This window comes from Staurois parvus, unplaced genomic scaffold (assembly GCF_062004578.1).
Source record: "Staurois parvus isolate SC_StPar_1 unplaced genomic scaffold, SC_StPar_1.0 ptg001181l, whole genome shotgun sequence".
NCBI classification, from domain to species: domain Eukaryota; kingdom Metazoa; phylum Chordata; class Amphibia; order Anura; family Ranidae; genus Staurois; species Staurois parvus.
In genome coordinates, this window is record NW_028318977.1 from 2,393,709 (window position 1) to 2,454,656 (window position 60,948).

The 60,948-nt window shown below is 42.9% G+C and overlaps 2 protein-coding genes across 2 annotated transcripts in view; both read right to left on the reverse strand.

The window, feature by feature from the left end:
* Nucleotides 1-19,204, reverse strand: part of LOC149438568 (extracellular calcium-sensing receptor-like) — a 25,614-nt gene extending 6,410 nt beyond the window's left edge. Inside the window, exons 1-5 of the mRNA XM_089659652.1 lie at nt 19,011-19,204; nt 14,898-15,189; nt 12,670-13,482; nt 4,854-5,081; nt 993-1,116 (exon numbers count right to left, since the gene is read on the reverse strand). Coding sequence (XP_089515778.1) covers nt 993-1,116; nt 4,854-5,081; nt 12,670-13,482; nt 14,898-15,189; nt 19,011-19,204 — 1,651 coding nt within the window. The remainder of the gene's footprint in view (nt 1-992; nt 1,117-4,853; nt 5,082-12,669; nt 13,483-14,897; nt 15,190-19,010) is intronic.
* Nucleotides 19,205-32,843: 13,639 nt separating this feature from the next.
* LOC149438569 (extracellular calcium-sensing receptor-like) lies at nt 32,844-60,399 on the reverse strand. Its single transcript, XM_089659653.1, has 6 exons — nt 60,161-60,399; nt 53,579-53,870; nt 49,011-49,853; nt 44,063-44,290; nt 37,707-37,830; nt 32,844-33,751 (listed from the first exon to the last, which is right to left on the reverse strand). Exons 1-6 carry the CDS (start codon nt 60,373-60,375, stop codon nt 32,844-32,846), a joined length of 2,610 nt encoding a protein of 869 aa, XP_089515779.1. The 5' UTR covers nt 60,376-60,399.
* Nucleotides 60,400-60,948: the final 549 nt, after the last annotated feature.

A 60,948-nucleotide genomic window follows, 5' to 3' on the forward strand; every position in this document is an offset into this window, starting at 1 on the left:
ACCCTACCATTTGAATGTTGCAGCAACCAGTCTGTCCATTCTGCTCTGACCTCTGACATCAGCAAGGCATTTTCCTCCATACAACTGCCGCTTACTGGATATTTTCTCTTTTTTGGACCATTCTCTGGAGATGGTTGTGCGTGAAAATCCCAGTAGATCAGCAGTTTTTGAAATACACAGACTCTTCTGTCTGGCACCAACAACCATGCCATGATCAAAGTCACTTAAATCCTTTTTCCCCATTCTGATGCTCGAATTGAACTTCAGCGTGTCGTCTTCACCACGTCTACATGTCTAAATGTATTGAGTTGCTGCCATGTGATTGTCTGATTAGCAATTTGTGTTACCAAGCAATTGAACAGGTGGGCCTAATAAAGTGGCCGGTGAGTGTATATAGATGAGAGCCTCAAAGGGTGCTCAGCTACCAGCAGTAACAGTAGATATAGTACGATGACTAGTCATTATCAAACTGATTGTCCCAAACCTAAAGTAGAATGATACTTTGATTTGTGAACTTTTCCAAATGCCAATTAAACTTTGCCTGAAACTTGTCTTTGATATTTCTCATGTATCCAGGCCAGGGGTGGACTGACAACTCATGGGGATCATGGGGCCCCTGTGTCCTTGCCCAAACTGAAAAAAGCCTATGAAAAAGGCACCAGTGGCATCTCATGGTGCCCCCTACTGACCCCGGGCCCTCGGGCAGTCCCCAAGTTTCCAAATGGTCAGTCCGCCCCTGATCCAGGCCATGGTATATCTAGTAGAACATAGTCTTAGTCTTTTTTTTTTTGATTGTTGAACAAATCTCACCAACCATCCAAATGACTTCTGGTCTTCAACATTACAAACCAAGTCCAGTTGATGGTATCTAACTACAGTTGGCTTAACCTGATACATTCATAGATCATCTTCGGTGGATACTAAAAGATGCAGCAGATTAAACCAACTACCAGACATCTAATTAGAGGACATGAAGCTCTGCCATATGATACCTGTGTGATTGGTCATCTCTCCCTCAGAACAGGGAACACAGTCATAGCAGCAGATGGGTCTTCCTTTCAGAGGGGCTTTCCTGTAACCTGGCTGACAGCTGTTACTGCAGACAGAGATCGGCACCTGCTGGGGAGAAAATATTGTCATTATGGTATATCGGAGAGTAGAAGCCATTGTAGAAGTGCCATGCACTACATAACCCTCTTTTTAAACTTGAGGAACCCCTAAAATAATTTTCAGGTCTCAGAGAACCCTTAATAAAACCAATTTGTTTGGGGGCCAATGGAAGAAAATGACGCTTGGATTGGTGATCAGTAGGAAAAATGCAACCTTGGATCTATGGAGGTAATATCGAACGAGAGGACAATCAATCACAGCTCAATGAACCCCTTGTAACCTCTGGAATAACGCTAGGGTTCCATGGCCTCTCTGCACTGGTTCATGAATCTGATATGTGATCCAGCTCTTTTGGGTAGGGGGCGCCTGTGCGTGACCACCATCCGGCTTTGCTGTGATTAGTTACAGCACAAGCCAATAAGTTGGTCCTGGCCAATGATTGATGGCCGGGACCCATCTATCGGCGAAGCTGATGACAAGACACAGATCTGTGATGGTATTTGACACACAGCTCTGTCCTGACAGTGGGGATGTGCTAGATTTTGACTCCCTGCAAAGCAGGTAATAAAAACTGGCACATCCCTTAGTAAAATCAGCACACAGTAAACACACCAAGCACTGTAAGGCATATAGTTACCCATTGAGTGCCCCTAGATGTTAACTCCTTCCCAGCCAGTGTCATTAGTACAGTGTTAGTGTATATTATTAGATCTCTGTATTAGTGTCACTGGAGATGTCTGTGGCAGTTAGTTAGTTCCCACAAAGTGTCAGTTAGTGCCAGATTGCCCGCTATAAGTCCCTGATTGCCACTATTACAGTATAAAAAATAATACATACAAATTCCAGTATCTATATCATAGTTTGTAGATGATATAACTTTCATGCAACCAATCAATATACACTTATTGGGATTTTTTTTTTACCAAAGACATGTAGCAAAATACATTTTGGCCAAAAATGTTTTAAAGAAATTTAATTTTTTTATTTTTTTTATTGGATATGTTTTATAGCAGAAAAAATAAAATGTTTGGTATTATTCAAAATTTTTGGTTTTTTGTTTATATTGTAAAAACACAAGAGTGATCAAATACCATATAGAGGAATCCATCTCTCCATGTTCCTCCTGCAGCTGCTGAATGCCTGCTTCTCCTCCTCCACCTCCTGCAGACATTCAGCAGCTGCAAGAGGAACATGGTGAGATGGATTCCTCTATATGCAGTAACCCTGCTCCTCCTATTCAGTCCTTCAGGGGGTCTCACGGGCCCCTTGTAGCATGGGGTCAGGTTTCAATTGAAACCCCTGTGACCCATGTAGCTATGCCCCTGATCAAACTAATCAATATACGGTTATTTGGTTTTTATTACCGAAAATATGTAGCAGAATGCATATTGGCCTGAAGCTATGAAGCATTTTTATTTTTTTTTATTGGATATGTTTTATAGCAGAAAGTAGAAATCACAAAAAATAAAAAAACTCAGTGGTCGTAAAATACCACCAAAAGAAAGCTCTATTTGTGTGAAAAAAATTATATACCTTTTGTTTTCATTGCATGACTGCACAATCACCATTTAAAGTAACTCAGTGCTGAACTGCAAAAAAAGGCCTGATCATGAAGAGGGTAAAACCTTATGAAACTCAAACGGTTAAAGGCTTACCAGTAGGTATGAATAAACAAGCAGTGTTTACTACCGCTTTAAGGTCACCAAAGGTGACTCAGATATTGGTAGATACCTAATGAAATTTCAACTAGTGGGACAGTAAAAACAGGCTACTGAGTGGGGGTTTTACAGACCCCCAACCGCTCCCCTTAAGCTGAAAAGGCTTTTCTTTGTGGCATAGCAAAAATAATACCTCCAGTTGACTTTGTTGGGCAGTACTTTGTGCCTCATTCAAGTAAATGGGGTCAAACCTCAACTATGAGCCAAAGACTAGGACTGGTAATGCCTTTCAAGACCCCGATTTGGCCTGATGAAAAAGAAAAGATGAGAATTTGGGAGGTTGTAGTGTCATCCACTCCTGTACTGTCGCAAATTATGCTGGATTTATGTCAGATCAGTAGGTATTTTTCTATAGCGTAAAGTACATTTTTCTGTACTTCCAGCATTTTTATATAACATGAGGAAATGTGTGTGTTTTGGAAAAATATACTTCCGATTGCACAGTGGTAATAAAAATCTGGTAGGACAGGATATGATCATTTGATCACTGCGGCAGTTAATCACAGTGATCATATGATCAGGAAACCCAAGAAATGCCCCTAGTATTTACAGCTCTTCAAGGACCAGTGGGAAGCCAACAGAAAGCCTACAGCAAGAGGGTGGGAATAGGTAAAGCTTTACACTCACCAGACACTTTAATAGGTACATCTGCTCAATTGCTTGGTAACACAAACTGCTAATCAGCCAATCGCATGGCAGCAACTCATTCAGGGGCGTATTTACCACAAGGCAAGCAAGGCACTTGCCTAGGGTGGCATTTATCAAGGGGGCAGCACCTCCCCCCAGAAGTAGGGATGAAAGAAGGGACAGACATGAGCACTGTGGGAACCAAGTGGGACCAGAGAGAGACTGCTTGATGGTGTATGTAGAGCCTGACTTTTGTTCCCAGGGATGTCTGGAGCTGTGGAGATGAGTGAGGGTAGTGGAAGGCTCTTCCAGTTGGGGGGCAGGGGTGGTGTTGTCAATGTCAGGCTCACTCCATGGGAGGGGGAAGGGGGGTTGTGTTGGTCAGTGTCCGTGGGGGCAGACGATGTTTGTGTTGCCTAGGGCTGAACAAAACCTAAATACACCACTGAACTCATTGCATTTAGGCATGTAGATGTGGTGAAGATGACTTGCTGAAGTTCAGACCAAGCATTAGAATGGGGAAGAAAGGGGATTTAAGTGACTTTAAACTTGGTATGGTTGTTGATGCCAGACGGGCTGGTCTGAGTATTTAAAAAAACGCTAGTGTACTAGGATTTTCATGCACAACCATCTCTAGGGTTTACAGAAAATGGTCTGAAAAAGAGAAAATATCCAGCGAGTGGCAGTTGTCTTGTTGATGTCAGAGGAGAATGGGCAGACTGGTTTGAGATGATAGAAAGGCAACAGTAACTCGAGTCAATAGAGACCAAAATCCCTGAGGAATATTTCCAACCAGGGGCGGACTGACCATTTGGAAACTCGGGCACTGCCCGAGGGCCTGGGGTCAGTAGGGGGCCCCATGAGATGCCCCTGGTACCTTTTTCATAGGCTTTTTTGAGTTTGGGCAAGGACACAGGGGCTCCATGATCGCCTATTGCCCGGGGGCCCCATGAGTTGTCAGTCCGCCCCTGTTTCCAACACCTTTTTTAATCTATGCCACAAAGAATTAAGGCTGTTCTGAAGGCCAAAGGGGGTCCAACAAGCTACTACCAAGTTGCATCTAATAAAGTGGCAGTTGAGTGCATGTCTAAATGGGAAAATCCATTATTAGCAAACACTCTCTTTGCCCTGAAATAAGTTTCTTAGTCAGTGTTATCTGATATTGTCTCTGTTTCTCCTCATCATATTTGCCATAAAGGCATATCAAATGGTCCTGGTGTTGAACAGGCAGCCCAGAGGTTCCATGCAAATCTTTCTGGCCTCTCACTATGACTTCTGGGAAAATCTATTTTGTAGTATTTCTCCTCTTTTCTCATTTTATTTATTGGATCCCACAATGTTGAAGACATAAAGAAAATTAGAAACCAAAAAATTCAGCATGTATCGCGGATTGATTACCTGCACAAAGTAATCATTCCACAGGATGGCGCCAATGTTCAGACTGATCTTCTCCCTCGGGGGTTTGGCCTCAGGGTCAATCCTTCCTACTTTCACCACGCTGAAGCTGTCATTGAGGATCTGAATGTTCATGATGTCATATAATGCCGGGATGTCCCCCTCAGAATTAAACTTCATCACTTCCCCAAACTTGGCTTGGAAATTGGTTTTCTTGAGGTAACGGAGCACCTGAGGTATTTTGGAATACCAAATATTTCAGAACATGAGCTTTATGACAACTGTATTATGCTAAATAAAAATACTAAAGTGTCAACTCCACCAAAAGCTGTGTTTTTTAATCTTTTATTTTATTATAGTTACACCTAACAAAAATCTAAATAATCAGAAAATAAAAAAAATACTTAAAGGATAAGTCAGTTTTTGTGGCCATTGTGGCCATCACCAGAATGTATTTTTATTCTTCTTTTTTACAAATTAGTGAGTTTTTCTGTCTTTACCCCGAATCCCATTCCTTGTCTCCATTTCTTTCCCAGTCTCCTTTACATTTTACATTATGGAAAATCCATCAAGAGTGTGTGATGTCATCACTTGACCAGACCAACTAGATGGGTTTGAGAAGTATAGTGTTTTCATCACAAAGTACCCATCTGTCAAGTGTGTGACATCATCGCTTGACAAGACCAACTAGTAAGCTTTGGGAAATATAGTGGAAGGGGGTTTTACCACAAAGTCCCCATCCATCAAGTATGTGACACCATCATTTGACTAGACCAACTAGATGGTTTTGAGAAGTATGGAGGAGGATGGATTTCATTACAAAGTTTCCATTCATCGAGTGTGTGACATCATCACTGGACTAGACCAACTAGATGGCTTTAAGAAGTATAGAAGAGGGGGGATTTCCCAGAAAAGTTTCTATCCATTGAGTGTGTGAAATCATCACTTGACTAGAACAACTAGAAAAATAGAGAAAAATAATGGAGGGGAAATGATTGGTAAAATCCCCATCCATCGAGTGCATGACATCATTACTTGACTATAGCAACTAGATTAATTTGTAAAATATGGTGGAGGGGGGATTTCACCATGAAGTCCCCATCCATCGAATGAACACCATCACTTAACTAGACCAACTAGATGGCTTTGAGAAGTATGGTGGAGAGAGATTTGTGACAAAGTGTCCATTCATTAAGTGTGTGGCATCATCAATTGACTACACCAACTAGATGGCTTTGGGAAGTATGGTGGAGGGTGGGATTTCACAACAAAGTTCTCTATCATTGAGTGTGTGACATCGACACTTGACTAGACCAACTAGAAGGCTTTGGAAAATATGGTAGAGGGGAGATTTCTTCACAAAGTCCCCATGCATCGAGTATGTAACAACATTTTTTGAATAGACCAACTAGATGGCTTTAAGAAGTATGGAGGAGGGGGGATTTCACACCAAAGTTTCTATCCATTGAGTGTGTGAAATCACTTGACTAGACCACCTAGATGGGTTTGAGTAGAATGGTGGAGGGGGGAATTCATGAAGAAATCCCCATCCATTGAGTGTGTGACATAATTACTTGACTAGAGCAACTAGATTGAATTGGAGAATATGGTGGAGCTAGGATTTCACCACAAAGTCCCCATCCATTGAGTGTGTGACACCATCACTTAAGTAGACCAACTAGATGCCTTTGAGAAATATGTGGGAGGGGGGGATTTCACAACAAAGTATCTACTTATCGAGTGTGGGAAATCATCACTTGTCTAGACCAACTAGATGGCTTTGAGACATATGATGGAGGTGGGATTCATGAAAACGTGCCCATTCATCAAGTGTGTGACATCATCACTCGACTACTCCAACTAGATGGCTTTGGGAAATATGGTGGAGGGTGGGATTTCACCACAAACTCTCCAACCATTGAGTGTGTCACATTGTAACTTGACTAGTCTAACTAAAAGGCTTTGTAAAGTATGGTGGAGAGGGGATTTTACCATAAAGTCCCCATCCATTGAGTGTGTGACATTGTCACTTGAATAGACCAACTAGAAGGTTTTGGGAAGTATGGGGGAAGGGTTATTTCCCCACAAAGTCCCCATCCATTGAGTATGTGACACCATCATTTGACTACACTAACTAAATGGTTTTGAGAAGTATAAAGGAGGGGGATTTCACAACAAAGTATCTATCTATCTATCTATCTATCTATCTATCTATCTATCTATCTATCGAGTGTGACTTCATCACTTACTGTAACTAATCCAACTAGATGGTTTTGAGAAGTGTGGAAGAGGGGGGATTTCACAGCAGAGTTTCTATCCATCAAGTGTGTGACATCATCACTTGGCTAGACCAACTAGAAGGCTTTGAGAAGTATGGAGGAGGGAGGATTTCACAGCAAAGTTTCTATCCATTGAGTGTGTGACATAATTACTTGACTAGACCAACTAGAAGGCTTTTGGAAGTATGGTGGAGAGTGAGATTTCACCAAAAAATTCCCCAAAAATCAAGTGTGTGACATTGTCACTTGACTAGACGAAGTAGAAGACTTTGGGAAGTATGGCGGAGGGGGGGATTCACAAACCACTGAGTGTGCAACGTCGTCACTTGACTACACTAACTAGGAGGCTTTGGGAAGTATGATGGAGGGGGGGTTTCATCACAAAATTCCCATCCATCGGGTGTGTGGCATCATGATTTGATTAGACCAGCTAGAAGGCTTTGGGAAGTATGGTGGAGTGGGGATTTCACAACAAAGTCCCAAAGAGGAGTGTCAAATGTCAACAAGCTTTCAAGACAGAAATATTGGTTTTGGGTGGAGATATCCACTGATACTAGAGATGGTTGGTCTAGGAATATTCTATTGCCTATTGAATATTCTATTAATTTTTGAGTATTTTATTCAGAAACTCATGGTGGTGTTACCCATGCCTTTAGGATGCATTGGAGACTGGGGCCAAGGCAGGTTATTTTTTTCTGGTGATATGTTTGTTTACAAATGGCTTTTGTGTTGTGGGGGACAGAGGGCTGTCAAAAAAGCAGACCTTCCTTTTGCCATTCAATCACATTTTGCAGTAAATGCATCATGGATACACATGCCTTTTACCAACATGTAGTCCTACCCTATTGCCTAATTGCATTGGTGCCAGCTTACTAAGGAAACATTTAGGAGTTGGCAAGATCCAAAGTATGGCTGCAGAAACTTGCGCTTTACCAACTTTTCTGGTTGGTGGCTGTAGTAACAGAATATCCTCATGATTATCTAATGTATATACAACTGCACTGCTTGCAAAGGAGATTCTATGATTCTTATGAATGTTGCTAAGATGGACTTACCATCCTGAAGCAGCCTGTGCATTTTACAGGCCCCTTTGACTCCTATGAGGTTTGCACAGTTCTTTGGACCATATGAGGCACATCTATACGATTTACAGGACTATGCATTATATGTGAAAGTATCCATGACCCATGATAGACATGTGGGAACATTGAGGTCATTCAGTGATATATGTTGGATTGCTTCAATACGTGTATCCATTGCTGATGGATCCAGAGTCATTTATGATTAATGGGACTGTGCATTAGATGTAGAAGTAAGTATGGCCAATGAAAGTTATATGGGTGTATTGAGGTTGTTCTTGGATATATGTTGGAGTGGGGCGATACAAGTATTCATTTCTGATGAATCCAGAGTCAATTATGATTAACGGGAATGTGCATTAGATGTAGAAGTAAGCATGACCCGTGAAAGTTATATGGATGCATTGAGGTTTTTCTTGGATATATGTTGGAGTGGGCAGATACAAGTATACATTTTTGATGAATCCAAAGTCAATTATGATTAACGGGAATGTGCATTAGATGTAGAAGCAAGCATGGCCAATGAAAGTTATATGGGTGTATTGAGGTTGTTCTTGGATATATGTTGGAGTGGGGCGATACAAGTATACATTTCTGATGAATCCAGAGTCAATTATGATTAACGGGAATGTGCATTAGATGTAGAAGTAAGCATGATCCGTGAAAGTTATATGGATGCATTGAGGTTTTTCTTGGATATATGTTGGTTTGGGCAGATACAAGTATACATTTTTGATGAATCCAAAGTCAATTATGATTAACGGGAATGTGCATTAGATGTAGAAGTAAGCATGACCCGTGAAAGTTATATGGATGCATTGAGGTTTTTCTTGGATATATGTTGGTTTGGGCAGATACAAGTATACATTTTTGATGAATCCAAAGTCAATTATGATTAACGGGAATGTGCATTAGATGTAGAAGCAAGCATGGCCAATGAAAGTTATATGGGTGTATTGAGGTTGTTCTTGGATATATGTTGGAGTGGGGCGATACAAGTATACATTTCTGATGAATCCAGAGTCAATTATGATTAACGGGAATGTGCATTAGATGTAGAAGTAAGCATGATCCGTGAAAGTTATATGGATGCATTGAGGTTTTTCTTGGATATATGTTGGTTTGGGCAGATACAAGTATACATTTCTGATGAATCCAAAGTCAATTACGATTAACGGGAATGTGCATTAGATGTAGAAGCATGATCCCTGAAAGATATACAGGTGCATTGAATTTTTTTTTATATATATGCTGGATTGCTACAGTACATGTATTCACTACCAATGAATCCTAAGTCAATTGTGATTAAAGGGACTGTATATTATATAAAGAAGTAAGCGTGATCCGTGAAAGACATTGGGTGCATTGAGATTACTCTTTGATATATGTTGGATTTCTGCAATATATGTATCTACTGCCTATGAATCCTACATAAATAAGGATTAAAGGGACTGTGCATTGTACATGAAAGCAAACATGATCCATGAAAGCTGTATTGGTGCATGGAGGTCATTCTTTGACATATGTTGGATGGCTACCATACATATACTAATTGTTGACAAGTCCCAACTCAATTATGATTGACCAGGTTGTGCATTGAATGTGCAAGGATGCATGATCCATGGAAGATATATGAGTGCATTGAGGTCAATCTGTGATATGCTGCATTTATACAATACACGTGCCTACTGCCTATAAATTTAAAGTCAGACATTCTTACTGGCTTCATACAGCATACCAAATACATCTGGCATGTATGCTATAAGCACTTTTCATGAGGTTTTGGCCAAATACTTATCTACTCTGCAGCTCCCGCCTTGGAACTTGGCATAGTTTTGATGATTTGTACATAGATCTTTGGTTTATGTTTATTATATTCATTGTTGCTTGGATATATACAACCAAAATAAATGTTGTGGCATACTGTATGTGGCAAGAATACATAGTTACATAGTTAGTCTGGCTGAAAAAAAGTCAAAAGTCCATCCAGTTCAACCATAAAAAAAAATATATATAATCCTACACCGACAGTTGTTCCAGAGGAAGGCAAAAAAAACCCCAGCAAAGCATGATCCAATTTGCTCCTGCAAGGGAAAAAATTCCTTCCTGATCCCTTGAGAGGCAATCGGATATTCCCTGGATCAAATTTACCTATAAATGTTATATCCAGTTATATTCTGTGTATCCAAGCGTTCTGTTCCAGTTACTTTGCCATTTCTATTTCTTTTCTTTTTTAGAACAGGGCCCTGGTGTAGGTTTTAACTTTGTTGTGTATAATATATATTGAATAAAAAGTACGTTTTTATATTTACCTTTATACTTATAGCCTTATAGATTATTGATAGAACTTTATTTAAAGTGTTACTAAACCCCGGACCCTGCATTCACTATATCTGGTCTCCCCGGACCCCGCATTTACTATATCTGGTCTCCCCGGACCCTGCATTCACTATATCTGGTCTCCCCGGACCCTGCATTCACTATATGCACTCTCCCTGGACCCTGAATTCACTATATCCGGTCTCCCCGGACCCTGCATTCACTATATCCGCTCTCCCAGGACCCTGCATTCACTATATCCGATCTCCCCGGACCCTGCATTCACTATATCTGGTCTCCCCAGACCCTGCATTCACTATATCCGCTCTCCCCAGACCCTGCATCCACTATATCTGGTCTTCCAGGACCCTGCATTCACTATATCTGGTCTCCCCAGACCCTGCATTCACTGTATCTGGTCTCCCCGGACCGTGCATTCACTATATCCGCTTTCCCAGGACCCTGCATTCATTATATCTGGTCTCCCCGGACCCTGCATTCACTATATCCGGTCTCCCCAGACCCCGCATTCACTATATCTGGTCTCCCCAGACCCTGCATTCACTGCGTCTGGTCTCCCAGGATCCTGCATTCACTATATCCGGTCTCCCCCCCGGACCCTGCATTCACTATATCCGGTCTCCCCCCCGGACCCTGCATTCACTATATCCGGTCTCCCCCCCGGACCCTGCATTCACTATATCCGGTCTCCTCGGACCCTGCATTCACTATGTCTGGTCTCCCAGGACCCTGCATTCACTATATCCAGTCTCCTCGGACTCTGCATTCACTATATCCGGTCTCCCCAGACCCTGCATTCACTATATCTGGTCTCCCCAGACCCTGCATTCACTATATCTGGTCTCCCCAGAGCCTGCATTCACTATATCTGCTCTCCCCGGACCCTGCATTTACTATATCCGGTCTCGCCGGACCCTGCATTCACTATATCTGCTCTCCCCGGACCCTGCATTCACTATATCTGGTCTCCCAGGACCCTGCATTCACTATATCTGGTCTCCCCGGACTGTGCATTCACTATATCTGGTCTCCCCGGACCCTGCATTCACTATATCTGGTCTCCCCGGAGCCTGCATTTACTATATCTGGTCTCCCCGGACCCTGCATTCACTATATCTGGTCTCCCCGGACCCTGCATTCACTATATCCAGTCTCCCTGGACCCTGCAGTCACTATATTTGGTCTCTCCGGACCTTGCATTCACTATATCCGCTCTCCCCGGACCCCGCATTCACTATATCTGGTCTCCCCGGACCCTGCATTCACTATATCTGGTCTCCCCGGACCCTGCATTCACTATATCTGGTCTCCCCGGACCCTGCATTCACTATATCTGGTCTCCCCGGACCTTACATTCACTATATCTGGTCTCCCAGATCTCTGCATTCACTATATCTGGTCTCCCACAGTACACAGAACATGGGAAAGAAATTATGTTTATTAAATATAAACTGCTAAATACCTTTTCTCATCAGCAGTATATAGCACTCTTGTGACTTCTATCAGTGTCTTAGCTTAGCACGTTAAAGCTTGTAGGAGGAGTTTTCATTTTACTCTAGGAGGATGCAGGACCCCTGACCTCTGCCTGGACAGTGCTAATTGGCCCTGTGCTGATCACATGCACTCTCCCAAGAAAAAGAAAAAAAAAACCTCTAGCAATACACACCATTCTGAGCATGTGCAGAGTGACTCCACACAATATGACTTATCAGGAAACAAGAGGGGGGCACTGGAAGAAGGGGGGGATCAGAGAAGTCAGGATCAAACAGAGTTTTTACACAATGCAGAGGATTAACCTCTGAGGTTCCACAGTAAGTATAACAAGCATGCTTTACTGTATATAATGTAGTGTATAATATATAATGTGTAATGCATACAGACTGATTTTACTGTTGTGGGTTTAGTAACACTTTAAGTGGACTACATGAACTATTTGCTAAGTTTGGTTCAGTCTAACTTTTCTCAATATACTAAGGCCTCATGCACACAGGATGTTGTGCTAATTCTCCTAGATGCATTTCAAGAGCTTGTAGTATTGGTATTGGTTGTATATTGTCTTTTCCTTCTATATACAATAAAAGTCGCAATCTAGATATTAAAATGTCATACATAGTCACGCACCTTCCAGGGTTGAGCATCATTAATATGTGAGCACACTCTATGATTGAAATATCCCTCGGATACAGTTGGACAGTCAAGTAGTGAATGCAGAGCATGGGCGTAGGCATATACTGCCAGGTAAGCATGATAAGTCAAGCTGAGATCATTTGTCTCAAATAATTGAACAATCTTGCTTTTGAGCCCTTCTTGTCCAGTGCAGGCCACACCATCTAGTTCTCCATCAAGCCAGTGGCAGCTGAAAGCTTTCTCCCAGAACAGCGTAATGAAGGGGTAGGTTGAGCTGACATTTGGGTGAAGGTTTAGGAGGAACTCCTCAAACCCTGGCATAGAGGCAGTACTGGCAACCAGTCCAATTGTCCCATTTAGAACCTTCCAGGCTTTCTTGGAGAAAAGTCCAGGGGTGATTATAAAGGAAGCTGAAGTGATGAAAATTTTCCCAGTTACTCCTTCATCAAACATGACATCTAGCAGGGCCTTCGCATGGACCTCTGGGCTATGGAGAACGATCACATTGACGGAGCTTCTTTTAATGACATCCACCACTCTCTTGATCTGCTGGGATGAATACCTCACATGTATTTTCTCCAGAAAAGCAACACAGCCTCCATTTCTCTCAATTCCAGCTTGTATAATATGGGCACCCTGCTGCCCCACATCATTGTCCACCACTAACATACCAACCCAAGTCCAACCAAACTGCCCAACCAGCTGGATGAGAGCAATGTTCTGAAAGAGATTGCTGGGCATGGTGCGGAAAAAGGACGGAAAATTAATTTTATTGCTTAAGGATGACAGTGTCGCCCCATGACTGATCTGGAAAGGGAACAAGGTACATATCTTCACTTGGTTGATTTTGGCATGAGGATACTTACAAGTGATCATCATTCTAAATATGTGAGGCTTTCAGTTCAAATTTAAGGCTCCAAAACAACCAAAAAGTAATTTTTAAAATACATCTTTGCATCCTAAAATATTTTCATAAGAGGTGCATCTAACTGTGTGCCAAGGTTTCACTCAGTATTCTTGTTGCTCTACAACAAAATTCAATTACAGGGCAAATCACACACAGACCTTGTTGCTTCCAATGAAAATCGGTTGATGGATTGATCTTATAGATCTGTTTTGAGGTGTCTAAAGACTGACTTGAGCACTAGTTGACTGACAGACCTCCACAGAAATACAATTCTTCAGTAGCACTAAGAAGGTAGCCTTCTTCTCACAAAACTTCCTGCTCTAGTAATCATGTTACCTCCTCCCTTGCTCATCTCTAGGACTTCTCTAGAGCCTCTCTCATCCTCTAGAACTCCCTTCCCCAGTCTATTCCTCTATCCCCTTTACAGTGTCTTGTCCACGGTAGAAGTTCTGGAAGATCTGGCATTTCTGCCAGTACTCTACATGGCCGCAGAGGTACACATCAGCCTCAGTCTGGTGCCAGACGGCCTTTATAAGGAGGCTCATCACTTCCTCTTGTTGCTGGATGATCTCTAGCTCCCCGTGCCCTGTTCCTGTTTCCTGTGATTCTGACTTGTGATTGCCTGTTATCGACTCAGCTTGCTCCTGGACCTGTCTACTCTGATTTACCCCTGATCTGACCTCGGCTTGGCTTACGGATACTCTCTCTCTCTCTCGCTTCTCTGTGAATGACCTCGGCTATCCCATCTGACTACATCCACTCTGATTCCCACCTGGTACCTGACCTTGGCTTGAACCGACTACCCAGTAAACATCCAAATCCCGGAAAGGCTTGCATACCATGCACAGGTGACTCCTGTCTGCTGACCCATCTCCGTACACCAGCTGTGCTTCTGAATGGACCACCAACCAGCACTCCTACAGGCGACCTGTGCAACCTTTGGCCTGACTCCCGCTGTCCCACTCTCAGGGGAGTCCGGAACTTAGCTGCAAGGGAAGCCCTCTCTCCATTGGCCTCCATCACCAGGTACGTGATACCCCTACTCTGTCTACCTTCAGGCAACAAATCCTTGACAACACACATGCTTAGGGAAGCCTATCCTGCCTTCCCCTACAAATTGAATTTTAGTTTCTCCATCAGCTCATCTCCCACAGTTACTACCTTATGTATCTGTTGCTTCTCCATTTAGACTGTAAACTCTCATGAGAAGGACCCTTCTGAATCTCTTCTATTGGATTGGATTGTGACTGTACAACCTCCCTTTTGTAAAAAACTGTTGGCGCTATAATCTTGTAAATTAATGATAATAACATACCTGTGGATAATGAAGGACACCAAGTATTTGAGCAATGGGAATAGATAAGGCAGAAAGCTGTTCACCTACAACCCCGACCATGACTGAAGATGTATGACAATTATAACCAGGAAAGGGATTTTCAATTCCTGACAGCAGGGACAGAACTCCTCTTAAAGCCCGGAGCTCGGACATACAGGAATCCAACAGGCTAAAGCCAAGAGTGATATTAGGCAGTAGGTCCGGAGAATTGTTAACTTCATCTACTGCAAACATGAGTCCCAGAATATCCCGATAGTAACGAATATGGAACCTACACAAGATGAGAGGGAAATATCAGGGAATATATCAGGGAATATAGTATGTATTATGCAAGATGTGCACACCCCCCATGACTTTTTTCAAAAACAAGAGAAGATAGAGAGTAAACTAATACTGTGTACAGAACAGTAAATCTTTATGTGTAGATAACATTCTAGAACACAAGAGACTTAGTGTACAATGTTTACAAAGAAGGTTATTTCTTGAGTCCATCTCCTTTCCTGTTGCAAACTTTATCAATGCACATTCATAAGCATCACTTTGACTTGTGAGCAGAAACTGTTAACAAAGACAAAGAAAGGTCTTCAGGGAATCCGATAACTTTACCTAACCAACCCTTCTCACCTTTATCACTTTCCACCTACCTTCTTCCAAATATGATGCCTATCTTTCTTCTCCCAAGTTCTCACTTCCAGTTAAACTCTTGCCACCATTCAACACTACTTGCAAGACCATGTTGACTATACTACAGTATTTTCTTACTTCCCTTCAATCCCATTATATAGACCTCATCTGCACAACAAGACTTTGCTCCAAGGGGTAAAAAAAAAAATGGAACCATGCTTAGTGTAGATGCTCCTACTACATGGCTATTTTGAGTCTATTACAAACACAACAATATATCTGACTGTCAGGGCCTGGATTTGAACCTGGGACATCTACTACCAGTAGGATTGGAACACCAGCGGGTCACCCTGGGAATGATGCAGGCTCACCTGAGGTGCGAGGTCTAAGTATCCACCGGTCTTCCCCAGAGCTCCTAATGGTGGAGATGGATTTGGCTGCGTGTGAATACCAGGACGCAGTCTCAGGGTCACCCCACCAGGGGAAGGGCAAGCTGGAAACCAATAGCGAATCAAACAGTTCAGGGATAAGAAAAAAACGGAGTCAGTCACAAGCCAAAAGTCGATCACAAAAGATATAGACGGCAGCAGTAAAGATGAGCGGGATATTGGCTGGAAGGCACAATAATCTGGCAAGGAGGAAGTCCAAGGACATGGCTTATATAGGAAGTTCATGGGAGGAGCAAGGAGTTCAAGGTTCAAGAGCAAACAAGACAGGATTATCCAATAGATGAGGCAAAGTGTTGTCCAGCATCTTAGGTAGCTCAGTGAGAAGAGTTACTGCCTGACACAGTAGAAGTCCCAGGTTCAAGTCCAGGCCCTGACACTGACTATGTTAGGAAAAGCCCCTTGTGAGGGTACAAGATTGTGCATTTATTACACTCACCGGTCACTTTGTGAGGTACACCTGTTCAATTGCTTGGTAACACAAATTGCTAATCAGCCAATCATGTGGCAGCAACTCAATGCATTTAGGTATGGTGAAGATGACTTTGCTGAAATTCAAACCAAGAATCATAATGGGGAAGAAAGGGGATTTATGTGACCTTGAATGTGGCATGGTTGTTGGTGCCAGACAGGCTGGTCTGAGTATTTACAAAACTGCTGATCTACTGGGATTTTCATACACAACCATTTCTAGTGTTTACAGAGAATGGTCCAAAAAAGAGAAAGTATCCAGTAAGCGGCAGTTGTGTGGATGAAAATGCCTTGTTGATGTCAGAGGAGAATGGCAGACTGGTTTGAGATGTTAGAAAGGCAACAGTAACTCAAATAACCACTCGTTACAAGTAAGGTACACAGAATATCATCTCTGAATGCACAACATGTCAAACCTTGATGCTGATAGGCTGCAGTAGCAGAAGACAGAAGACAACACTGGGTGCCACTTTTGTCAGCTAAGATCAGGAAACGGAGGCAACAATTTCCACAGGCTCACCAAAATTCAACAATAGAAGATTGGAAAAATGTTGCCTGGTCTCATGAGTCACAATTTCAGCTGCGATATTCAGATGGTAGGGTTAGAATTTGGAGTAAACAACATGAAGCATGAATCCATCCTGCCTTGTATCAACAGTTCATGGATGTGCAGCTGATAAATCTGCAGCAACTGCGTGATGCTGTTATGTCAATATGGACCACAATCTCTGAGGAATGTTTCTACACCTTGTCAAATCTACACTTGTGTTCAAAATAATAGCAGTCAGACATCACTAACCTGATCAATCACTGTTTTTGGTAGAAATGATATTTCTACATGGCAAATAATTTCCTAGCAGGTGTAGTAGAGTAATAGAAATCCAACAGACCCAACAGTCATGACATGCATGCTGCTGATTCTGTGTAATTGAATCACTCATTGAAAGGGGCATGTTCAAAATAATAGCAGTGTGGAGTTCTATTAGTGAGGTCATTCATTCTTTGAAAAACAGGTGGCAATTATTGCCCTTATTTAAGGAAGGAAGGCAGCAAATGTTGTACATGCTGGTTACAGTGCATTTCTCTCTGAAATTCTGAGGAAAATGGGTCGTTCCAGACATTGTTCAGAAGAACAGCGTACCTTGATTAAAAAGTTGATTGGAGAGGGGAAAACATATGAAAAATAGACAAAATGGCGCGGACTCAGCCAACAATCAGCTGCAGGAAGATGAAAGAAGGTGTAAAGTTCCCTGTGAGGACTGTTACAATTAGAAGACACCTATGTGAAGCCAAGCTATCTGCAAGAAGCCCCCGCAAAGTCCCACTGTTGAAAAAAAGACATGTGCTGAAGAGGTTACAATTTGCCAAAGAGCACATTGACTGGCCTAAAGAGAAATGGCGCAACATTTTGTGGACTGATGAAAGTAAGATTGTTCTTTTTGGGTCTAGTGGCCGGAGACAGTTTGTCAGACGACCCCCAAACACTGAATTCAAGCCACAGTACACTGTGAAGACCGTGAAGCATGGTGGTGCAAGCATCATGATATGGGGATGTTTCTCATACTACGGTGTTGGGCCTATTTATCGCATACCAGGGATCATGGATCAGTTTGAATACATCAGAATACTTGAAGAGGTCATGCTGCCTTATGCTGAAGAGGAAATGCCCTTGAAATGGGTGTTCCAACAAGACAACGACCCCAAACACACCAGTAAAAGTGCAACATCTTGGTTCCAGACCAACAAGATTGACGTTATGGAGTGGCCAGCCCAATCCCCGGATCTTCATCCAATAGAAAACTTGTGGGGTGACATCAAAAATGCCGTTTCTGAGGCAAAACCAAGAAATAGAGAAGAACTGTGGAATGTGGTCCAATCATCCTGGGCTGGAATACCTGATCACAGGGGCCAGAAGTTGGGTGACTCCATGCAACACAGATGTACAGCAGTTCTCAGAAACAGTGCGACTACAACCAAATATTCATGAAGTCATTCAAAGGAAAGCAAAATCTTCAAACATTTTTCAGTTTATATAGTGAATGTTTGAGTTTGTAAAGAAAAATACAAACACTGCGATTTTTTTGAACAGTCTAATATTCACTTTTCTTCAATTTTTTTAGAGGAACAACACAAATTTGATCTATTTTTCTTCATGTTTTGATTTGGAATAGAATGTGTCGTGTTCCCAATGCATTTGTGTGGATAGAAATAAAAGCTATTAGAAGGATTTTGAGCTTTATTCACTTTTTTCAACACACTGCTATTATTTTGAACACAACTGTATGCCATGAAGAATTAAGGCAAACCGGAAGGCAAAAGGGGTCCAACCTTGTACTTGCAAGGTGTACCCAATAAAGTGGCTGGTGAATGTATATCAAGAATTAAAACATGTTGACACTGTACATTGGTTTAACTATCAGTGGGTTGTCTCCAGAACTTACCTCATATAGTAGACTGGCAACTTTGTCATACATTTATTTTAGATGGGCACAACAGAAAACAACCTTACAAGCATCAGTTTGGCTTTCAGACAGCTGCCTTTGGAACTTACCCTGTACAAGATACTGGCTTTGGCTCCTCCTGGAAGGCTGGTGGTTGGAAGATGAATCCGGAATGAATCACAAAAATTGCCCCAATCAGAATATCCCCAAATTGTGAGAAGGTATCTTTCGGCCAACCCTGGGGACTGCAATGGGGACTAGACTGCCCCTCACTCAGCCATGACAGGAGGAGAAGGACCTGCATGAGTCCCCTGTTTATGGCCATTGGTGTGATGTTGGTGAACTAGAGTCGGATATTTTTCAGAGTGCACTCAGCCACTCCAACTGGAATATAAGGGGACAAAGGTTACAGTATTATCGGGTTTAAAGGATTATTTCATCTAGATTGCTGAGTGGTACATTTATGAGAGTCAAACCATGTAATGGGTTTCTACTCAAGAATTTGGTGAGAACTCTGTGCTGAGTTACCTGACCTGAACACTTGTTGCAGCCTTTAAAAAGCCTTCAGAAGACTTCTTCATAATATATCACAGCTATATGGTGCGTATTTAAATATCACTGAGCAATAAGACAGCTTCAGTGGCCAGTAATTCACATTTGTGCTACATTATACTAAAAAGCTAAGGAAATTGTGGAGAACCTCTGGGCTGTAGAAGCCGCCTGCCTTGAAACCAGATCACCTACTTACATCAACTTCATTACACGAAGAATGGATAGCAATACCAGTAAGATAACCTCGTGGGCCCAGCACTATCTCTCCACTTTCTTTAATTATCAATGACCAGTAAAGGAACTCTCATTGGATTATGGAATTAGAAAAAAGCAGGACTCAGTAAACAATAAAAACTGGGACATCACTACATTCAAAATATCATAGTCGTCATATATATCCAGTCCTTCTTAATATCCAAACAGTTTGTCAATCCCATCCAAGTCCACAAAACAGGTAAATGTGATATCACCACCTTGTGAGAAACCGTCACCTTCAGCCTCTCACCTTATTAGTAAAACCTACTTATAACTTCGGTCTAATTGCGCTTTTTAACCCTTTTATCCCTGGGTTACGGGTATGGTCTTCCCAATGGGATGCACTGTTTGCTGATTCGGACCATTCACCAGCATAAATATGTAGAAAGATAAACTAACATAGTGGATTCCATATAAAACTCAATTTATTAACCACTTGAGCACCTGAGGATTTACCCCCCTTAATGGCCACGCCTCTTTTTGCTACTCGGCGCTGCACTAATTCAACTGATAATTGCGCGGTCATGCAATGCTGCACCCAAACGAAATTTACGTCCTTTTTTTCACACAAATAGAGCTTTCTTTCGATGTAATTTGATCACCTGTGCGCTTTTTATTTTTCACGCTATAAACAAAAAAAGGCCAAAACTTTTGAAGAAAAACAATATTTTTTACTTTCAGCTATAAAAAATATATAGTAAATTCAAAGTTGGTTATAAATTTAGGCCAAAATGTATTCTGCTCCATGTTTTTGGTAAAAAAAATCCCAATAAGTGTATATTGATTGCTTTGTGTGGAAGTTATAGCGTCTACAAACTATGGTATAGATACTGCAATTTACACCATTTTTCTGCTATACAGCGCTGCGCTAGTTTAACGGACAATTGCGCGGTCATGCAATACGGTACATAAATGAAATTTACATCCTTTTTTTCCCCACAAATTGAGCTTTCTTTCGGTGGTGTTTGATTGCCTGTGCGGTTTTTATTTTTTGCGCTATAAAAAAAAAGGCTGACAATTTTGAGGGAAAAAAAACAATATTTTGGACTTTTTGCTATAAAACATGTCCAGTAAAAAAAAAATGCAAAAATCAAATTTAGTCATAAATTTCTGCCAAAATGCATTCTGCGACATGTCTTTGCTAAAAAAAAAACCCAATACGTGTAAATTAATTGGTTTACATGAAAGTTATAGCGTTTACAAATGGCGGGAAAGATACTGGGATTTTTAATTTTTATTTATACTAATAATGGCGCAGATCAGCGACTTTTGGCGGCAATCAGCGACATATGACAGCGACCAGCGACTTATGGCAGGACTGCGGGACAGCGGCGGACATTTTGACACTGGGGGGGAACTGACTTGGGGTCACTGACATCCCCAGTGACACCAATAGAGTGATCAGTGAAAAAAAACCCACTGAAACTGTACTAATGTCACTGGGGAGGAAGGGGTTAACATTTTTAGAATTTGCAGTGTAAGGGGAGTGTTTTACTAGGGGGCGGGGGGTGTGTACTGGATGGGGGGAGGGAGGGGGGAGCTGATCGAGGGAGAGAAACTCTGCAGCTTCTCACAAGCTGTCAGAGAACTGACACAGAACAGGGCTGTGTGTAAACAATGCAGCCCTGCTCTATGTCAGCGATCACTAGCAATCGCAGGAAAACGTCCGGTAAAAACCGGCCGTGACCCGTCGGCTGACACCCGCTGCTGACACCCGCGGGACAGGTAGGGCGGGCGCGCGCCTCGTGCGCGCCCCCTACCTGTTTTGAAGGCAGCCGTTTTAAAACGTGCTTTTGCCTACGAGTGCCGCTCTGCCACCGTTTATATGCGGTGGCTGGGCGGCAAGTGGTTAAAAGATAATAAAAACGCACTCACAAGACTGGTGCACTTAACTGGTGTACCACAGATGAAGCACATAAATTTCAACAGTTCCTCAACATGAATGCGTCATCTGGTGGGAACTCTGCTGGTGATCTCTATCACCTCATGTGCACACTTGCACTGGTTGATCCCTACCTGTGCTGGGTATCCAGGTAAACTCCGTCGGCAGTCCTTGTGTCACTCTCTCTACACCCTAGATAGGTAAAGATTACCAGCAGAGTTCCCACCAGGTGACGCATTCATGTTGAGGAACTGTTTAAATGTATGTGCTTCATCTGCAGTGCACCAATTAAGTACACCGGTCCTATGAATGCTTTTTTTATATTTTAGTAAATTGAGTTTTATAGGGAATACACTATGCTAGTTTATCTTTCTACATACTTTTTCATACATACCCCCTCTGTCAATCCCTCCACTGGCTTCCTATTGCCCAACGCATAAAATTCAAACTAATAACATTGACGTACAAAGCTATTCATAACACTGCCCCAAACTACCTCACCGACCTGATACCCAAATACCACCCAACACGTACTCTTTGCTCCTCACAAGACCTCCTACTCTCCAGTTCCCTGGTCTCCTCCCATGCCTGACTCCAGGACTTCTCCAGGTCTTCCCCCATCCTCTGGAACTTACTACCTCAATCCATCAGACTGTCATCTACCCTCCTCACCTTTAGGCGCACCCTGAAAACCCATCTCTTCAGGGAAGCCTACCCCGCCCTCACCTAACAGCCGATCTCCTCCACTCCTCCTACCACTCCATCCCCCACAGCCACTTCCTCCTGTACCACTATCCCCTCCCTCCTAGATTGTAAGCTCCAAGGAGCAGGGCCCTCGAACCCATCGTGTATTGTATTGTTACTGTATTGTCTCATCACTGTCCCCCACTATAATGTACAGCGCTGAGAAAACCTTTTTGGTGCTATATAAATACTGTATAATAATAATAATAATACTGTATTTATAATGGTAAATGGTCCGAATCTGTGAACAGTGCATCCCATTGGCAGGACAATCTCCATAACCCAGGGATAAAAGGGTTAAAAGCACAATTAGACCGAAGGTTTAAGTAGGTCTTACTAATAAGGTGAGAGGCTGAAGGTGGCAATATCTCACAAGACGGTGATCCCACATTTACCTGTTTTGTGCACTTGGATGGGACTGACAAACTGTTTGGATATTAAGCTTGATATACTGTATATGAGGACTATGATATTTTGAGTGCTGATATTTTGTTAATACTGTACATGTGTGGTGTGATTATATTAGGATATAGCAGCAACTATTTTGATATGTGTTTAGTTTCATTTAGGAATACCATCTTTAATTTACTATAGTAGATTGCGCAAAAGTTTTATTTTTGTTCCACAGGACTCTGTAAAGTGGCACCAAATCAAAAAGATGCACAGGGGAGGAAATAGCTGGCATTTTACATGTTCTTCTCTTAAGCAGGACATTCACGGCCAAAAGTTCTAGTTCATGTATAGGTTCAAGGTGAGCATTTTGAAGATATTATTATTATTATTATTATTATTACTTCGAGTTTATATAGCGCCAAAGGGTTTGCTCAGCACTGTACAATAGAGGGGGGGACAATACATGGCACAGTACAACAACAACAAACAACGTACGAGGGGTAAGAGGGCCCTACTCTTTCGAGCTTACAATCTAGGAGGGAGGGGGTAAAGGTACAGTAGGAAGTGGCTGAGGGGAATGAGGGGTGGGAGGAAAGAGGGAGAATGGCCGTTAGGTGAGGGTGGGGTAGGCTTCCCTGAAGAGATGGGTTTTGAGGGAGCGCCTGAATGGGAAGAGGGAAGGCGACAGTCTGATGGATTGGGGCAGTGAGTTCCAGAGGATGGGGGAGGACCTGGAGAAGTCCTGCAGTCGTGCATGGAAAGAGGAGACCAGGGAGCAGGATAGAAGGAGGTCCTGTGAGGAGCGAAGGGTACGGGTAGGGCGGTACTTGGGGATCAGGTTGGTGAGGTAGTCAGGGGCAGTGTTGTGAACGGCTTTGTAGGTCAGGGTTAGGAGTTTAAATTTGATGCGTTGGGCAATCGGGAGCCAGTGGAGGGAGAGGCAGAGGGGGGTGGCAGAGGTGGAGCGGGCGGTGAGGTGGATGAGTCTAGCCGCTGAGTTCAGGATGGTCTGGAGCGGGGAGAGCCTGCACTTGGGTAGGCCAGTGAGAAGAGAGTTGCAGTAGTCAAGGCGTGAGATGATGAGGGAGTGTACTAGAAGTTTGGTGGTGTCAAGGGTGAGGAAGGTACGTATCTTGGCAATGTTGCGAAGATGGAGCCTGCATGTGTTTGTGAGTGATTTGACATGCGGTTGGAAAGAGAGGTTCGAGTCAAGAATGACGCCAAGGACTTTGGCTTGCGGGGCGGGAGTGATAGTCGAGTTGTTGGTGATGATGGATAGGATGGGGGGGGGGAGTGTTGGCAGGGGGAAAGACGAGGAGCTCGGTTTTGGAGAGGTTGAGCTTGAGGAAATGTAGCGACATCCAGTCTGAGATGTCATTTAGGAGGTGAGTGATGCGGGCGGAGATAGTGGGAGTGAGGAGAGGGGTGGAGAGGTAGATTTGGGTGTCGTCAGCGTAGAGGTGATAGTTGAAGCTGTGAGAGTGTATGAGTTTGCCCAGGGAGGAGGTGTAGATGGAGAAGAGAAGGGGTCCAAGGACAGAGCCTTGGGGGACCCCAACAGAGAGGGGGAGGGAGGGGGAGGTGGCACCATTGTAGGTGACACTGAAGGAGCGTCGGGATATGTAGGATGAGAACCAAGAGAGAGCAGTATCTCTGATGCCAAGGGAGAGTAGTTTATTAAGGAGGAGTAGGTGGTCAACTGTGTCGAAGGCCGCAGAGAGGTCCAGGAGAAGGAGGACAGAGTAGTCGCCCTTGGCTTTGGCGTTTAGTAGGTCGTTAGTGATTTTGAGGGGGGCAGTTTCAGTGGAGTGTAGGGGACGGAAGCCGGACTGTAGTGGGTCAAGGAGGTTATTGTCTGTAAGGTGGGAGCTTAGGCGATCGTATATTGGATCAGAGCAGTGCTTTTCAACCATAGACTTTAAGTACCCCCAACAAGTAATGTTTTGGAAGTTCCCTTAGCTAGAATAGCTTTCATAAACACCAAGCCATTGACATAGTTACATAGTTAGTCTGGCTGAAAAAAGGCAAAAATCCATCCAGTTCAACCAAAAAAAAAATTTATAATTCTATACCCACAGTTGATCCAGAGGAAGGCAAAGACCCAGCAAAGCATGATCCAATTTGCTCCTGCAGGGGAAAAAATTATTTCCTGATCCCCCGAGAAGCAATTATTCCCTGAATCAACTTTACCTATAAATGTTAGTATCCAGTCATTTTCTGTGTATCCAAGTGTTCTGTTCCAGTTACTTTGCCATTTCTATATCTTTTCTTTTTTAGGAGAATGGGGCCCTAGTGTAGGTTTTAACTTTTTTGTGTATAAATCGGATATTCCCTGGATCAACTTTACCTATAAATGTTAGTATCCAGTTATATTCTGTGTATCTAAGAAAGAATCCAGGACTTTCCTACAGCAATCCACTGAGCTGGCTAGAACCAACTTTTGAGGGAGTCTATTCCACATTCTCACAGCTCTTACCGTGAAGAAACCCTTCCATATTTGGAGATCAAATTTCTTTTCCTCCAGACGTAAAGAGTGCCCCCTTGTCCTCTGTGATGACCTCAGGGTGAATAACTCTACACCGAGTTCACTATATGAACCACTGATGTATTATACATGGAGATCATATCCCCCCTTATGTATTATACATGGAGATCATATCCCCCCTTATGTATTATACATGGAGATCATATCCCCCCTTATGTATTATACATGGAGATTGTATCCCCCTTATGTATTATACATGGAGATCATATCCCCCCTTATGTATTATACATGGAGATCATATCCCCCTTATGTATTATACATGGAGATCATATCCCCCCCTTATGTATTATACATGGAGATAATATCCCCCCTTATGTATTATACACAGATATCATATCCCCCCTTATGTATTATACATGGAGATCATATCCCCCCTTATGTATTATACATGGAGATCATATCCCCCCTTATGTATTATACATGGTGATCATATCCCCCCTTATGTATTATACATGGAGATCATACCCCCCTTATGTATTATACATGGAGATCATATCCCCCATATGTATTATACATGGAGATCATACCCCCCTTATGTATTATACATGGAGATCATACCCCCCTTATGTATTATACATGGAGATCATACCCCCCTTATGTATTATACATGGAGATCATATCCCCCCTTATGTATTATACATGGAGATCATATCCCCCCTTATGTATTATACATGGTGATCATATCCCCCTTATGTATTATACATGGAGATCATATCCCCCTTATGTATTATACATGGAGATCATATCCCCCTTATGTATTATACATGGAGATCATATCCCCCCTTATGTATTATACATGGTGATCATATCCCCCCTTATGTATTATACATGGTGATCATATCCCCCCTTATGTACTATACATGGTGATCATATCCCCCTTATGTATTATACATGGAGATCATATCCCCCCCTTATGTATTATACATGGAGATCATATCCCCCTTATGTATTATACATGGTGATCATATCCCCCCTTATGTATTATACATGGAGATCATATCCCCCCTTATGTATTATACATGGAGATCATATCCCCCCTTATGTATTATACATGGAGATCATATCCCCCCTTATGTATTATACATGGAGATCATATCCTCCTTATGTATTATACATGGTGATCATATCCCCCCTTATGTATTATACATGGAGATCATACCCCCCCCTTATGTATTATACATGGGGATCATATCCCCCCCTTATGTATTATACATGGTGATCATATCCCCCCTTATGTACTATACATGGTGATCATATCCCCCTTATGTATTATACATGGAGATCATATCCCCCCCTTATGTATTATACATGGAGATCATATCCCCCTTATGTATTATACATGGTGATCATATCCCCCCTTATGTATTATACATGGAGATCATATCCCCCCTTATGTATTATACATGGAGATCATATCCCCCCTTATGTATTATACATGGAGATCATATCCCCCCTTATGTATTATACATGGAGATCATATCCTCCTTATGTATTATACATGGTGATCATATCCCCCCTTATGTATTATACATGGAGATCATATCCCCCCCTTATGTATTATACATGGGGATCATATCCCCCCCTTATGTATTATACATGGTGATCGTATCCCCCTTATGTATTATACATGGTGATCATATCCCCCCTTATGTATTATACATGGAGATCATATCCCCCTTATGTATTATACATGGAGATCATATCCCCCCTTATGTATTATACATGGTGATCATATCCCCCCTTATGTATTATACATGGAGATCATATCCCCCCTTATGTATTATACATGGAGATCATACCCCCCTTGTGTATTATACACGGAGATCATATCCCCCCTTATGTATTATACATGGAGATCATATCCCCCCTTATGTATTATACATGGAGATCATATCCCCCCTTATGTATTACACATGGTAATCATATCCCCCCCTTATGTATTATACATGGTGATCATATCCCCCCTTATGTATTATACATGGTGATCATATCCCCCCTTATGTATTATACATGGAGATCATATCCCTCCTTATGTATTATACACGGAGATCATATCCCCCCTTACGTATTATACATGGAGATCATATCCCCCCTTATGTATTATACATGGAGATCATATCCCCCCTTATGTATTATACATGGAGATCATATCCCCCCTTATATATTATACACAGAGATCATATCCCTCCTTATGTATTATACATGGAGATCATATCCCCCCTTAATCTCCTCTTCTCAAGAGAGAATAAATTCAGCTCCTCTAATCTTTCCTCATAGCTGAGCTCCTCCATGATTCTTATCAGCTTCTCCTCAGTACTTTCTCCAGTTCCCCAATGTTCTTTTTGTGAATTGGTGCCCAAAACTGAACGGCATATTCCAGATGAGGTCTTACTAATGATTTGTATTGTGGAAAATGATATCTCGCTCTCTGGAGTCTATACCTCTCCTAATACAAGAGAGGATTTTGCTCGCTTTAGAAACTGCAGCTTGGCATTGCATGCCATTATTAAGCTTGTGATCTACTAGAACCCCCAGATCCTTCTCCACCATTGACCCCCCCCAGTTGTACCCCCCCCTAGTATGTATGATGCATGCGTATTCCTAACCCCCAAGTGCATAACCTTACATTTATCAACATTAAACCTCATTTGCCACATAGTTGCCCAATTACACAGAGCATTGAGGTCGGCTTGTAAGTTGGAAAGATCCTGTAAGGACGTTATTCCACAGCACAGCTTGGTGTCATCTGCAAAGACTGAAATGGGATTTATAATCCCAGACCCTATATTGTTTATAAATATATTAAAAAGTAAGGACCCCAATACTGAACCTTGGGGTACCCCACTGACAACCCCAGACCATTCAGAGTAAGAATCATTAACCACTACTCTTTGAATACCATCTTTTAGCCAGTTTTCAATCCATTTACATACTGAAATTGATATTGGTTTAAACCCCAAGGTGAGGGAAATCAGTTGGTGACATCCTGTAAGGACGTTATTCCATGGCAAAGATTGGTGACATCTGCAAAGACTGAAATGGGATTTATAATATCAGACCCTATATTGTTTATAAATATATTAAAAAGTAAGGGTCCCAATACTGAACCCTGGGGTACACCACTGATGACCCCAGACCATTAAGAGTAAGAATCATTAACCACTACTCTCTGAATACCATCTTTAGCCAGTTTTCAATCCATTTACATACTGAAATTGATATTGGTTTAAACCCCAAGGTGAGGGAAATCATTAAAACACGATCTGTTGGGGGTACTTGAGGACAGTGGTTGGGAACCACTGGATTAAATGAACCCCATCACTGACTGAGATGTATAGGCCAGTCATCTTGTTTTTTTTGTTTTGTTTTTTTCAATCATTATGATCAGCACTTACCACTGAGATAAAACTGAAGGCTCAAATGATGTATATCTATGGATTTATCCACGTCGCATGCTATGCATATTACATTGGTTGTATTGCCTTCATAAATAGTTTGTATGACATGCTGAAAACTCCAGTATCCATTGTAGCATGCCGGCAGAGAGAGACTTTGCTTGGCATTTCGAAATAAGACATAATAGCATTATTATATGGAATTTATATAACGCCAAACATTTGCCCAGTGCTACATAATATATATTGTAAATTCTGTAGGTATTATGGGAGATACATACAGCATTCCACAATAAGTACTGAAATGTCCTCTGCGACCATGCCCACATCTCTAAGTACACACTGATACTTATATGGAACCCGTAGCAAGGAGCAGGTGAAAAGCCAACACTCAGGTGACCCTAATCTGATATAATTACTGGCTTGGTTTCTTCTTCTTAAGGTTTCAGTTGAGTCATCATGCTCCAGGACTTGCAGAGGTAATCAGTAAGTGGCATAGTGAGATATTATGTGATTACAGGTATTATAGTTTGCTCCATAATTATAGGTATGGCCCTTTGGTGACCTGGAAAATGGGATGTGAAAAGTCCAGGGACTGGGAGAATCAAATTACCGGCTGCATGGTTCCATTTGTCCTGTGACTGCTCTACTGTTCTCCAGAAGGGAAAAGTCCCATTGCGAGCTGGTAATTGTATATCATTACCCTGTAATTAGTTCCTGTGTATGAGCAATGAACAGCGTAGGCTTCTGATGCCTTCCAGCAATGAATACTATATTATCCTCCAATGCTAATGTTTACTGTGTGTGCGTAGGATCTGATAATCCCAGGAGATTCCTCAAGAGATGTGTACAGGTCTCCTTTCCTAACTCTAAGAATCACTATCTAACGGTGGTTAAAATACCAAAGACTCTCATATTTAATTATGTTTGGAGTTTCTTAAAGAGGAACTTAATTTCCTCATGCTATTTTTGTTTTTAATTTCCACTAGCTGTTATGTGGAGTTGTCGTTGATAAACCAATTAACCTGTCTATTTTATCTGGCACTGTCCCACTGCAATAAGCTTCCTGGGTGTGACAACCTGGGTCTCCTGCCACCATCTTGGTCCTCTCTGGCCAGCTACTTCTTTAGGGTTCAGGCAGTTGGCCATTGATAACAAGCAATGCTCCCTCATCAGCCACCCTAAGTCCTACTCATGAAGCCTCCTGGGATATATGAGATGGTATACCAGAAGGCTGAGGGATTAGGAACATGTCAATCTTGCCTATGTGAGAATGGTGGCAGTAGAAGCTCTTTAAATGTTTTATTTTATTTGCAAATAGATTGATTTTACTTGGTATCAGCCTGTAGGCAAGTGCCTACTAGAGGCAATATGTGTGCCTGAGTAAGCAATTGTTTTCTCTGGCTGTGCTCATTTCCTCATAATAGGTGCCAAATGTTACAATGCTTGATGTTTTCCTGTGTCCTTAGGTTGGCCTGAGAGCTAGGGTTAACCAGGCTGTAAGGGTTAGCATTTTCAGTCAGGTTACTGCCCCCTACAGGTCAACCCACATAAAACAGGTTGACCTGTAGGGAGAAATACTGCCAAACATGGCCGGATCTAGGGGGATTTTAATTAACCCCCCAAAGCTTCCCACTCACAACCCCTCTCCACAGCTGTTGCTGTGCCTGTCTGTCTTCCATCACTGCACTGTACATGCACAGCCTGAGCACAGGCAGCAAGATCTCATCCTTGGCTCTTCCCCACACAGCACAGAGCTGAAATCTGATTCTCTTTCACAAAGCTACAATCAGTGTGTAGCTGGTTACTTCTGTGAAATTCCCTGGTCATAACGGCAGCACTGCTGTAGTAACCAGCTACACACTGTGCAGATCGTAGCTATGTGAAAGATCATTTGATTTGAGCTCTGTTCTGTTCTGTGTGATGAAGAGCTGAGGAGGAAATCTTCCAGGAGCTATGCTGAATGCTCTGCCAGCAGTCAACCCAGTCCTCTCTTCTGCTAGCAGTCACCTCCATCCTCTCTTCTGTCAGCAGTCACCCCCATCCTCTCCCCTTCTAGTGGTGACCCCTGTGCGCTATCCTTCCAGCAGTGACCCCGTCCTTTATCCATCCAGCGGTGACCCCATCCTTTCTCCTTCCAGCAGTGACCCATGTGCTCTATCCTTCCAGAACTGACCCATCCTCTGCCCTGCCACTTGACCCCGTCCTCTGCCCTGCCAGTGGTGACCCTTGTCTTCTGCCATGCCCACGGTGACCCTTGTCTTCTGCCATGCCCACCGTAAACCCTGTCTTCTGCCCTGCCAATGGTGACCACTGTTTTCTGTCCTGCCACTGGGACCCCTGTCTGTCCTACTGATTCCCAGTACGCTTCTTTACCAATTCCTGTGCACTCCCCTGCTGACCCACTGTAAACTGCCCAACTGACCCCTGTACCCTGTCCTAAAAACTAATAGCCCTGGTACACTGGCCTACAAACTGCTGATCATATTCTCTGCCATACTGACCCACTGTACACTACCCTGCTGACCTCCCATCCTCTGCCCCCTGACATGTTTACTGTGCACCCACATAAGATGAAATAGATCTGACCCTGTTGCCAAAATGTAGCTAGTTACTCTGCTGGTGAGGTCACTCCCTTTGGGGGGGGGTCGAAAAGAGCCTAATCAGTGTTCCTGGAGGGGGTTCCAAGCCTGGGGACCTTATGAACTTGTAGCTGTTAACCATGGACTTGCTGCCTTTATGGGTTACTACCAGTCATGGATTTGAGGTGCTTCCTGTGGATTATTGCCTAAATGGACTCTTGGCTTAAAAAGGATTGCTTTATGGACTTTCCTCCTGTATAAGGCATGAACACTTTGTGGGATGTTAGTAGAAGCTTTGTACAGGAGTTGTGTTGAAACTGCTGAGAACCCTGGTTGACACCAGACACCGCAGCAAAGTATTCATTGGGCTCGACGATCAAGCCCTGCCCTGCTCCAAAGCACCCCCCCCATATTGAGAGCATGTGGCATGGTATGGTTGAGGAGGGGGGGTGAGCTCGCTCATCGCCCCCTTTCCTGACCTGCTGGGCTGCATGCTCGAATAAGGGTCTGGTATGGATTTGGGGGGGGAACCCACAGCATTTTTAAAAAATTTTTGGCGTGGGGGTTCCCCTCAAAATCCATACCAGACCTGAAGGGTTTGGTATGCATAGGAGGGACCCCACACCGTTAAAAAAAAAAAAAAGATTGAATTGCCATCAATTCTTTTTACATTCAACTGTCTACGGGAAATGACCGGTTCGAGCGCAAACTGAACATTGGGGTGTTCAGCCTATCAGTACAATGCACAGCTCTGCCACACTCTTTACAACTAATATGAAAAAGCTTATACTGTACATACCAGCGGCGGACTGACAACTTATGGGGCCCCCGGGCAATAGGGGATCATGAGGCCCTTGTGTCCTTGCTCAAACTCAAAAAAGCCTATGAAAAAGGTACCAGGGGCATCTCATGGGGCCCCCTACTGACCCCAGGCCCTCGGGCAGTGCCCAAGTTTCCAAATGGTCAGTCCGCCCCTGGTACATACTCATCCAGGAAATGCCTCCACATTAACAAACTGACCTCTTCCAGTTCCCTGTCATAGCAGACATTCCACACAATGCTCATCCCATTTATACCCGTATCCTCTCCTAGGCTGAGCCCACTGCTCTTAGATGAATACCCAACTTCTAGAGCAACCATTCTCAACAAGGAATCTGTGAAACCCTAGGGATCCTTCAGAGGTTGCTAGGAGTTCCTTGAGCAGAGACCAGTTTCAGATACGTTCCCGCAGCTATCTGTAAGGGAATGATATTCTAACAAAAATGACCATAAATGTAAGGAGCATTCTTCGCAATGACCATCACACTAATGTAACCTAAGCTGCAGATAAAGTAATTATTATTAGGGATTTCCTGATACCAGACAGTTATTTTGATGGTTCCACCATGTTAGAAAGGAAGAAAAAAGCTGCTCCAAAGGATCTACTAATTTATGCAACTGACCACCTCTCTTAAAGACTGCTTGAGTTTTTCAGCCTCTGATTTAGGAACACATCTTCTTACACAAAGGGACAACAATACAAAGGAAAAGCTCTATAATACAAAAGAAGTGTATAATTTTATTTGCAGAGTCATCTCTATACAGGATTTTAATTATCAAAATGTTCTCCTCTTTTTATTGCCTGATAAGAACTCTCGATTGTTCCTCTCTGGTCTCAGCAGGATAATATAACATTTTGGTAAGAATATACAGCTTAGCAGTCCAGCACTAGAAGCTAAGATAGCAAATATTTGAACAGCCACAGTGTATTTGCCACTGGTGCTCAGGTAGGCCGGGATGAAGGAGATCCAGACACAGCAGAAGACCAGCATGCTGAAGGTGATCAGTTTGGTCTCGTTGAAGCTTCCTGGAAGGTTTCTTGCTAGGAAGGCCACTAGAAAACTTACCATAGCCAGAAAGCCCATGAACCCCAGCGTCAAGTAGAAAAATTCCTTCTGTCCTTCATTACATTCAAATGTTATCTTATGGTGTTGAGTGTTAAGTGTTAGAAAAGGAGGAGACCTGTGAAGCCATAAAGAACAAATGCTTGTCTGCAAAACTAAGCAAAGTCCTACAACACTACGAGGGATGGTGGGACCCAGCCATTTCCTCAAGGGACTATTCAGTCTGGTGGCTTTAAAGGCAAGGATCACCATGATAGTCTTGGCCAGGACTGAGGAGATGCTGATGGAGAAGGCCACACTGAAGAAGGTTTGTCTCAGGAGACAACTGAAATTGGATGGTTGACCAATGAACACCAGGCAGCAGAGGAAGCAGAAAATGAGAGACACCAGAAGGATATAGCTCAGCTCCCTATTGGTGGCTTTGATGATGGGTGTATCCTGATATTTAATAAAGATGATTAGGATGCAGAGTGTGAGAACTGACAACATAACAACCGTTATCACTAACACAATTCCCAGTGGTTCATTGTATGAGAGGAACTCTATCACCTTTGGGATGCATCTGTTTCTTTCCTCATTAGACCACTGATCAGAGGGGCATCTGGTGCATGCATCAGCATCTAAACAATAATGTGGAAATTCATTATTAATATATGTAAATGGATGTGGTCTTCAGTCAATAAAGCTAAAGAAAAACTATGGTCAGCTATTTGTAATGAAAAATATGTCTTTAGCTTTTGGCATTGATAAGACATCTATATTTACTAGATACACATTTGTGCTGTTCTCCCCGCACAAGGTAATGTCAGGTGACAATCTCCTGATTAGCTGTGACAATCTAACATTTCTGTGGCTGCAGACACAAGAATGTTCTACAAGTGTCCCCTCCTACATTGTCATTCAATCACAGAAGTTCTTGACTTGGGAAATTCAGGGGGAGTCAACACCCAACTTTGTTTTCTCTTGCCAAACCCTCCGCCTCTTAAATTTTATAATCCCACAAACAAATGTATCCAACACCAAACTTGATCCTATTGGCCATATGGACCACTTTATTAACAAAATTAGGTTCCAATAACTGAAAGCACATAATCAACAAATATAAATCCATAATAAAGCTGTGGGTTGACAGTCCTTAAGGGTGAAATAGGAAAACGTCACCAACAGAATTGCATCTGCAGCTCCACCTTGTTACCTGATATGCCCCCAGCCACACCACACTACCTCAGGGCCTTCTGCAGAATCTTCTCTCTACCCTGATTCCCTAACACCAACAATATCCAGATGACACAAAGGAGCACCTTATCTTAATTAGGTCCCACACCCACTTTACACATATAAACTCCTTCAAAGCCCTTCAGCAACAGCAATCAGAAACAAACTTGACTGTTCCCATCATCCCAACTATGGGTCGGCAGGAAGTTCCTGAGACAATGGTCAAGCTGAAAATGACTCTCCTCTGCCCTACCTGAAGCAAAGGCAGCCCATATCTGAATCAGTTTTTTTTGTTTAACAAATGGGTGGAAAATATAAAAACTGACCTGATTCCCCATTTACACATTCAAGGGTTTTGGGGGAATCTTCTCCACTGATCAGTGCTGTCGGCTTTACCCCTCTTCCCTGAAACCACCCATTTGAGGTCATGTGACCCTGTTATTTTGTTCTGTTTTTTCCTCCCCCTTACTGTCCCTATTTTCAAGCTTCCCATTCCACAGGTCATGAGAGGTCCTCCACCCATGTTTTTTGCCCTTTCCTTCCAAGATCCTTCTTTTCAGGTCAGATGTTCATAGCTCGCTGATGTCTATGGTTAGATTTTGTATAGCTAAATAGCATATTTAGAACTCACTTTGACTTGACGTTCTGAGATTTCATATCAGCTATAATCAGGGGTGGGCTGACAACTCATTGAGCCCCCGGGCAATAGGGGATCATGGGACCCCTGTGTCCTTGCCCAAACTCAAAAAATCCTATGAAAAAGGTATCAGGGACATCTCATGGGGCCCCCTACTTACCCCGGGCCCACGGGCAGTGCCCGAGATTCCAAATGGTCAGTCCGCCCCTGGCTCCGCATGTCTTTTTTATTGGCAGAATATATTATGTGAATGGAAATGCAGAGTTTTCCTAGATGTCAGAAACATAGAGCTGGTGGGATGCAGTGAATGACATGGCTACCAGCAGCAACAGAAGAGCTGGTACAAAGACAATCCATGATCAGATTGGTTCTCCTAAACAGAGAATCTTGGGACCTGTAGTCCTATAGCCAATACATTTGTGAGTGCTGATTGAACTACAACTACCAAAGAGCTGGAGAACCAGAAGTATGCTGGGAGAGCAGATTTATTCTACAGCAAGGGAGTGGTCTGCTCTTTTGGTGCAGGAATTAGAGCTGAACACAGAGGGACTGCCTTTGTCCGCCAGAGACGGATTGTTGGCCTACTGCTGTGGGACTCTGCACATCATTTCAGCACAGCAGTGACACCGATCGCCACACCGTTATCACATCATCTTCTATCACTCTCTGGTCTTCACACAGACAACCCTGCTTGATGCTCTGACAGGCCATTAGATGGTAACCCTGCACTTCCCTGCAAACAGCCAAGAGCCTGGGCAAGACCTTTCATTCCTAGGAGATCATGCTATCCATAGGATTTAGTGAGCAGGTGGATGCCTAACCTCTCTCTTTCATCACTGTAGAGACACTGCATGCAGATACCTTTACACCTCAGTATCAGGAGATCTTTGTTGTGAGCAGTACCTTAGTCAATCTGTTTAACTTCACTGAATTAACAGTATTCACTACTGCTTATGGGCCCCACCATTGCTAGCAGAAGACAACGGACACCACTATATCAGGAACTATAAACATCACAGCACTCAAGTTGCAGTTTCTAGTTAAAGGGAATTCCTCTCTTCTAAGGCCATTGTTATTCAAATTAGGATACTTATATCTATTTATGATGGAGTATATAGTTACATAATTCTCTGCATCCAGCATTGCAGCATCGGTGACCTAGAGGGAGCTGATAAGTTAACAAGCCGTTTCTTCCCCCTCTTACTGCTGGTGTTGCAGTTTAATTGTTGAAGCTTATTACTCAGGACTGTGTAATTCGCTAAACGTTGCCCTTGAACCCCTCGTGTTTTGTTTTGTTACTGTATTGTCTCATGTACTGTCCCCCACTATAATGTACAGTGCTGAGCCAAACCTTTTAGCGCTATATAAATACTGTATAATAATATGATAATAATAAATTATCCCTATATGACCAGTGTTCTATCTGGGTTAACTAGCATTGTATATCCTAAACCCATTATTCTTGTGGCCTACTCTTTTGAACAAGACTAATATAGAGGTGTTACTAAAGGATTGTGTCTATTGCATTATTATCCTATACCAATGAAATATGTCTGAACCAGGGGCGGACTGACAACTCATGGGGCCCCCGGGCAATAGGGGATCATGGGGCCCTGTATCCTGTCCTAAAAACTAATAGCCCTGGTACACTGGCCTACAAACTGCTGATCCTATTCTCTGCCCTACTGACCCCCTGTACACTACCCTGCTGACCTCCCATCCTCTGCCCCCTGACATTTTTACTGTACACCCACATAAGACGAGATAGATCTGGCCCTGCTGCCAATATGTAGATAGTTACTCTGCTGGTGAAATCACTCCCTTTGGGGGGGGGGTGAAAGGAGCCTAATCAGTGTTCCTGGAGGGGGTTCCAAGCCTGAGAACCTTATGAACTTGTAGCTGTTAACCATGGACTTCAGGGGCGGACTGACAACTCATGCGGCCCTCGGGCAATAGGGGAGGGCAATAGGGGATCATGGGGCCCCTGTGTCCTTGCCCAAACTCAAAAAAGCCTATGAAAAAGGTACCAGGGGCATCTCATGAGGCCCCCTACTGACCCTGGGCCCTCGGGCAGTGCCCGAGTTTCCAAATGGTCAGTCCTCCCCTGGTCTGAACCAAGAGTGTCAGGGGTGTTGGGAGACTTGCAAGGTCAAGGTAACCACTTGGGACAAGCATTATCAAGTGGGGTAGCGCTAAACTTTAATAGATGAACTCCTCTAAGTCTTTTTTTTTAGGGAATCCCTTTATCAATGTATGGAACATATCCGTGAAGGCTTTCATTTATCCAAGTCATGGTATAGGTAGTAACAGTTGCTCACCTTCAGCTGGACTTGCTTTGTATTGTTGAGGATATTTCACAAATTTTCCACTCGGTTGAGTGGTGAATATTCCTCAACCAGGGGCGGACTGACCATTTGGAAACTCGGGCACTGCCCGAGGGCCCAGGGTCAGCAGGGGGCCCCATGAGATGCCCCTGGTACCTTTTACATAGGCTTTTTTGAGTTTGGGCAAGGACACAGGGGCCCCATGATCCCATATTGCCCAGGGGCCCCATGAGTTTTCAATCCACCCTGTCCTCAACACTTGTCCAGTTGACTAACCACTGTTAGCTTTGTGTGGAACTTACCTTGATCAGCTCTGGCAAAGCCCCCCCAGAGGTCTATTGAAAGATATTCAAAGCACCCACCTAAATTAAAAGAAACAGCAGCTCCCCCATATGATACCTGTGTAATTGGTAATCTCTCCCTCAGAGCAGAGGATACAGTCATAGCAGCAGATGGGTCTTCCTTCAAGGGGAGCTTTCCTGTACCCGGGTCGACAGCTATTGCTGCAGATGGAGATCGGCACCTGCCAAGAAGACAAAATCATCAGCCACTACATCAATTCTACTTTAGTCTCTGGCCAGTCGATTGGTACCCAAGATGGAGTAAAGGTGTATAGAGACCAGGGAAAGTGGCACAGTTATTATTTGGTTAATTCAAAGTAACAAATAATACATGGAAAACGGCAGCAAGGTGTTTACTTAATAGTCCCAAACAATATGGTATCGGAGTCTTGACAGCCCAGGCAACTCAGGTACAACACTTCTCTGCAACATGGGCAGTACTTTAATAGTCCCAGCACTTGAGATGACACTTTAAAAAAAGATTACTGGAATAGCACCCAAGAGAAGAAGGTGGCAAAGAAGTGGTGTAGGCAAGCTTAGTAGACTGAAAAAATAACCTTGTCCCAACTTTCTAGAGTAGCCAGATAGCGGAGCACGAGGTGGTATCCTTGCTTTGTCTCTCCTCGACAGGAACGTCTCCCTAGCGCTAAATACACTTTCCCTAACCAGCACGGATCTTGTCTCTACTCTATCCACTTCACACTTCACAAATGTGTGTCAGTTGCAGTTGGGCAGTGCTATTTATTAGCAGTGCCCTCACTAAAGATGGCCACAGAAGTCAACCAGTCTTGCAGTGTCCAAATGGACAGCTGCTCCCCTGATGACACTTGCAGAGAGTTTAAAGGAACAAAGCCCCCCTTAACCCCCATTCCCTCTGTACAGTGGTCAGTTAAACAGTGCCACCTACAAAGGGGGGATAAGCTGCACCATTCCTGCTGGGTCAGGTAAACAGTGCCACCTACAGAGGGGGAGGATAAACTACACCATTCCTTCTGTACAGGGGTCAGTTAAACAGTACCACCTACAGAGGGGGGGGATAAACTACACCATTCCTTCTGTACAGGAGTCAGTTAATCAGTGCCATCTACAGAGGAGGGATAAACTGCACCATTCCTGCTGTACAGGGGTCAGTTAATCAGTGCCACTTACAGAGGGGGAGGATAAACTGCACCATTCCTGCTGTACAGGGCTCAGTTAAACAGTGCCACCTACAGAGGGGGAGGGGTAAACTGCACCACTCTTTTTGTACAGGGGTCAGTTAAACAGTGCCACCTACAGAGGGGAAGGATAAACTGCACCATTCCTGCTGGGTCAGTTAAACAGTGCCACCTATAGAGGGGGAGGATAAACTACACTATTACTTCTGTATAGGGCTCAATTAAACAGTTCCATCTACAGAGTGGGGATAAACTGCACCATTCCTTCTGTAGAGGGCTCAGTTAAACAATGCCAGCTACAGAGGGGGGATAAACTGCACCATTCCTTCTGTACAGGGGTCAGTTTCACAGTGCTACCTACAGAGGAGGGATAAACTGAGTCCAATCACAGGCTTGGGGCGAGATGGTGACCAGGCTATAATTCATAACTGCAGCTGAAATAGGCGTGATCCCATCATTACTGCCTGTCAGAACTCTGTTTATCTTGGGGGAGTAATAGACAGAAATTTAAATTATTTGAACAAAATATTTGAACTATGTTTGCCTAGAGTTCAGGTGTATAACTTAGCAGTCCATAAATGTGATGGCTGCATTAGTTTTCTTCTTTCAGACTTTTTTTCTATTTGACAACATTCTGAACTGTGCTGTATATATGGAGGAGCAATCTCATCCTAGGTTAGGACTACTGGGAAAATCTACTTTGTAGTATTCCTCCTCCTTTTCTCATTGTATTTCAAGTACAACTAAAGGCAAAACATTTTCCTGGTGTCTCCATGGCAGCATACCTCTGATAAGCTCCTCCTTGAGCTCCTCCCTCTGGACCAGTGAATATTATAAAAGAAGACTAAAGGTACCCCCCAACATTCTCCATTTTTTCCTCATACCTCATGATTAGTGAATGGAGGTTGAACGTCCTTACCTCTGCCATGAGCAGCTTCCATCCAGGTTCAGCCTCTCCCCGCTGCAGTCCCTATTCAAGAACACCTAAATGATCTAAAAAGATTGGGAGTGCATTTTGGGGGTCTTTTGGGACAGCAGATGTTTCCTAACCTGGAACACCATGCCTGCTAAAATGTACATGTCATTCTCTGGAGCCTGGGGCAGAAGGAGCAGCTATGCCTTTCCTTTTCCTTTTTTTTTTCTTTTTCTGTACCTTTTTTTCCTTTCTATTTCTTGTGACTTCTTTCTCAAGCTCTATTCTCTTTTTTTCCGCACTTGTTGAAAGTCTGCTATACCTCTTTCTAGTTGTGTCCATCTTACCTGTTCAATGTCTCTAAAGCATCCGGAACACACTCCATGCAGGCACTTGTGTACCCTTTTTGCCCTTACTGCAATTTTCTTCCGGAGGCATGGATTATATCCACTTTTCTCCAACCCTCTCCACTATTTATAGTCCAGAGCTCTTAAAATGGCCTCCTGCTGTCTTGGGAAAGATTGACTGTGCCTGAGAGCTCCTGGAAGTACCAAGGCATGTACCTGTGGTCACTTTTTTTTCTCCTTTCTCCCATCTTTCGCATCTCTTTTTTGAAGAGCAATTTTAACTCTATCTTTCTTGTAGCTGCTCCTTTGGTCCTTCGCTCGAGATGGGCCATTTGCCGTCCAAACTAGACCCTCCTCTGCTTTTATGGTAAGGAACTTCGGCCTGGTAAGTATTTCAGCCCTGTACGCCAGAAGAGGTCCAAGAGGACATCCAGGCGCCATGAAGAATCCAATGAAGGCAGCTCAAGCCAAGATTGATCCTCTAGATAAAAATATAATTCAAATGGAGAGCATTCATCTGCAAAGAGACAGCTGCCATCACTCTCCCCAAGTCTCAGGCCACAGAAATGATGGGCATGCAGGGCCACCTCTTTGCCCGATACATTAGCCTGCAAAGACTGTCTCAGGGACTATGCCGCAAAAAAGGGTTTCAGAAGGCCAGTAGGTGGTGGACCTACTTTAAAAAGTTGTCAATGATTCGCTGGCAGAATTAGTAGCAGCTTTTCTGTTGCAGCAACCAATGTAGCTTCCTCAGGAAGAAGCAGATGACGAAGCACTACCAAACCCTTCCTCTGACAAAACCTTCTCACCCCACGGCAGATCATCTATCTAAACAGAAGGTTGATATCGATCTGTCAGAAGATTCCTCAGATGACTGGGGCCCCCGGAACTGCTGTGGGTGTGGGGCAGAAGTCCTGGACCCTCTGTCCTGTTGCCAGCTCTTCTGCTGGGACTGTGTGTGAGCAGGGACTGGGTGTACTCTGCCCCGTTGCCAGTGCTTCAGCTGGGGTTAGGAGTTCCACTGTATCGGCCTGCTGCTGTTGTACAGGGCTGCCCGCCATGGCCTCCTGGAGCTCTGGAAATGCTGATGGTGCTGGGCAGAGGTCAGTGGTGCTCTGCCCTGATGTCAACTATTCTGCTTGAAGCTCACTGGGTTGTTTCTCCTTAGCAGAAAAGTCTATTAAATCCCCAGTCTATGGAATTGCTGAAAATCCAAGGAACACACTAGCGGGACTTGAGCCTAGTGCCAGTGCTTTGGGCTGACTCATAATCCATAACATCCATGGGTGGGGGGAATACTGTTGAACTTCATCTAACAGTATTTTATATGCTTGTTCCAGCTCCTATAAAGTTCAAGTCAGGGCTCAATCCAAGCTCACTGGGAAGTTCCAACACCCTAACTGGAATGTCCTCCCGTCTCCACTCCGCTGCACTACTGAAATATGGATCTTCCTGAAGCATCTGAAATATCAATCCCGGGCCACTGAAGTCATAGCCTTCTATAAGATCACTGCTCCTCAGCCAAGGGCACACTTGGGTAGCATCAGGGCCATCTTTAATATTGATTGAACCCTGGGCAAACATTTTCTTGACCCCCCCATGCAATTTCGCTCTCCACCTGCTCTGAGACAAACAATAGCAGGTAGATTCAAAATTAATTTACGTCAGCACACTAGGCAGCAATTTCGACAGGTTGCTAGAGGTTACAGCTTATCATTAATGCTCACTGACCGGTTACTAGAGGTTACAGCATACACTATGACTCTCTGATTGTTTGCTAGAGGTTACTGCACATCATTACTGCTCACTGATTGGTTGCTATAGGTTATTGTACATCGTTACCATTTATTTATTGGTTGCTAAAGGTTATAGAACATCATTAAGCTCACCAATTGGTTGCTAGAGATTACAGCACATCATTACGGCTCACTGATTGGTTGCTAAGGGTCACTGATTGATAACTTCTGTACCGCAAACCTCCCCCAACCTCTCCACTCCAACCCCCCGCTTTTGCTCTACATGCCTGCTTTGCTCATCTATGCACCTACCTTCCTTATGTCTGTACATCCCCTCCAAGCTCACCTGTGCACCCCAAACTAATTCCTTCTCTGCCTATCTCTGCTCATCCAACCTGCACCACTCTGCTTACCTTTGCAGAACAGGCTGATGGTAGGCTCAATGACCACAGTGGCAGGCAGGACTTTCACACTGTTTACCTCCCTAGTGGGCAGCATTCAGCAGAGGTGATTGTGGCTGGAACCTCAGGGGGTAATGAGCATACATATGAATGCCATCTCTGTTTACATATGAATGCCACCTCTTTTTGCTTGTGCATGCCACACTATTTACATATCAATGCAAGTTGTTTACATGTGAATGCTGACATGATCTGGGTCATCTGTACATTGCAATAGGGCAGAGTTGGGCAGTATAAGTGACAGCATTTCACAGTGAGATATCGGGACACAGCTCAGGAGGAAGATTTCAAGGGACAAGGATATTTAAACCGGGACAATCGGCAAATATGGGCAGATGCTTTGGGCCCTACAAAAATGACTGGGTCTAGGACAGCTGCCCCTTTTGCCCTGCCTTAAAGATGGCTCTGAGTAGCACACTGTTGCAGTGCCATATACCCATCTTCCAGCACCATTTCTGTGTGGACCAGCCTATACAGCTCCATAATCCATCCCTCCTGAGGTTGCTCTCCGTGGGATGGTATACACAAGTTCAACTGCAGCCACTACCTATCCAGGAATGTAGGAAGAATATTTCCATAATAGTCTTAATCCACTTGGAGAGCCTCCATCCAGAGCTTCTCTTAATTCCAGAATGTCCTGGACAGAACTAGACTCTCTATATTGGGCAATATTTTATTTGGCACTGGAACTCCTCTTCTGTGGTGACCGCCTCCTGGAACACTTCTTAAATATCTCCTGAGTCTCAGTAGTGGTTTGGATGTCCCAGGCTGTAGGAAGCATCCCACTGCTTGCCACCAAATGTGAAGGACAAAACTTTGTTTCGATGGCGACCGGCTCCTGGAACACTTCTTTAATATCACCCAACGTTGAGTCCCGGTTGGGGTTTAGATGTTTCAGACTATAGGAAGCATACCACTGATTGCCACCAAATGTTATGGAACGCCTGTCACCCCAATTGGGTGATTCCATCAGAGAATCGTATCCTCTCTACTGGGACACAGTACCAAGGTATTATAGCCGGATATTGCACCCAAGACTAGACGAGGCTAGCTTAGATGCCAAACTGGAAGTCTTTTTTAACAGAAAACACAGGTTTTTTATACACTCCAAATATAGGGGCAGTGCCCACATGAAACAAATACAACAGAGTCTGTTTGTTTTCGGGAGAAATGGACTGGAAGCTGAAGTAAACTATCCCAAAGGTTCCTCCCAGGCACACACCAAAAAATAGAGCCCCCACAGATGTCAGGGGCATGGTCAGTAGGCAAATGGCTAGCCTGCAGTCCCCTCCAAAAGCCCCTGTGCTGGTTGGGTCTGTCGCATCAACTAAAGGCAAAAGTTTTTTTTTAGTTTTGGATAGCGTGGGGATGGATTAGAACACGTGTCAGTTATTATTGCTGTCTGTGCTCCCGTTAGGAAGAGTCACCCTCTCTACTGTATTTATGCGATTAACCATTGTCATCAAAAGTAACATCTTGGGTTGACATCAGAACATTAATAGAAGGGAAATCTTCCAATTGAGACACTAGTTCTGGTGATGCTGGTGACACCCCAGGATTCCCTTATTTTGGAGGGATTTCTTTTCACTTCTTGTTTTGGCTATTGGGCAAGACATGAATGGGAAATCTCCCCAGTGGGACACAGATGGCAAAAAAATGGTAGGGATTATAACCCTCCTTTATTCTATCCAAAATAAAATAATGTGCCTTTAGTTACACTTTAATGGATCCCTCAACATTTAAAAAATAAAGAAAACAAGAGATCTAAAATTCAGCATGTACCGCACATTACATAATTACCTGTAAGAAGTAATCATTCCACAGGATGGCACTAATGTTCAGACTTATCTTCTCTCTTGGAGGATTGGCCTCAGGATCAATCCTCCCGACTTTCACCAGGTTGAAGCTGCCATTGATGACCTGGATGTTAATGATGTCATAGGATGCTGGGAGGTCCCCCTCAGAATTAAACTTCATCACCTCCCCGGACTTTGTGTTGAAATTGGTTTTCTTGAGGTAACGGAGCACCTGATGTATTTTGGAACACCAAATATTAGGAGCTTGAGCTTTGTATTCACATTTAAGAAGAGTTATACACGGTATCAGTCTGGATTTATTATTCCACATATTATTATAGGTGGTGTCAGTCTGGATGTAGTATGATATATAATCATACTAAAACATCTACTCCGCCAAAGAGTGGAATTTTTTTTACTATTAATTTTAATTAATTTTAAAAATAAAAAGATCAATGATAGTGGAGAACTACTGCAAAATCTAAAACTATTTAAAGAACTCAGTTTTATGAGGCCATTGTTGTGTTGCACAAATTCCTTCCAAATTTCCAATGATTTTCATTGGAGAGATTTTTTTTGTCTCCAGCCCTTTCCATAAAACCCCAAAACTGTCTATATTAATGTGCACCAGCATTGACCAGTGCTAATTTACATCCTGCCTTTGAGAGAAGCCAAGGCCAGGGCAATGGGTTGGCAGGAGGTGTGGCTGCCATGGGCACCGTGGTATCACGTGAGCTGGCAGGGGGGCGGGGGGGGGCTGTCAGGAGATTGGGGAGGAGGGGACTTGTGCTGGAAAGGGGAATTGGGGGGGGGGGAGGTGCAGCAGGGGGTAAGAATTGCACTAGGAGGGATAAGGAACTAAGAAAGGGTTTTTTCCTTTTGCAGAATGTTACCATGTTGGAGGAGGAAATAGTTTTGTATGTTACCAAAGCTTTTATGGCTCATGAGTGGTGCATTGAAGCAATATGTCATTACAGCATCAGGGAACTATATTGTTATACTGTTGTTATCTGTCTGAAAGGTCTGTAGTACAGTGTGAGCTTATAGAGACCAGCAACAGTAATTATCTACACTGCCACTTCTGATGTCTTTGTTTGGTCATTAGAAAGGATGTTGCTAGTCATTGTAATTACATAGGGAAATAAATGGATCCTTGTCTTCATATTTGCCACTTTAGTAGAACCAATAATAAATGGGAGTCTTCAGTGGACTGCTGGGCATTGAGCAATTACTTTTGGTGTTGCTGGCAAAATAGATAGAGAGCCAATGTATTAAGAAGCAGAGTGTGTCCTCCTTAGATGCACAACTAGTAGACATCTACTCTAAGAAAGTTGCTCATAGCTGAGCGCAACATGTTCAAAAAGCTGGCTTGAACCTTGCCTTGATTTCCAAGCTGTCTTAGTCAAGTTGCCCAAGGGCCTTAATTGCCATGATATACTTCCTACCCCTTTCCACACACAGTCGGTGATTTACTAAAGCTGGGCCACTCAGAATCTGGTGCACCTGTGCATGGTAGCCACTTCTAACCTCAGCTTGTTCAGTTAGGCTCTGGCAATAAAACCTGAAAGCTGATTGGCTTCTAGACGGACGTGCACCTGATTTTGGACTCTCCAGCTTTAGCAAATAAACCCCACAGTCATCCTTTACTATCATCAAGATGTCGCAAACGTGTGCAACAGAGACTGACGCAGACTCCATCTTGCTAAGGGGATCCATTTCTCCCTTATCCTTCCCATACCCCTCCATCTCACTGAAAGGAGACATTTGGCCAGTGTGTGTAAGGGACCGCCTGACAGCACCTCTATCAATCCCCTGGCAGAGCCTCCCCAGAGTGTGGAGTCTAAGCACTGGAGCACTTGTTCACCAGGGCCCCTAATGGTGGGGATGGACTTGGAGCGCTGCGGTACCAGGTCGCAGCTGCTAGGTATCTCCAACAGGGGTAGAGGAGTCTGACAGGAGCTCCAGGGGGCTAAGAGTCTGATGTGAGGGATCCTAGTGATCCCTGCGGGATGGATGGATGAGCTAAATCAGAGTCATACAGGCCGGGTCGGTAACTAGCGGGTCGGTGAGGTACAAAACGGTAGGCAAAGGATAGTCGGGTCACACGCAGGGTCAATACCAAAAGATCAGATTTAAAGGGGAACATCCAGGAGCAGAGTCAGGCAGGCCAAGGGTCAGAACAGGAGAAGGCAGCAAGGTCAAACAATCCAGATAAAGATACTCACAACACAGGTAACAGCATACAAAGACCATTCGGCAACAAGTGTTTGTGCAGAGCTGGCTTAAATAGCCTGCCCTGCACCTGACAGGCGCAGCCTAGGTCCTAGTGCCTGCCTAGTACTGTCAAGACGATGGGTGAGCCTGGGTCCTAGTGCCCTGCCACCTACACGTCTTGGCAGACACCTACGCCCGTGATGGTCCCTGACATTGTGTGTGTGTTGGCCATCTGATGAGGTGTCCGGTTTTTATATAAGTCTTTCATATTCTAAGATATGAGACATAGGGGAAAAATTGATTTGAGAAGTGTTCATCTAATTCTGTCACCTACGCTGAGCTAGGTTATTAGCTCAGCTTCCCTTTCAACTCTTGGGAAGGCTCTGTTATCTTTTTACGAGGTGTGAAATTACACAGGTACCTTGGTCAATGAGACTCCAACTCTCTTGGGAAAGCTGGCCTTATCTTTGCCTAGGTGAGAAAGGATACAGCTTCCACAGACAGCTCGGCACCTAGCTAGAGATGCCTTGGCCGGCCAGTGACCCATAAACTGTACACACACACACACACACACGCACACTGGCCAAATGTCTCCTCTTAGTGAGAGGGAGGAATAGGGGAAGGATAAGGGAGAAATGGATACCCTTAGCAAGACGGAGTCTGCGACAGTCTCTGTTGCACACATTTGCAACACAAAATACTATGGTTTCTATTGAGCAAAAACAGATATTAAGTCCGTATTAACACAGGTTAACCACTTGAGCTCCGAACGGTTTTACCCCCTTCATGACTGGGCCATTTTGCAGCTCAGCACTGTGCTATTTTAACTGGCTATTGTGCACTCATGAAATGCTGCACACAAACAAAATGTTTATCTTTTTTTTTCATACAAAAATAGCTTTCTTTTGGTGGTATTTGATCACCACTGGGTTTTTTTTTTTTTTTTTGCAATATACTTGAAAAAAGACCCAGAATTGTGAAAAGAAAACCAATATTTTCTACTTTCTGCTATAAAACATATCCAAAAAAAAAAAAGTTAAAAAAAATATAATTTCTTCATACATTTTTGGCAAAATGTATTCTGCTACATGTCTTTGGTAAAAATAAAATCCCCAATAAGTGCATATTGATTGGTTTGGGTGAAAGTTATACAAACGATGGGATATATACTGGAATTTTTATTTATTTTGATACTAGTAATGGCGGCGATCAGCGACTTGTAGCGGTACTGTGATAGCACGGCAGTCAATCTGACACTCTGTGGAAACTGACTGTTGACTAGTATACATAAACATAGTCCTTAAAACATGATAGATATAAATAAAGCCCAGTAATGTAACAGCAATAAGTGCATATAGGGATCAATAATCGATATTGATGCATCCCACGTTGTGATAGTGGACATCCAAACATAAGTGAGGTATCAGTGGTTCCCGTGCTCATAGGTGTGTATATATAATATGCACTAACCAGATAGCGCACAAATCTGTGAGTTTGAGTAATCAGACCACTCCTGGTACTCTGGAACTGGGAAGAGCAAGACTTGAAGATCATCTGGCAAACGAACAGCTCGGCAGGTAATCAGTATTACATCTTTACCATCTGTAGTGCCTTATCCATCCAGCAGGGGGTCATCACCCAAATATAATAGGCTCTCTGATAGCAATCATGGAATCACCCAAATAGTATGTACCTTGGATTATGCGGATCCACCTTAAGAGAGGGGGCTCGTAATACACCGAGCCCCAGTAGAAACTCTGATAGTGTAGTAATTTGTGATTCTTTATTGATAATTTTGAAAGCAGATAAGCACTCACATTCAGTAGGTGAAACAGATTCAAAGATGGCCACCGGCCTCCACGTGGCTTAGACGGCGTGACGTCACTGGCTAGGCTCCACCTTAACGCGTTTCGTGCGAACGAGCATGTTATCAAAGGGACGTGGTTAGTGCATATTATATACACATCTATGAGCACGGGAACCACTGATACCTCACTTATGTTTGGATGTCCACTATCACAACGTGGGATGCATCAATATTGATTATTGATCCCTATATGCACTTATTGCTGTTACATTACTGGACTTTATTTATATCTATCATGTTTTAAGGACTATGTTTATGTATACTAGTCAACAATTTATTTCGCTTAGCGCTGCATTTTTTATATGATATCTTTGAGAAGGTTTTTAGGTTGTACCTATGCTAGTTGCTCATACAACAGTCTAAGCGCTTGTTTCCACCTCTTATTCTGTGGAAACTGACTAACTGCCACTGACATCTCCAGTGACACTATTTCAGTGGTCAGTGCTAATAATATGCACTGACACTGTGCTAACATCTAGGTTAACATCTAGGGAAAATTATTGGAGCAACTGTGTGCTAATTTTACTAAAGCATATGCCTTTTTTAATTCCCTGCTTTGCAGGGAGTCAAAAACCAGCACATCCCACTGTCAGGACAGAGCTCTGTGTTGTTTACAATCACAGAACTCTGTCCTGTCATCAGCTTCACCGATCAGTGGGTCCTGGACACCAGTCATTGGATAGGACCCTCTGATTCGCTTGTGCTGTGACTAATCACAGCACAGCCGGGGTGGCTTCTTTCCAAGACTGTATAATGCTAAAATTAAGTTTAGACTTTTGTTATTTAACCAATTTTGCTCTTTCTATATACAAGCTGATGAATACAAATCACAGGCTAGGTATTTCAATTTAATACATCATTTGGCACGCACCTTCCTGGGTTGAGCATCATTAATATTTGCGCACGTTCCATTGAAATAACCCTTGGATACAGTTGGACAGCCAAGCAGTGAATGCAGAGCATGGGCGTAGGCATATACTGCCAGGTAAGCATGATAAGTCAAGCTGAGATCATTTGTCTCAAATAATTGAGCAATATCACTTTTGAGCCTTTCCTCACCAGTGCAGATCACGTCTTCCTTTATAATACTTGCATTTGACCTCTCAATATCTGCATCTCTAACAGGCCAGTGACAGCTGAAAGCCTTCTCCCAGAACAGCCTAATAAATGGGTATGTTGTGCTGGCATTTGGGTGAAGGTGTAGGAGGACCTCCTCAAACCCTGGCAAAGGGGCAGCACTGGGAACGAGTCCAATTGTCCCATTTAGAACCTTCCAAGCCTTCTTAGAGAAAAGTCCAGGGGTGATTATGAAGGAAGCTGAAGAGATAAAAATTTTCCCAGTGACTCCATCATCATACATGGCATCTAGAAGGGCCTTCACGTGAACCTCCTGGCTGTGGAGAACAATCACATTGATGGAACTTCCTTTAATGACATTCACCACTCTTCTGATCTGCTGGGCCGAATAACTCAGATGGATTTTCTCCAGAAAAGCAACACAGCCTCCATTTCTCTCTATCCCAGCTCGTATAATCTGGGCACCCTGCTGCCCAACATCATTGTCCACCACCAACATTCCAACCCAAGTCCAACCAAACCGGCTAACCAGCTGAATGATAGCAATGTTCTGAAAGAGGTTGCTGGGCATGGTGCGGAAAAAGGATGGAAATTTTTTTTTATTGCTCAGAGCTGACAGGGTTGCCCCATGACTAATCTGTAAAGGGAATCATATACATATCATTACTTAGGATTGATGTAAATATGAGGATAACTGTATCAAATGACCATCTCTTTAAACGACTTCCAATTTTAATTTTCGTCTTGGAAATTGTTGTAAAGTCATTTTACATTCAGACGTTTAACATTTGACACCTTACTAAAACTGGAGCACTCAGAATCTGATGCAACTGTGCGTTGTAGCCGGTCAGCTTCTAACTTCAGCTTGTTTAATGAAGCCTTGGCAATAAAACCTGGAAGCTGATTGGTTTCTTTGCAGAGCTGCATCAGATTTTGCACTCTCCAGTTTTAGTAAATCAACCCCCATTATGTGCTATATATTTATGAAATGTACAGTATGATTATCGCTGCACCAAGGATCCAGTCACCATCCCTGTTCTGAAAGTACAGTATACCTTGGTTTACTAACACCTCGGGTAACATAATTTTCAGTTTACGAATAAGAATCCATTAAAAATAATGTCTCAGTTAAATAATTTTTTACAAAATACAAACAAATTATTTGGTTTTCAGTGCATTTACAAATTAATTTTTAATCATGTCCCTGTACAGTATTTATGCCTTAAAAATGCACTTTATAACGAGCTTTGAGCAGATACATTTTTTTTCTACTTTTGCCTTTAAAGTGCACTTTATAAAGAGTTTTGAACAGATAAAAGACTTTTTTTTACTTTTTCTGACCTCTGGAACACGCTTAATTGGTCTTCAATGCATTTACAATTTTTTTTTAATCATGTCCCTGTACAATACTATGCCTTTAAAGTGCACTTTATAAAGAGTTTTGAACAGATAAAAGACTTTTTTTTACTTTTTCTGACCTCTGGAATGGCTTAATTGGTTTTCAATGCATTTACAATTTTTTTTTAATCATGTCCCTGTACAGTATTTATGCCTTAAAAATGCACTTTATAACGAGCTTTGAGCAGATACATTTTTTTTTTACTTTTGCCTTTAAAGTGCACTTTATAAAGAGTTTTGAACAGATAAAAGACTTTTTTTTACTTTTTCTGACCTCTGGAACGGCTTAATTGATCTTCAATGCATTTACAATTTTTTTTAATCATGTCCCTGTACAGTATGTATGCCTTTAAAGTGCACTTTTTAAAGAGTTTTGAACAGATAACATTTTTTTCACTTTTTTCTGCCCTCCGGAACGGATTAGTTGGTTTTCAATGCATTTGCAAATTTTTTTTTTAATCATGTCCCTGTACATTGCTATGCCTTTAAAGTGCACTTTATAAAGAGTTTTTAAAAGATAAAAGACTTTTTTTTTTACTTTTTTATGACCCCCGGAACGGATTAATTAGTTTTCAATGAATTTACAATTTTTTTTTTAATTATGTCCCTGTACAGTATGTATGCCTTTAAAGTGCACTTTAAAAGGGTTTTGAACAGATAAAAGACTTTTTTTTACTTTGTCTGACCTCTGGAATGGATTAATTGGTTTTCAATGCATTTACACTTTTTTTTAATCATGTCCCTGTACAGTATTTATGCCTTCAAAGTGCACTTTATAAAGAGTTTTGAACAGATAAGACTTTTTTTTACTTTTTTCTGACCTGCAGAACGGATTAATTGGTTTTCAATGCATTTACAAATTTTTGTTTAATCATGGCCCTGTACATTACTATGCCTTTAAAGTGCACTTTCTAAAGAGTTTTGAACAGATACATTTTTTTTTGCTTTTTTTTTACCTCCGGAATGGATTAATTGGTTTTAAGTGCATTTCTATGGGAAATAGCGTTTTGGTTTACAAATTTTTTGCAATACAAAAAGTCCCGCAGAACACATTAAATTCGTAAACCGAGGTAGGCCTGTAAATCAATTACAGGTTAAGCCACATACAGAGCTTGTTGTTAAAGTCTATTGGCAGATGATACCTACAGTATAGATTTCCATGAGGAGTTATAGGAGATGTTCAATGATTAATCATGAGTCCAGGGGCGGACTGACCATTTGGAAACTCGGGCACTGCCTATGGGCCTGGGGTCAGTAGGGGGCCCCATGAGATGCCCTTGGTACCTTTTTCATAGGCTTTTTTGAGTTTGGGCAAGGACACAGGGGCCCCATGATCCCCTATTGCCCGGGGGAGACTATTGGTGCCTAGGAGGGGTCCTCTAGGTCAGGAGTAATAAGGATAGAATGAGTACAGCAGCACTCTCTGACATTCACAAGGGGGAAGACTGACACCCGCAGCAAGCTTTCTAAGGAAATCGTTTGCTCTTGCCATGGGAGATCTTCTGAGAAGCCAAGAGGGCTGGTGGTGTTTGCAGACATGGAGCTGGGAGCAGCTCTACAGGAGGAGAAGAGACATCCCTGCACAGGGGCGGACTGACCATTTGGAAACTCGGGCACTGCCCGATGGCCCAGGGTCAGTAGGGGGCCCCATGAGATGCCTCTGGTGCCTTTTTCATAGGCTTTTTTGAGTTTGGGCAAGGGCACAGGGGCCCCATGATCCCCTATTGCCCGGGGGCCCCATGAGTTCAGTCCGCCCCTGTCCCTGCATGTAGTCAAGAGAAGTTAGCTGCTATTTCCTTGCCCATAAGGGACTGTTGCTGCTGATCCACTACAACTGACAGCTCTCAAGAAAAGAACAGTCCAGGATCTGCCTTTGTACTGTACATAGAAAGAAAGTGTCCCCATTCCATTTATTCAAGCCAGCTGGGCATCCCATAATTCCTATTTCCTTATCCAAGTTGTTTTGCCTTAATAAAACATCAAAACCGGACTGGCCACTGTCTTTTGGATGCAAGTCTGTGTGAGAAATTCCTGTTGCCTGGCTGTGCAGAAAGAAGCATAAGGGTACCCACAACACAGTGTCTCTCACAAGGGTAGCGCCACACAAGCATGACTTTCAAAAGGCAGAGGCATGATGGGACTTCCAGTTTTACACCCCTGCTATAGAATCTTTATTGTAAGGTTTTCATTTCTTTGAGTTGATTCATTTTATTTCTATCTTTTGTAAATAATTTAGGAAAGCTTAATTGTTATTTTCTTTCAAGATCAAATCAATATTATTTTGATTCATTCATGGGGCCCTTAAACAGCCCATAGGCAGGGGCGGACTGACTATTTGGAAACTCGGGCACTGCCTGAAGGCCCGGGGTCAGTAGGGGCCCCATGAGATGCCCCTGGTACCTTTTTCATAGGCTTTTTTGAGTTTGGGCAAGGACACAGGGGCCCCATGATCCCCTATTGCCCGGGGGCCCCATGAGTTGTCAGTCCGCCCCTGCCCATAGGCCAATGCCTACTCTGATCACAGCACACTGGTGAATGCTCACATAACCACTTTTTGCAATTGTACTGAGCAGAATACCCAACTCATGAAATTTGAGGTGGATGAACAACAACAGCAAAAGACCATGCCGGACTTCACTGTTGTAGGCTGAAGGCAGACAGACAGAAGCCTGGAGCTACAGTAAGCACAGGATAGCCAGCACTGGACAGATGAAGTCTGGAAAAATGTAGCCTGGTATGGTGATCTCAACATCTGCTGAGGCACACAGATGGTGGGCCGGTTACAAACTCGGAATCCTATAGAAGACCTTTGTGATATAATAGAATTGAAGAATTGCAGCCTGAAAGTGCAGCTGAAAAAACCCAAAAATACATTAGACTGTAAAGAGGCCCTAAATATTATTGGTGTTCCGAATAAATTGCTTAGTGAGTATACATATCTAAAGAACTTTAACTTTTAGATACCTGTGGGTAATGTAGAGCACCCAACATTTGGGCAATGGGAAGAGATAAGGCAGAAAAATGTTCACCTACAATCCCGACCATGACTGAAGGCGAGTGACAGTCGTATCCTGGAAAGGGGTTTCCAAGTCCTGAAAGCAGGGACAGAACTCCTCCCACAGCCCGGAGCTCGGACATACAGGAATCTAGGAGGCTGAAGCCAAGAGTGATGTTAGGCAGGAGGTCTGGAGTATTGTTAACTTCATCTAGTGCAAACATGAGTCCCAGAACATCCCGATAGTAACGAATATGGAACCTACACAAGATGAGAGAACATCAAGAGATCAGGATTTGTATAAACTATGTTACACACAACCAGGGCCAGGACAAGGGGGGGGGGGGGGCGGCTGCCTTGGGCGCTGTGGTATCATGTGATGTGAGGAGGCACTGCAATGAGACCCACATGGAAGAAAAATATATCTGAAATATATTTTAAAAATATTCTTCCCAAATGTATTGCCATATATTTGAAATGCTACAATTTTGGCCATATTCAATATATTTCAAAATATATTTATATAAATATGTATAATATACAGTATATATATATATACTGTATGTTGAAATGCGTATTTATTACAAAATATATGAAAAATATTTTTAAAAATACATTTCAAATATACTGTATGTCTTTAAAAATACAAATCTACATTTTTGGAATGCATTTAGAAATATATGTAAAAATATATGTTAAAATGAGGTTTTTATATGTAAAAAAAAATATCTGAAGAATATATATAAAAATATATATTTTTAAAAATATATTGTTATATTATTTATTGAAATATATTTTGAAAATATATTGAATACGGCCAAAATTGTAGCATTTCAAATATACGTCAATATATTTGGGAAGAATATTTAAAAAATATATTTCAAATATAGTTTTCTTCCATATGGGGAGTTGCTGCCGCTACCAACGGAAAGGATTAGTGACAGTGGCAGCACTACTTCTGTCAGCTTACCTTTGAAAGAAACAAGCTAAATCTGGAGAGGAGGTGTGGGCTGTGCTCTCTCTCTACTAAAGCTTCTCCCTCCTGCTACTGCAATGCTCCTGGATCAGGACTGTAAGATTAGGACTGCACAGGGCTTGCTTACCTGCCCCCATCCCCTACCTGCAAAGAATGTGGGTGGGAGGAGGGTAAGCACACCCTATAAATCTCATGGATGCAGGGATGGTGTAGGCAATGATTTGTGCTGCAAGGGGGGATTTGTACAGGAAAGAGGGGGGATTTATGCTTAGGAGGGAAGCATACAGATTAGTGCTCCATTTTTGGGGGAGGAGGGGATTTTTGCTGACACATAATTCTCATACAACTTGGGGGAACAGTTTGGCATGTTTTCCCTGGACTCTAGATTACATGACACCGCACACAACTATTGGTTTCCCAACATATTCATTAAACATAGCCTGGGTTCATTTTGAGGGGAGATTTGCCAATCCAATGAATTTTAGGGGAGCTGTACATGTATCAGCGCAAAATAAATTGTTAAACAAAATGTAGTGGGGTGCAGGTCTTTTAATGAGGCTTAAAAAATACACAAAACATTATAAAAAAAATACACAATTCCCTTATGTAACATGCAGTGGTGGGGGAGGGGGGTGCCCCTTAATTATAATAAATATATGTTTGTATATGATTAATTATTTGCTCAAATTTTACATTGTTTGGGAATAAATGTACCACATGAGGCCGTAGGGATGCACACCAATCATGCACACAAATCTAAATGCTTATAGAGAAACATGGAAGGAGGGTTGATAGAGAAGTGAGGATGAGATGCAGGGGGCTGGGAGAGAGCCCAGGCTGGAAGGAGCTCACCTCCAGGCAGAGGGACCTTGAAAGGAAATAAGCTGTGGACTTCACTGGCCCCCTGAGGGAGTACCTCCTGGCGACAGGGAAGGAGCGGCCCTGTTGATAGACCTGGTAGCAGCCACCTACCCAACAGCAGCAAAGGAGCAGGACTCAGTGGGTACTTCTACAACCCCTGGGCCAGAAAGGGGAGAGAGCATTTGGTTGGGGAACCTGATTAGCTCTGTACTCAGGACTGTTACAGCAACTTTGGACTACCTTGCCCAGGGATTCCTCCAGACAGCTAGATGCAGAACAGGATTTATCTGGGGTCTGGGGTCGTACACCAGGAGAGGATGGAGAGCTCTCCTAGAAGAGAAGTTCTGACTGTAAGGCTGGTATATAGTTCAGGAAGTTTGCTTTCAGTTATCATTCCCTTGAGCATGCCATACACCCTTTACCCCATCCAAGTTCTACATCCCTAATAAAACTTCAAAACAAAGCTCAAGGACTGGTTTTCTGTCTCCTGATACAAGTCTGAATGGAAGCTGTGTGATGCCTAGCTAAGCAGGACTATAGGGGATCTCAAATCTTCTAAGGGGGTAGTGCTACATGTACAAACAAAAAATATTTTACAAGCAGTAGAAGAGGCAGTAGAAGGACGTCCTAAACCAAATATATGAACCTGTTGAGGTTCACCTCCCATCATCTGGGAACCAACGGTATTGAGAGCCACCAATCATACAGTCCTAGTCTTCTCTCCATCTGTCTCCTGTTTTTGAATATGTACTTACAAAAATGTTTTACAAGCAGTAAGAGAGGAAGTAGAAAGACATCCTAAACCAAACAGATGAACCTGTTGAGGGTCACCTCCCATTATATTATTTGAGAACCTACGGTCCTAGTTTTCTCGACATCAGATATTGTGTTCCAAGCTTTTCACTCCTATTACAGAATTTAGTAAAAATACAGTATTGTAAAGCCGTATTAAGAACTGTGATAAGAACTAATATAAGTACATCATCTAATTATGTACTTACAAAAATATTTTACAAGTGGTAAGAGAAGAAGTAGAAGGACATCCTAAACCAAACAGGTGAACTTGTTGAGGTTCACCTTATTATCTCAGAACTAGGGGCGGACTGACAACTCATGGGGCCCCCGGGCAATAGGGGATCACAGGGCCCCTGTGTCCTTGCCCAAACTCAAAAAAGCCTATGAAAAAGGTACCAGGGGCATCTCATGGGACCCCCTACTGACCCCGGGCCCTCGGGCAGTGCCCGAGTTTCCAAATGGTCAGTCCGCCCCTGCTCAGAACCTACAGTATTGAGAGCCACCAGTTATACAGTTCTATTCTTCTCTCAGTCTGTCTCCTGATTTTTCATAGGATGAGAAAGAAAATTGCTGGAGCAGAAATTTGTCTCTTTCAGTGGCTTCAGGGTAGTCTTTTTATACTCACAATTAATATTTTCCCACATACAGTAGATACTTTCCACCTTTGATCATTTAAAAAGTCTTTGTACACAAGGAGTTCTAAGCCTTTACATAGTTACATAGTTAGTCTGGCTGAAAAAAGACAAAAGTCCATCCAGTTCAACCATAGGAAAAAAAAAAGTTATAATCCGACACCCACAGTTGATCCAGAGGAAGACAAAAAACCCAGCAAACCATGATCCAATTTGCTCCTGCTGGGAAAAAATTCCTTCCTGATCCCCTGGATATTCCCTGGATCAACTTTACCTATAAATGTTAGTATCCAGTTATATTCTGTGTATCTAAGAAAGAATCCAGGACTTTTTTGAAGCAATCCACTGAGTTGACCAGAACCAACTCTTGAGGGAGTCTATTCCACATTTTCATAGCTCTCACTGTGAAGAAACCTTTCCATGTTTGGAGATTACATTTCTTTTCCTCCAGAAGTAAAGAGTGCCCTCTTTACTAAATGTTTCAAGGCCCTGTGTTGCCCTAGCGTCTGATTATCAAGATACCAAAGGGTCTAGTATGGATTTTAAGGGGGACCTCATGCATTTGTATTTGTGTGTGCATGAGGTACCTCCTTAAAATTCATACCAGACTCAAAGGGGTTTATTTACTAAAGCTGGAGAGTCCAAAATCAGACTCCTTTCTGCATAGAAACCAATCAGCTTCTAACCTCAGCTTGTTCAATGAAGCTTTGGCAATGAAACCTGGAAGCTGATTGGTTGCTATGCAGAAGTGAGTCTGATTTTGCACTCTCCAGCTTTAGTAAATAAACCACAAAGGGTCTGGTACAGTGGGGCAAAAAAGTATTTAGTCAGCCACCAATTGTGCAAGTTGTCCCACTTAAAAAGATGAGAGAGGCCTGTAATTGGCATCATAGGTAGACCTCAACTATGAGAGACAAAATGAGAAAAAAAATCCAGACAATCACATTGGCTGATTTGGAAAGAATTTATTTGCAAATTATGGTGGAAAATAAGTATTTGGTCAATAACAAAAGTTCATGTCAATACTTTGTTATATATCCTTTGTTGGCAATGACAGAGGTCAAACGTTTCCTGTAAGTCTTCACAAGGTTGGCACACACTGTTGCTGGTATGTTGGCCCATTCCTCCATGCAGATCTCCTCTAGAGCAGTGATGTTTTGGGGCTGTCGCTGGGCAACACGGACTTTCAACTCCCTCCAAAGGTTTTCTATGGGGTTGAGATCTGGAGACTGGCTAGGCCACTCCAGGACCTTGAAATGCTTCTTACGAAGCCACTCCTTCATTGCCCGAGCAGTATGTTTGGGATCATTGTCATGTTTGAAGACCCAGCCACGTTTCATCTTCAATGCCCTTGCTGATGGAAGGAGGTTTGCACTCAAAATCTCACGATACATGGCCCCATTCATTCTGTCCTGTACATGGATCAGTCATCCTGGTCCCTTTGTGGAGAAACAGCCCCAAAGCATGATGTTGCCACCCCCATGCTTCACAGTAGGTATGATGTTCTTTGGATGCAACTCAGCCTTCTCTCTCCTCCAAACACGACGAGTTGTGTTTCTACCAAACAGTTCTATTTTGGTTTCATCTGACCATATGACATTCTCCCAATCCTCTTCTGGATCATCCAAATACTCTCTAGCAAACTTCAGATGGGCCCGGACATGTACTGGCTTAAGCAGGGGGACACGTCTGGCACTGCAGGATCTGAGTCCCTGGCGGCGTAGTGTGTTACTGATAGTAGCCTTTGTTACATTGGTCCCAGCTCTCTGCAGGTCATTCACTAGGTCCCCCCAGTGTGATCCTGGGATTTTTGCTCACCGTTCTTGTCATCATTTTGACCCCACGGGGTGAGATCTTGCGTGGAGCCCCAGATCGAGGGAGATTATCAGTGGTCTTGTATGTCTTCCATTTTCTAATTATTGCTCCCACAGTTGATTTGTTCACACCAAGCTGCTTGACTATTGCAGATTCAGTCTTCCCAGCCTGGTGCAGGTCTACAATTTTGTTTCTGGTGTCCTTGGACAGCTCTTTGATCTTCACCATAGTGGAGTCTGGAGTGTGACTGTTTGAGGTTGTGGACAGGTGTCTTTTATACTGATAACAAGTTCAAACAAGTGCCATTGATACAGGTAATGAGTGCAGGACAGAGGAGCCTCTTAAAGAAGAAAGTACAGGTCTGTGAGAGCCAGAAATCTTGCTTGTTTGTAGGTGACCAAATACCTATTTTCCACCATAATTTGCAAATACATTCTTTCCAAATCAGCCAATGTGATATTTTTTCTCATTTTGTCTCTCATAGTTGAGGTCTACCTATGATGCCAATTACAGGCCTCTCTCATCTTTTTAAGTGGGAGAACTTGCACAATTGGTGGCTGACTAAATACTTTATTGCCCCACTGTATGTGTTTTGGGGGGAGTCTCTACATAATTTTTCTTTGGAGGGAGTCTGTGTGCTGCATCAGCTGCATACAGTATACAGGGCTATGTTCTGGCAGCGGGACAGTGACCCATCTAAATTAATCTGGCCTGGGCTCTGCTCAGCCATTCACAGGAAGCCTTACATATTATGAATGAATAGAAGGCTTGCTCCAATTAGCTTAGGTAGAGAGGTGAGCAGATGATATTATGGTCTCCACCTCCAACCAGAGAAAGCTTTGTGTTAATTCATAAAAATACAAAGCTTGCTATTTGCTATGAATGGCTGACCAGTGCTCAGCCACAACTCATTTTTCATCTGGGAATAGGATGAGAAGTCTCCATACCACCGCCAGACACGGCACTGTTTACTGTGTGTAACTGATGCTATATACAATTTATACAACGCTGACTGCAGGCACATGTGTTACTGAAGGAAATAGTTTGGACCAGCTTCATAAATGGAACATTGAGTTAGGCTTTAAAAAAATCACTGCTCCAAGCCAATTGGAATTTTTAAAAAATTTGTTTGCATTGGTACAGGTTCCTCAGTGCAGTGCCCAAACCCATGCTGTTTTTGATACCCCCCTTGTCTATTAGACCAAAAATATATATTGTTTTTTAATTTGAGAGATTAAGCTTCTGTTGATTTCTATGGGTTTCAGCATCTGAACTTGTGGCATCTGAAGTTCATTAAATAATGTTTAAATTGAACCCAGGTAAGTTAGGCTCATCACTACTCTTGATAATCATAAGCTCAGATACCAGATAACCTAATAACCATGTCATACATTCTACATTAAATGACCACAAGCAGAAAACAACTCCATGAACATCACTTTGGCCTTCAGAGAGCTGCCTCCAGAGCTTACCCTGTACAAGAAACTGGCGTTGGCTCCTCCTGGAAGGTTGGTAGTTGGAAGATGAATCCGGAGTGAATTACAAAAACTGCCCCAATCAGAATATTCCCAACCTGTGTGAAAGTATCCATTGGCCAACCCTGGACACTGCAGCTGGGACTAGACTGACCTTCATCCAGCCATGAGAGAAGGAGGAAGACTTGCAGCAGTCTCCTTGTGATGGCCATTCATGCGATCGTTCTGAACTAGAATTTCAGAGCCAGAGTGTGCTCAACCAGTCCAACTGGAAGATAAGGAAGTCAGAGAGTATCAGATTTAAAGACAAACATTGGCTATACACAGGAAACTTTCTATTTTTCAGCCCCATCAATTGATTCTTCCATACATGTTAAAGTGCGTGCAGCTTATTGTTTACTGACAATTGACACCCGTGGCTGTCAGAATACCTGAACAGGGACTGCATCTGATTGGCTGCAGTTGCTGTTCAGATGAGAATTTTCCTGCTTTGACAAAATTCAATTGAAAAATCGATTTTTATAGAGCCAAGTGGTGCCAACAGAGCCACTCACAGAATAAATCTAAGTGGGAATTGGCCAAAATTCAGTCTGTGTATGGCCAGGTTTAAGAAACTCATATCTGGGTGGCAAATCCTGAAAAGTTAAAGCCTAAGTTTAATTTTTGTTTTAAATCAGCTCGAGAGATGCTACTTACATCCAATGAGAAGTGTCCCTTGTCCTGGTGGTTGCTGTCTTAGCTGAAATCCAAAGTCCTCTTCCCACCCCCCCATATCTCTGCAGTGA

Coding starts and splice junctions, on each gene's coding strand:
- LOC149438569 (XM_089659653.1), bottom strand. CDS start 60,375: ATGGCCATCACAAGGAGACTGCTGCAAGTCTTCCTCCTTCTCTCATGG. Junction 37,831..44,062: donor GGAATGATTACTTCTTACAG/GTAATTATGTAA, acceptor TCTTCTTGGCAG/GTGCCGATCTCCATCTGCAG. Junction 33,752..37,706: donor AGAGATTACCAATTACACAG/GTATCATATGGG, acceptor ATTATTGTTTAG/ATGCTGATGCATGCACCAGA.